General features: G+C 36.7%; 1 protein-coding gene across 1 annotated transcript; it reads right to left on the bottom strand.

Annotated features, from left to right (window-relative positions):
- Positions 1–60,869: 60,869 nt before the first annotated feature.
- Positions 60,870–61,645, bottom strand: LOC111911436 (uncharacterized). Its single transcript, XM_023907214.1, has 2 exons — positions 61,290–61,645; positions 60,870–61,194 (listed from the first exon to the last, which is right to left on the bottom strand). The coding sequence occupies exons 1-2, from the start codon at positions 61,643–61,645 to the stop codon at positions 60,870–60,872; spliced, it is 681 nt and encodes a 226-aa protein (XP_023762982.1).
- Positions 61,646–72,089: the final 10,444 nt, after the last annotated feature.

Raw genomic sequence — 72,089 nt, 5'->3', positions numbered from 1 at the left:
TTTCATTTCAAAAGATATGTTGTTATCGTGATACATTTTGCATACGAAAGTTTCCTTATAATAGATATAAATCACATGTGATTCCGTTGATAAAAAGTGTATAATGAAACTTTATATAACATACGATAATTATCGTGTGTTTTACTTGTATTCCCCCCCCCTTAAAAGCATATAAAAACATTTATAAAACATTTAAAAGTGTGGATTATAGGGGTATGAACTCACTTGATTGATTGAAGAAAGCGAGACGAAAACCGAGCAGAACTTCTCTCGAGATTCTCGGGAAATCTCGGGAGTCTCGGGAGTGTAAAACTTTCTTCCCACCTTGGATATGAAAACCGGGACTTTGGGATGGCTCCGAGGGTTGAAACGCAGAGCTTCGACGCGAGAAAGGAAGGAAATTAGCAAATTTGGCCGGCACTCTCGCATCTCTATTTATAGGGGTCTGAGAGGTCTCGTTACGCGGGGCGTACGAGAGTACGCGCTGCGTACTCATACGTCGTGCATGAACGCATCCTCGGTCGAAACATCGGAGCGACATGGACGAACAGGAGCCTAGCATCCGAGTACGCTGGGCGTACCGGGGATCGGACCGCTGACTCGTTCTTCGGATAATACCGGGTTTTTAATTAAATTTATATTTTAATTAATTAGTAAACTTCAAAAATTCATATCTTCCTCATACGAACTCCGTTTTCGACGTTCTTTATATCCACACGAAGGTGAGACTACGATCTACAACTTTCGTTTAGACTCCGTCGGCTAGTTTTGAATTTATTTTTAATATTATAATTTTTAATAGGTCGGGACAGGAAAAGTCCGTTAATGTTCCATAACTTCTTCATCCGACGTCCGTTTTTGTCAGACTTTTTACCGTTGCGCTAGTATTGTTGAGCCCTTCGATTCTCATTTAGATCTTGTCGGCTAAAAGTCTCTCGATCTCTATTTCGAGTTTTTAGTTGCCTACTGTTATATCTGTAACTTAGATAAATCACAACTTCCTCATACGAAGTCAGATTTGGATGTTCTTTTTATGTACGTTTACGGTTTAATGATATCTAAAACTTTTATTTAGATACCTAAGGCTAAAAACTTTTGTATTGAAACTTCGTATTTTACGTCTATCAGTATTGCCGGTTTTGCCGACATCTTCGGTTGGTCATAACTTCTTCGTTATAACTCAGATTTTTGGGTTATTTATATGTATGAAAACCTTGATACGATTCCTACTAATTTATTTAACCCAAATAAGATTTTTGGAAAGTTAAATTTTGACCTAATTTTGACTTGCGTTCCATCATATTGCCTCAAAATATCGGGTTGTCACATCATCCCCCCGTTAGAGGGAATTTCGTCCCGAAATTAGAGTTTAAACCGAACTGGTAAACATGCTACGGATAGAAGTTTTATTTGCTTCTCGTGTTCTTAAGTGCACTCAGTCCCTCGCTTGGCATTCCAGCGAACCTTTCACTATCGGGACACGACTTTGCTTCTTTTGTTTAACTTCACTCGCATGACAACTCTTCTTGGTCGAACGTATGTTGAATGTTTTTGTATACTGTGAGAATAGTACATCTTGTACCCTACAAGTAGTGTCTCTAGATCTTCAAAGCAATTACCGCTGCCCCCGACTCAAGATCATGTGTTGTATAGTTAACTTCCTACGTCTTAAGCTGTCTCGAGGTATAGGCAGTGACCTTTCCTCTTGTATAAGAACAAAACCAAGTCATACTGATTATGAAGTCAGAACCTTATGGTTGATTAGATGTCGTGAAGATCTAAAATAAAGTATGATTACTCATGAATTAAGGAGAAAGGATAGGTACTTTTGTTCTATCTGACTTTCTTGTCCCAATCGACAGAAAGGGCACGTGTTGGGCTTCTAAGTTTATTCGCATGGCAGCACGATCACTCGTAGTCTTGGGTAGTCTCCGTCCTGAAGTTCATAGTAGAACCTATACTAGGTTCATCAATCATAGTCTCGGGTATACGAGTCCTATATAAATAAGCTTGAAACTGTGGGTCTTTGGATTGAACTTGACGTACTGCACGAGTGGTACTTCGGGGCGGTTTGCTGAGTTTTTCTTCGGAAAGGATGAGAAACATGAGGTGCTCTATGTACGAGTACTTTGTTGTTCTGGAATGACGGTTTTTGCTAGAAAGACGATTTCGGAGGAAGAGATGTACGTATGAAACTGTTTGTAAGGATAAAATTAAATCAAGTCATATGATAATGTCGGAATCATTAGGAAACTTAAAGACATTAGATTTGAACATAAGATGTTTATAGACAAAACACAACCGTGCAACCATCAACAGAGTTACGGTACTTTAGACTTCTACAAGACTATTGCTGCGAATAAGGTATGCTTCGAAAGGCAAGTATACGCAGCACGAGCATCCCTATACCGACAGGATCCTGCAAAAGATAAGACTCTGGTTGCACTAGGTTTGGATGGTTTATAAGTCGGTTATAACGACACGCCTAAGTTACATTAACGAGGGTTTCGGAGTAGACTCTCCTCAAGCTGTGATCCTGAGAATCTTCCCATCTGTGCCAGAGTTCTTTGCTATAGGGCAATCCTTCTTGAAGTGCCTTATTTCACCGCATTGGTAGCATGACTGGCTAGTACTTGCATTGGTGACGGGATTGCGGTGCTTAGCCAGTGTTATGTGGACACGAGTGCCTTCCTCATTACTCCACCTTGGAAATTGCTTCCTAAAGCGTTCTGCCGGAGTTCCCACTGGTGGCTGTGGCATGGCAAGTCTTTGGGCTCTCTTGTGCTCCCTTACGGCTTTACGATAGCGTCTCTTCTTTTCGGTATTTAGGCTTCGCAATTCCATGACTGTTGCCATTTGTTGGTTTCCCGGTTTGGTACTACCATCGGAACTCACGGTTCCTTTTTCAGCCTTGATTGTGTTGCCTGAGTTGATGTGCGTAAGGAAAGTTGTCACAGCAGCTGCTACTGCAGCTAGTAATGTAGCGGCGTCGATATGGAGGATAGGGGTTTCGGTGCTTGGCTGATCGTTTCTGGATGATGACATGATTCTATTTCACGGAGAGAAAATAAATTTGTGAGCGATTCTGGTTGACCCTTGGTGTACTTCGATTTGTCAAGTAAAGAGTAAAATTATGTTCTCGAAAGTTTGACCTACATCCCTACGATGCAGTCCTAGTACTGAGTGGAAGTGTGTTTATGAAGGGTCTCAAGACGCTTGTCGTTCAAGTCGAGGTATCGTTGGTTGGTGAATAACATGATCCAACCACTAAAAGAGACTTGGAAATGTTTTCGGAGTTAAATTACTATGGTCAAATGACTTGACTAAAGCATGATTCAGATAGATTCCAATGAAAGTATGATACGAGTACTTGAATAAAGAATGACACAGAAGTTAGCCGACCGTCAATACCTTTGATATTAATGACGTAAAAGTTTGGGAAAATGACCTTGTAAAAGGCCTTACATCATATCCATAGGAGATAGTTCTTGACATCATAAAGACCTAACCAAAAGTACTTACAGTGCAAGGTAGTCACATAGGAAGTACTATACAAAACATAGACAGGAACACGGTTCTTTAAAACAAAGAAGGAAGTAAGGTATCTCTTACTGGCGACAGTCACCCCCATGGTGAACCCTTAGTTCGGTTAGTTGACGTTCCATATCAAGCAGGTATCTCCCGTACACTCTCTGGTGTACTTGGAGCTCTATGACTTTCGCTCAGGTTTTCAGCTAGTGCTTGCAGCAGGGTCTCATGGTTTCTCTCTAATCTCTCGTGAGCATCTTCTAGATGAATGGTGCTGAGGGTATGCATTCTTGCGTCGGCGACAACTTCGGCAATCTGATGTAGGGTTGTCCTACCTTGAATCTCATTTCGGGCCACTCTACGGACCAAGATTGGCAAGATTCTGCGTGCTGAGCCCCCATTGCTCAGGTCGTAAAAGTTTTGGTCGCCAATAAATGGCATGGGCTGATCTTGTCCTTGGCTCCATGTTTCCAAGCATTCCACCGACACAGGCATCGGGTCATGAAAAGCCAGACGAGGGTTAGGAATTGGAAAGGGAGTTGCTTGGGGTAGGTTCTCAACCTCTGGTTCCGAATTAGCATCGTCTGAAAGGTTTTCATCATGGTGATCATTCAAAGGGATAGGATGATCATTCTCTGGTTCTTCTCCAAACCAACCAGCTATGACTTCGTTCGGAAGATATTGGTTGCCGTGGGGATGGAGTCCAGCTATGTTTTCTATGCGAGAATTTAAGGGTAAGAGAATAATTATTAGACGAACTATCTAGATAATTATTTAGAAAACCTTCATTAGTTACATCGCTATTTGTGAAGTGCATACCAACTATGTGTAATTTAACAGGATAGACCTTCGAATAAGTGACCTTAACTCCGTATTCACACAGAATAGGGGTGAAGTAAAATTTTCACAGATTCTAAGTCTATGACATCCTAATTACATATAGTCTTAGTGTATCCACTTAGCAACTATCAACTTAGTGATGAAGATCCCATTTTAGTTCTCAAGTATAAAGTACTTATAGTAACACCAAATACTCCTGTAGTATTTTAATTTTAATGTTATGTTCTATTGCTCTCATTGTGGTAGGGTTGGTAAGATTTTAGCATTGTTGCAACCACCCAATTTAAACTTAGGCACATGCTAGTCAACACTCGGATAATATAGGTGATCAGGCTATATCTTCCCAGTTTTGACCATATGTCTCTAAGCCCACTTGTGTTGCCCAACAATCGTAATTCTTTTGTATTGTCCTAGTGACACTGGTTTTAGTATGAATGCAGGCACGTATACTTACTTAAATATTTTATTATTTAAAGTATAAACTCTAAATCAGAGTATTTTTAATCCCATTGTATTTATAGTTAGTATATCTTTTATGGGTTGATATACTCAATTCACTATAAACAATTCTCTGATACCAATCTGTCACACCCCAAAACCGAGAACGGCGGAAACGTTCTGGCGCGGAGGACGTCATGTATGCATCACAACAAATGTAAAGTAGTAAACAAGAAACAACATCATCCATTGCATTAATAGTATAATTTTAGTTACAAGTGTTTTCTTTCATAGTACAAGACAACATGATAACTTATCAAAATAAAAGGCGAGTCTTGACTGCTCCGTCTTCTCTAAACCTTGCATCAGCACCTCTCTATTTGTAACCTGAGAATACAAGTTATTTTGAAAGTGTAGGTCAGCATTTAAGCTGGTGAGTTCATAAGTATTTAATGTCATTGCTTTGATTAGTTGATATGAAATACTGGAGAATGATTGATGAAACATTTAGTATAAGTATGAAAACTCTAGAAAATCCCATATTTCCTACTAGTATAAAAGTAGTCTTCTACCAAGACCCGAATGTTTTGAAAGTACGCATCACTTGAAAATGTGACGAGTTTTCCTTGTTTAACTATTGTTATAAATCTATAAAAGTAATAATATAATAACTTATGTTGTATCCTTTGGTACTAAGATACACATGGCGTGGAAACTCGTCGTAAACAGATCAACCGTAGACATCCGTAGATGTGCATTTACCTCTGTTGCTAACAGCTGGGTTTAGGAATAGTTAGTCCCTTAAGTAAGGATACACACAACATGGAAACTCGCCGTAAACAGATCAACCGTAGACATCCGTAGATGTGCATTTACCTCTGTTGCTAACAGCTGGGTTTAGGAATAGTTAGTCCCTTAAGTATACCTGTAATGGTATCAACCGTAGACATCCGTAGATGTGTCATTTATCCTCTGTATCTAACAGTGGCTATAGGAATGGTTAGTCCCTCAAAGTATCCTTTGGTACTAGGATATAAAGTCCAATTCATCTCGTCGATTATGTGATTGTATCACAAGGTAAAGATAAGAAGGTGATCTATATAACACTATCTATATATATCATATGTAGTAGTAACTCGTCATATATGATCTATGTAAATGTACTCAGCTAAGCATATCTATGTAATCGTATTCATGTAAGCGGAATCTTTGTAAGAGTATCCTTTCATATAGCATGTAGTCTAGACTCATGAATGAACTGACTCTGGTGTAATTTCTTGTAAATGGGATAATGTTTTTGTATACCCTAAACTATTCCTATAATAGTTTACTAGAATGTAATTGATGAGTGTCCAAGTAGGTTTATACACCCTTGCTACCCAAGAGTATCGGAACTGAATTAACTGATGGAACATTTATGACCATATATGTACACATCATATATAACTAATATTTAAACGACCTTCGGAAGAGTACCCGATATTCCACCAGACCACATCCAAATCGAGGAAAAGGAAACAGGGTGGATAGCCTTCCTAAGTATTTTAAACATTTCTTATATAACTATACATATAGAGGCATGCAATTTATAACATAAAAGCATAAAAGAAGTTTTGTAAAACTTTTGAGAAGTTTAATAAATAAGAATTTATGACTTGATGTCAGCTTATAAATTGGTTAGAAAGACCGTTTGACAATACAGTTTAAGTGTGAGAAAAACCATTGTTTGAAGCACAAATATAACAGACTCAAAAAGGAAACCTACAGTATGTAAGACAATTTCTAAAAGTGTTTCAACATGTAAAATTGTTTGTGAAAACTATTTGAAGTATCTATGAAAATGTTCGTTTATTCTTGTAGATGAATGTATCTCCTTGCAATAGTATTTCTAGTATATAAAAGTTCGTGATGTTCTCATAAAACTATACCTATTATAGTTTTCTAAAAGTGTGTCTCGTTTGTATAGTAATCCCTAGTGAAATGCCCACTTGTTATGAAAGATATAAATTTTTGTAGTGCCTAAGATGGACACATATACATACAGTATAAGCAGTGTGTTTGATTTATACATAAATAACAACACTTTTCATTTCAAAAGATATGATGTTATCTTGATACATTTTGCATACGAAAGTTTCCTTATAATAGATAGAAATCACATGTGATTCCGTTGATAAAAAGTGTATAATGAAACTTTATATAACATACGATAATTATCGTGTGTTTTACTTGTATCCCCCCCCCCCCTTAAAAGCATATAAAAACATTTATAAAACATTTAAAAGTGTGGATTATAGGGGTATGAACTCACTTGATTGATTGAAGAAAGCGAGACGAAAACCGAGCAGAACTTCTACTCGAGGAAGCGGATCTCTCGAGATTCTCGGGAAATCTCGGGAGTCTCGGGAGTGTAAAACTTTCTTCCCACCTTGGATATGAAAACCGGGACTTTGGGATGGCTCCGAGGGTTGAAACGCAGAGCTTCGGCGCGAGAAAGGAAGGAAATTAGCAAATTTGGCCGGCACCCTCGCATCTGTATTTATAGGGGTCTGAGAGGTCTCGTTACGCGGGGCGTACGAGAATACGCTCTGCGTACTCATGCGTCATGCATGAGTGCATCCTCGGTCGAAACATCGGAGTGACGTGGACGAACCGGAGCCTAGCATCCGAGTACGCTGGGCGTACTGGGGATCGGACCGCTGACTTGTTCTTCGGATAATACCGGGTTTTTAATTAAATTTATATTTTAATTAATTAGTAAACTTCAAGAATTCATATCTTCCTTATACGAACTCCGTTTTCGACATTCTTTATATCCACGCGAAGGTGAGACTACGATCTACAACTTTCGTTTAGACTCCATCGGCTAGTTTTGACTTTATTTTTAATAGGTCGGGACAGGAAAAGTCCGTTAAAGTTCCATAACTTCTTCATCCGACGTCCGTTTTCGTCAGACTTTTTACCGCTGTGCTAGTATTGTTGAGCTCTTCGATTCTCATTTAGATCGTGTCGGCTAAAAGTCTCTCGATCTCTATTTCGAGTTTTTAGCTGTCTACTGTTATATTTGTAACTTAGATAAATCACAACTTCCTCATACGAAGTCAGATTTGGATGTTCTTTTTATGTACGTTTACGGTTTAATGATATCTAAAACTTTTATTTAGATACCTAAGGCAAAAAATTATTGTATTGAAACTTCGTATTTTACGTCTATCAGTATTGCCGGTTTTGCCGAGAATCTTCGGTTGGTCATAACTTGTTCGTTATAACTCGGATTTTTGGGTTCTTTATATGTATGAAAACCTTGATACGATTCCTACTACTTTATTTAACCCAAATAAGATTTTTGGAAAGTTAAATTTTGACCGAAATTTGACTTGCGTTCCATCATATTGCCTCGAAATATCGGGTTGTCATAGTAAATATGGTTATACTTACAAGATTTACCAAATAAGGAAAGATTCTCATCACCCAAGTTTCAATTGGACAGAAACTTAGAATCATGCAGCTTGTATTTCATGATGAATGAGAACCTTCGTCTTTGGGAAATTAAGACTAATTCCTTGTTCACATGCATATGTGAGTCAAGTGAAGGCCTAAGGAATCTAGTAAATTGTTGTGTATTGGTCTAGGTCCACCACAAAGAACGATAAGACTATTCGTCATGATTTACTAAAGTTAGTAACTTACAAGATTAAGTGTAATTTTGAATGATTGAAGAAGTTTCAATGTATAAGCAGAACGAATAAGAAGTATCAATTAGGCATAAATATAAAAGTTTCTCGAATCTGAAAGGTAAGGAGAGTACTTTAGTATCATGTTTTATGATCATCTTAATGATTATGAAAACCATATCACAATTGATCCTCTAAGGACACCTTAGTGCACTTGTATGACTAAGAAGAGGTATCGAAAATTGTTGAAATGGTTAAATCAAGAAGATGAGTCATACTTCGTTCCAAAATCGAGTCTTGGAGTCGTTCTCCAAGATTATGACTTGAGTGACATATCTTAAGTTGATTTGTAGCACATTTGAAATTGGTAGTTGTGATGTTTTAGATAAAACATAGACCAACTAGGACCAATTGTATGAAGTGTCATTCTTGATAAGAATCTGCACTTACTCTTGAAAATTTATTTGTCAATGAGTGTTTTTTGACAAAGAATTGTATATGTCAAGAGGTTACTGAGAGTCTTAAAGATCTGAAAAAGTGCAAGAACTAATCAAGAGTAAACCTATTGTTAATCACTAGCACACAAATTGAGGTGTGTAGCCTATCGTGTTGACATATTCTTGTTTCTATGCCCATTCCAGTTAAAGGTGACTATGCATGTGAGTTATATGAGTTCTTAATTGTTTGCATAGGGCTATGCACCTTGATTAGTGAAAGTTCATTGATCACTAAGGGTGATCTACTTAACAACTTGGAAGACATGGTAGACCCTTGTGCTACCAAGTGGCACAAAATTAAGATTGAACAGGTTCAGTCCATATGAATTTGAATTTTTCTTAGACCTTGTCTTATGATAATGACAAATTCACATGGATAGGAAAACATACACCATAAAATCTAAGTGGCATAAGGTTTCTCTCCACTTCATGAAAATGATTGTGAGGAAACGCTTTCACTAAGTGGATTTTAAGGAGATAGCTTTTGTGTTAATTGCGTTCTCAAATTCGATTATGATTACGACATCCCTCTTCATAGTTCAAGTTATGAGAAGTGGCAAATAATTTGAACATTTAGGACTTATTGCTATAAGTTCTAAAATACTTTAGACATGCATATAAGGTTTCTAATAAAAGGTGTATGGGCTTAGATAAAGGCTTATTGAAGCATCTCGTATCACAAAATCTGAACTTCGGTAAGAAAGTCAATAAATATTGATTTCTAGAAGTCTAACTGATTTTGGATACATATCAAAGCTAGTGGGAGCATAAATGTTATGCTAGTAACAAAATAATTGTTATGCTAGTGGGAGCATAATTATTATGGTAAGTGTTGCAAGTTAGCAATATTATTTATAGGAAATAAAGTTCTAATTTTCAAACTTGCAAGGTTGAAAAGTTATTTCGAATCTAAACGTTTATATTCAAGTATTAATAAAACTTAGTCATGGATATATATATGAATACCATGTTGAAATATTTCAATATTGGAAATTCTATGTATGAAAATATTATAGCAAGAGACTAGTCAAGTATCATGTCTTTATGTAAGACATTATGAATCATACCCGATATGCTACGGGTATAGGATCGATTACATATGCTATAATATTCATGTGTTCTAATTTTCCAAACGCCTAGGGCATTAAGAAGGAAAAAGGACCAGAATCGGATATGACTAAAGTTATTAACCAATTGTTAAGGACAATCCAAAGGTTGCTAAGGATTGGTCACTTGTGGGCAATTGGAAGTATAATAATGGATGAACCATATTGACATTATTATCAATGGACCGAATTCTATTTATAATGAATTGTCATATGGGATATATAGAAATGTTTCCATAATGGGAGATGGATATTAAGAATCTATATGTAGGTTATAAACTTTTATGCAAGAAGTATGTTCAAAGGAATGTACATTCAATTTGAGACATCGCTTCCTTGGAATTTTTTTGTTATTAATTGTCACACCCCGAACTGTCAAAACGGACGACGAAAACGTCCGGGGGCGGGTGATGTCATGCGTAGTATCACAACAATCGTATCATAGTAATCAACCTAAACACAAACAATACATTAAAATAGGAATATTTACATCTGTTTGAAAACATAGTTTGTGTACATTAAAAGTAACAAAAATAAAGAGAGGCTCCAAAATGCTCCGTCTTCTCCAAAAGATGGCGAAGGTACCTGTCTATCGTTGCCCTGAGAATACAAGCGGTTTTGAACACGTATCTGTCACACCCTGTTAAAGCGGAAATACAAAGTGGGACAGGCTAAGGTATCATCAAAGAGGTAAATAGGAGTACCAACCATAAACATTAAGCATTTTAAGTTTACATCGCATACAAAACAAATACTTTTAGTTTTCACAATACATAGTTTAATACATAACAAAAGTAACAAGTAAAATCATGCAGGCGTCTCATTGATTCACTAACCGTTCCCTGAAAAGCATGCAAAAACGAAGGTCAACTATATAATAGTTGGTGAGTTCACAGGTTTATAATAGTACATTATTTAAAAAATTTAGTTATTCTATAAAAGTTCCAATTCAGATAAAGATGAATGCCATTGCATTATGTTCACAACCAAGCCAAATGTCGTTCTTCCCCTATTCCATCATGTCCATGGTTCCCATGATGTCAGTTCATGGAAATATGCACACGCGGTTCCAGGCGAATGGGGGTTGTCGACCCCAAATAGCGCTATCCATAAGACCATCGGCTTGAATATAAGTTAATAGGTTGTATAGGATCTCCGGGGACTTAATCATACAAGTTCATAACACCAAATTCATAGTACAACTTCATAATACAAGGTTCATACAACAAAGTTCATATGATATAGTTCATAGCACAAGTTCATAAAATAATTTTCATAGAAATTGTAGCATGCTTTCCACCCCAAAACATTAAAAACGTAAAATAGGGGTTGTGAATACTCACTATGGAAAGTTTGTGGCTCGGGCTTCGCGGTTTGAAGTTAACGAATGTGATTCCTACTAGCGTCCTATGGAACAAATAGTTTTTAGTGAGATATAATCCACTAAGCTATTTTCTAGGAACTACTTATCCAACTAGTGATGTCGTAAAAGTGCCCAAAGTGTGTACGATTCATTATCGCTAACATTAGTTCATATTACATTGTGTTAAAATTTTAGAAAGGTATGAATTAAATTCCCAAAAATTACAAAAATTGGTTATTTGGTTCTAACAAAGGGAATTGATGTCCACAAATTTTGTAAACATTTTTGAAGGTTATTTGATATTTTTTGTAAATTAAAGCCCAAATAATAGATAAAATTCAAAATAAATAGTAAACAGTTTCTAAAATTATCAATTTAATTTTTACCGGCTCCCATAATGTTCCTAAGGTTGAGAAAAATATTGGTTAGGGTCTTTGAGTCTAATGACCCGAATTTGTAAATCCATGCTCTAACTTAATGAAAAATATGTATATAATACCAAACAGTGTCACAATCATCTGAAAAGTTACATGTCTTCCTTATTCTGAGAATACATTACTAATGCAAATTTTCATATTTTTATCGCTTCTGGAAACAATTATTTTGAATTTATAGCCATTAAATCGTTATTTTTATAGAAAAATAAGGAATTTGTTCTAGTTCGTAGGATTTTACAGATCATCACTTGTAAATATGAGCTTTCATAACACAATTTTAATCGAAATATATTTAGAAGAAAAATATGGTATTCACCCCCAACAAGTTAAGCAATGTAGCACATAATAGTGCATGAGTTCTAGATGTAGCTGAAAGTGTACGAATTTTAATAGAACATTCTGTGGGGTTTTAACCCACAAAATTTTAGACATAACTTGATGGGTATGTTACGTTTGTTAAATATTTTCCCTAGATTTAATTTGGGGCGTAAGACCCTTGATCATGTAAATGAAAACTAATGATCATAGAAAGAGTGATGTTTGCGCAATTATTTTGTAAGAATTGTCCAAAATCCGATTATAATATTTTACAGTAACACCAATCGGGTTCGAAAGATAACTTAGATAAATATTCGTCACACAAAGAATATCGTGATTTGGTTTAGTAATGAGTGAGTTGTGGCTGTTCAAAGCTCAACAAAATATTCTGATAGAATGCATGTCATCCTAGGTTGCTTTGAGTGCCCTCTTAGGGGCACTTTGACAAAGACAACATGCATACTTCTAGTATGGTAAAAGATAAATATCAATAAATTAGAGTTTAAAGAAGAAAAATAAACTTTTAGGTTCATTCATCCAAGTCATATATTTAGGGTTATTCCAAGGCCCCAAAGTGGGTGTTTCATTCATGTGTTAGAGAACTCCTTGGAACCACCAAATATTACACTAGGATTGCACCAAAAATCCGATTTATAGCACATGCATGGAGAGAATTAGCATCCAAGATGTACTAGAAATGGTTTAAATACTTTTTTTTTCATGTAAGAACACAAAATAAATGAAGAAGAAGATGTAAAACTTGATTTTTGAAATCATATGAACATATGTGCATCTTTCCACTCTTTGCATGGGTTTGATCCCGGATTTTTACCATCTCAAACACATATATTGTGTTATGGTGAGAATCTACAAACACCAAGAAGAAGAACAAGGATTTCTAGCCTTATAAGGGCATAGAATCCGAAAAGTAAAGAAGAACTATGAAGAAGAGGAAGTAAAATCATAAAACTATGATAAATGATTGTGTTGTTTACCTTGGTTTTGATCTTGAGTGAAGCAAGAAAACCTCTTGACTTTCTAAAATCCGAATTAGGACAGAGAATGGAATATTTTCTGATGTGTAGGAGTGGTCTTGGAAGTGGAAAAGTTTACTTGGAGAAGGAGTGTGAGATGGAGTGTGTAGGTGGTTCAAATGAGATGTAATGATGGGTTTTAAGGCATGGGGGAGAGTGAGAAGCCTAATGGACGAAATTTTAAGAGAGAGATGGTATTTTTATTGATATTTGATCAAATAATAAAAGACTCCCTTGAATTTTTATAAATCTAGATTTTATATTTTATAAAACTCAAACATTATCATAATCTCCTAAGGTTTTAATTATTGGGTTTTGTTGAAATATTTACACTTGGTAATAACTTGTAAACTTATATTTGTTGAATTAATTTAGAAAATGATAACCTATTATTTAATTTTTATAAAAATCAATTCCTCATATTTCAACAATTGTAACAAGGATTCATAATATGTGGTTGTAAGATTTTGATATCCTTGCATTTTTCTTTTGGTTCACATTTCGAATCATGAATTATATGAATTTCTCATCAAATTTATAGTTTGTTCATATTATGATTTAATTTTGTTCATATTAGCTTAGAATACTTAACCTTGTTAAGCATTAGATTTTTCCAATATGGAAATTTTAGGGTCGCTAACTTACCTAGGGTTATGGTCTACCGAACATAGTGTTGTGTTTGGACTTAAGGTTCAAATTTGGCACTTTACCACTCAGTTGGTTCATACAAATATCAATGTGATTGTTCAATACAAGCTTAGATACAATAATTGTTCCGATGGATCTATTAAGTCATGAAGCTATTTCAACTTGTAACTCTGGAGCCAAGTTAAGTGCACACAAGGAAATGACATAGTTCTAGATGAGTACTGACTTGAGTTTTGGTGGATGTCACAGTCTCCCCTAGTTGTGGGAATTTCGTCTCGAAATTCAACTGGCGGTAGAGATAACAAATAGTTGAGGATATTTGTTCTTCATGAAATCCTCCCGTTCCCACGTAAACTCGGGCCCATGCTTAGAGTTCCTCCAGGAATTCTTAGTCGATAATTAATTTGGAGGTCCCCAAGAGGTAAGTGTAGGGATTCCTCCGCCAAGCACTTTTTGAGGTTCGACACATGGAATGTGTCATGTATCGCACTCAGTTTACCTGGTAGCTTGAGTTTATATGCCACTGGACCTACCCTTTCGATAATCTCGAAGGGTCCTACATAACGGGGACTCAGTTTTCCTTGTTTACAAAAACACACGACTCCCTTCCATGGGGATACTTTTAAGAGTACTTTATCTCCCTTTTGAAATTCCAAGGGTTTCCTACGCTTGTCAGCATAGCACTTTTGGAGATCACGACCTTCTTTCAGTCCATCACGTATTATCGAGATCTTCTCAGTGGTTTATTGAATTAAATCCAGTCTCATTAACTGCCTATCGCCAATTTCCAGCCAACATAGTGGGGAGCGACATTTACGACCATACAAGGCCTCATAGGGGGCACATTGAATGCTTGTATGGTAGCTATTATTATAGGAGAACTCTACTAATGGTAGATGGTTATCCCAACTTCCTCCAAAGTCGATCACGCAAGCCCAGAGCATATCTTCTAATGTCTGGATGGTTCGTTCGATCTGACCATCTGCCTGCGGATGATAGGCGGTACTTAAGTCTAAACGTGTCCCCAAGGCTTTTTGAAGTGACTGCTAAAATCTAGATGTAAAACGGCTATCTCTATCTGAAATGATGGAAATAGGTACCCCGTGGCGTGCTACAATATCGTCTATCTAAATTCGAGCAAACCTTTCCATTCGATAATCTTATAGAATGGGGAGAAAGTGTGCGGATTTGGTCAATCTGTCCACCACCACCAAAATAGAATCGTGTCCCTTCATGGTCCTTGGCAACTTGGTAACAAAATCCATGGATATTTGCTCCCATTTCCATTGAGGTATTTCTGGCTGTTGAAGCAAACCGGAGGGCTTTTGATATTCGGCCTTCACTTTGGAACAAGTTAAACATTTCTCAATATACAAGGCAATATCTTTCTTCATTCCAGGCCACCAATAGTATTCCTTTAGATTCATGTAATTTTGTCGGCTCCAGGGTGGATCGAGTATGGGAATTATGGGCTTCCTTTAAAATTACCTTACGTAATTCGTCGATCTTTGGTACCCATACCCTATTTTTGAAGTACTTCACTCCATCTGAACGTGTTTCAAATCGTTGTTCTAGGCCGTGCAATGTTTCATGTTTCAAGTTCTCAGTTTTTAATGCTTTGCCTTGAGCAGCAAGGATTTCTCTCTTCAAACTGGTTTGAACTAGGGCTCCGAAGGCATGTGCTCGTGAGGGTTTCACCCTTTCCTTCCTACTCAACGCATTGGCTACAACATTGTCCTTTCCAGGATGGCATTTAATTTCGCAATCGTAGTCGTTGAGTAATTCTACCCACCAGCTCTGTCTCATGTTAAGCATATTTTGATCCAAGATGTGTTGTAGGCTTTTGTGATCAGTATAAATAGTGCACTTAGTTCCGTACAAGTAATGTCTCCAGATCTTAAGGGCGAATACCACCGCTCCTAATTCTAGGTCGTGAGTTGTGTAGTTTTTCTCATGAACCTTCAGCTGCCTTGACGCATATGCAATAACCTTGCCTTTCTGCATCAGTACGCAACCCATACCTTGGTGTGATGCATCACAATACACTGTGAAGTTCTCCATACCATCTGGCAATGCCAAGACTGGCGCATTGCACAACTTATGTTTCATTAATTGGAAGGCATCTTCTTATGGTTCTCCAAATACAAATATCCTATCCTTTTGGGTCAGAATAGTCAGTGGTTGGGCCATTTTGGAGAAGTTCTCAATAAAGCGCCTATAATAGCCCGACAATCCCAGAAATTGCCGAATTTCCGTCGGGGATCTTGGGGTTTCCCATTTCCTAATTGCTTCAACTTTGGTGGGATCCACGTGTATTCCTTTTTCTCCAACCACATGACCAAGGAATCGTACTTCCCTAATCCAAAATTCGCACTTCGAGAACTTTGAAAATAATTTTTGGTCTTTCAACAGTTCCAAAACTAGCCTAAGATGTCGTTCATGCTCTTCTTTGTTTGGGGAATAGACTAGTACGTCATCAATGAACACGATCACAAACTTGTCAAGGTACGGCCTACAAATCATATTCATAAGATCCATGAAGGCAGCCGGCGCGTTAGTTAGCCCAAAAGGCAAAACTAAGAATTCATAGTGTCCGTAATGAGTCCTGAAGGCGGTTTTAGGAAGATCTTCATCGCATACCCTTAATTGGTGGTATCCCGATCGTAGATCAATCTTTGAAAAGTACGAGGCACCCTCGAGTTGATTAAACAAATCGTCTATTCGAAGAAGGGGGTATCTATTTTTGATAGTCAATTTATTTAGTTCTCTATAATCGATGCACATTCGCATCGATGCATCCTTCTTTTTGAGAAATAAGACCGGTGCACCCCACGGTGAGGAACTTGGACGACTGAATCGTTTTTCCAAAAGTTCCTAAAGTTGGCCCAAAAGTTCTTGCATTTCAAAAGGTACCAAGAGGTAAGGTTCTTTAGCTATAGGTTCCGCTCCAGGAATTCGACTTGTCATGTTGGGGGGAGTCCAGGCAACTCTTCTGGGAATACTAGGGGGTATTCTCACACTATTGGAATATCCTGAATATGTTTTTCTTCTGAGTTCTTTTCCACTACATGAGCGAAGAACGCAAGGTACTTCTCCCTTAGATACTTGTGAATCTTCATGCATGAGACTATCTTCAAGTTGTTGTCTGGTTTCGCTCCGTACACTATAAGGGTTTCGTTGTTTTGGAGGGGTATTTTGATGACTTTTTCAAAGCATCCTATGTCTGCTCGACTCTTGGACAACCAGTCCATTCCAATCACTACGTCAAAGCTTCCCAGTTCAATGGGTATAAAGTCAATAGTAAAAAGTTTATCAGCTAAGTTCAAGGTACAATTAGGAGCTATCTCCCTAGCCTTAATTTCATGAACATTAGGAACTTGAACTACATAGACATGCTCCAATATTTTTGATTTTGATTAGGGGAGTAAATTCATGTGACACAAAACTTCTATCTACCCCAGAGTCACATAATACTGATGCATAGTGGTTGTTTAGGAGGAATGTACATGTTACCACCTTTGGGTTTGGACGGGCCTCTTCCACCTTAATCACAAATGCTCGCCCACGAGCCTGGCCTCCTGGATTTCCATGGTTTATATGTCTCTCCTGGTTCCTAATATTGTTGTTATTGGGGCCCTTATTTAGATTCGGGCATGCATTCCTAAAGTGGTCCACACTTCCACACTCATAGCATGCCTGTTTACCATCCTTGCGATCTTTATCTATCCTGCAATACTTTGCGAAATGTCCAGTTCAATTGCACTTGTGACAAATAGGGCAGGCACCCGCATGATGATAGCTGCATCTCTCACACTTAGGTTTGGGCCCTCGGTATTGCACATGTTCCTCTTTTTTAACCTCAAAGTTTGTTGCTCTTTTCTTGTTCTTTTCTGAGTTGCCTTTCTTCTTCCTACCCAGCTGGTTCTCCGATTTTCTTTTGTTACTTGCGTTGCTTATGGTCAATATCCCGACCCTGACTTTATCATTCATAAGGTGGTGCGCCAGGTGTATAGCGCTATGGATTGAGGTAGGATTTGCTGAAATAACCATGCCTCAGATTTCTGGTGCTAAACCCCATATGTATCGGTCAATCCTCTTGCTCTCAGGGGTGACCATGTGCGGCACTAGTTCAACGAGTTTATGGAAATGCACAGTGTAGCCTTCCACATCGACTCCTACCATGGCATGGTTCCAGAAGTCAGATCCCATTTTCTGGATCTCATCCTTACGAGTATTCCTTCTTGAGTAACTCTTTGAATTCCTCCCAAGCTAATTGGTTCACTGCCTCCCTTCCACGGTTCCGGACTTGCGCATTCCACCACGTTAAGGCTCTTTCTTGGAGAAGGCATGCAAATTAGGGAACCTTGCAGTCATTTGAGTATTTGCTGATGTGGAGTACGACGTCTATTCCTTCTATCCATTTCAACAATCCCACCGCACCCGCTGTTCCATGAAACTCCTTGGGTTTGCAAGACATGAAGTATTTATAGGTGTATCCCCTTGTTTCCTCATTACGAACTCCGCTTCCATTGATGTTCTCAGTAGGTGTAGGGCCTCCACAGTTTGTCTGACTAGCATTGATTCCCGCAGTGACTTGAGCCACAATGTTAAGGATAGCAACCATTAGTTGTTGTGAGACCAGTTGAGCAATATCGGGAATGGCATTCTCAGGCAGTGTTGGGCGTGAGCGGGTGTTTCTTCTTTCGGGCATGGTTCTATAACACACAAACAAAATTAAGGACGTTATTATTAATAATTTTTTTTCGAAATAATAATAATAATTATAATAATAATAATAATAATAATAATAATAATAATAATAATAATAATAATAATAATATAATTTCAAGAAAGATTTCAAATAATCAAAACAATTCACAACTCATGAACAATAGTAGTGTGAAATAACATGGTGAGTGAAAATCATTAAAATAGATTCCATTTGTGACTCGTAAATAAAAGGTTTAACAAAACATATTGCTTGACACTACAAGCTACAAAAGACACCTCAACCATAGTTCTCAAAAGCCATAAACCAAAGGCATTACATCAAAATACATAGACCATAAACCATAAAACATAAAACCTGACGTTTAGATTCAACCCTAAAACACAATCACCGAAATAAGTGCCACTGCCAGAATCATTGCTAGCCCTCTAGCGATAGCGCTAGTGATCATAACTCTGATTGCAGTCCTCTGGGCAGAGTATGCATAACCACACATCGCATCCACCACGTCTGACATGTCGACAATGTTGTGATGACGATAAACAATCCTACTATGGGATCATGTAGGTCTCAGGCCATGGCTTCCATGCTGCGTCGCTCCTAACAAGTCATCTCGGGTGCTCGCATATAAGGCGTCCCTATGACTGGGGGTCGAGGCTGACTAAGCTCGGGATACTCACTCCTTGGTGTGGGAGGTACTGGCATGGATTCTGGACGCTCAAACCTAAACACTTCTGTCGGCATTGGTGCACTCTTTCTCGCTGTCCTCCTGTGGTATAGTCCATAAAGGGGTGGCTAAGGCGTCAGCTGTTGTGAAGGCTCGGTTATCGACGAGGCTGAAGATTCCTCAGTCGGGACCCGGCTGCTCACTTCCTCTCCAGCCTCTGATCCTGTAGACGAATCTTCAATTGGTTCAGTGCTCGAGTCGCGCTTGACTTTCGGGCGCGCAGTGACGTAACCAGACTCATATGCCAATCCAAGTGCTTGAGAGCTAGTGTTTGACATGGCTATGTTGTATACGAGAAACCTTAATGTTTAGATGAATTTTTAGCATTCTAGCAAATTTCTAATATGTTTGATGTTTACGTTTATCCTAGGGTGTTCATACCATTCACTATAATCAATTCCGGTCATGCACTAACTCTTTCTTAATTATACATAGGTGATCAGGCTATGTATAATTAAGGCCCAGTAGTGCATTACCATAATTACTTATACTAAATGGCATATTTTATTAACTCAACGGTTATAGTTTAGGCCTCCCTAAGGGAAAAAGGGAAGCCGGTATTCTCTATAACCTTAGGCTCTGACACCAAATCTCTCACACCCCGTTAAAGCGGAAATATGCAGTGCAACAGGCTAAGGTCTCATCACAAAGGTAAATAGGAGTACCAACCATAACCATTAAGCGTTTTAAGTTTACATCGCGTACAAAACAAATACATTCAGTTTTCACAATACATAGTTTAATACATAACAAAAGTAACAACTGAAATCATGCTGGCGTCTCATTGATTCACCGACCATTCCCTGAAAAGCATGCAAAAATGAAGGTCAACTATAGAATAGTTGGTGAGTTCACAGGTTTATAATAGTACATTATTTCAAAATTTTAGTTATTCTATAAAAGTTCCAATTCAGATAACGATGAATGCAATTGCATTCTGTTCACAACAAAGCCTAACGACCGTTCTTGCCCCATTCCATCATGTCCATGGTTCCCATGATGTTAGTTCATGGAAATATCCACTCGCGGTTCCAGGCAAATGGGGGTTGTCGACCCTAAATAGCGCTATCCATAAGACCATCGGCTCGATATGAGTTAATAGGTTGTATCGGTTCTCCGGGGACTTAATCATACAAGCTCATGACACCAAATTCATAGTACAAGTTCATAATACAAGGTTCATACAACAAAGTTCATATCATATAGTTCATAGCACAAGTTCATAAAATAATTTTCATAGAAATTGTAGTATGCTTTCCACCCCAAAACATTAAAAACGTACAATAGGGGTTGTGAATACTCACTTTGGAAAGTTTGTGGCTCGGGCTTCGGGGTTTGATGTTGACGAATGCGATTCCTACTAGCATCCTATGGAACAAATAGTTTTTAGTGATATATAATCCACTAAGCTATTTTCTAGGAACTACCTATCAAACTAGTGATGTCGTAAAAGTGCCCAAAGTGTGTACGATTCATTATCGGTAACATTAGTTCATATTACATTGTGTTAAAAATTTTATAAAGGTATGGAATTAAATTCCCAAACTTACAAAAATTTGTTATTTGGTTTTAACAAAGAGAATTGGTGTGTAGAAATTTTGTAAACATTTTTTAAGGTTATTTGATATTTTTTGTAAATTAAAGCCCAAATAATGGATAAAATTCAAAATAAAGGGTAAACAGTTTCTAAAATTATCAATTTAATTTTTACAGGCTCCCATAATGTTCCTAAGGTTGAGAAAAATATTGGTTAGGGTCTTTGAGTCCAATGAACCGAATTTATATTCCATGCTCTAATTTAATGAAACAATCATCTGAAAAGTTACTTGTCTTCCTTATTCTGTGGATACATTACTACTGCAAGTTTTCAGATTGTTATCTCTTCTGGAAACAATTATTTTGAGTTTATAGTCATTAAATCATTATCTTTATAGAAAAATAAGGAATTTGTTCTAGTTCTTAGGACTTTACAGATCATCACTTGTATATATGAACTTTCATAACACAATTTTATTCGAACTATATTTAGAAGAAAATAGGGTATTCACCCCCAACACATTAAGCAATGTAGCACAATATACTGCATGAGTTCTAGATGTAGCTGAAAGTGTACGAATTTTAATAGAACATTCTGTGGAGTTTTAACCCACAAAATTTTAGACATAACTTGATGGATATGTTAAGTTTGTAAAATATTTTTCCCCAGATTTAATTTGGGGTGTAAGACCCTTGATCACATAAATGAAAATTAATGATCATAGAAAGAGTGTTCTTTGCGCAATTATGTTGTAAAATTTTTCAAAAATCCGATTTTTAATATTTTATAGTAAGACCAACTGGGTTTGAAACCTAACTCATATAAATATACCTCGAAAAAAGAATATCGTGATTTGGTTTAGTAATGAGTGAGTTGTGGCCGTTCAAGGCTGAACAAAATATTATGACAGAATGCATGTCATCCTTGGTTGCTTTGAGTGCCCTCTTAGGGCACTTTGAAAAAGACAACATGCATACTTCTAGTATGGTAAAAGATAAATATCAATAAATTAGAGCTTAAAGAAGAAAAATAAACTTTTAGGTTCGTTCATCCAAGTCATAGATTTAAGGTTATTCCAAGGCCCCAAAGTGGGTGTTTCATTCATGTGTTAGAGAACTCCTTGGAACCACCAAATCTTACACTAGGATTGCACCAAAATCCGGTTTCTAGCATATTCATGGAGTGAATAAGCATCCAAGATGTACTAGAATTGGTTTAAATACTTTTTGTCATGTAAGAACACAAAATAAATGAAGAAGAAGATGTAAAACTCGATTTTTGTAATCATATGAGCATATGTGCATCTTTTCACTCTTTGCGTGGGTTTGATCCCGAATTTTCACCATCTCAAACACATGTATTGTGTTATGGTGAGAATCAACAAACACCAAGAGGAAAAACAAGGATTTCTAGCCATATAAGGGCATAGAATCCGAAAAGTAAAGAAGAACTATGAAGAAGAGGAAGTAAAATCATAAAACTATGATAAAGGATTGTGTTGTTTACCTTGGTTTTGATCTTGAGAGAAGCAAGAAAACCTCTTGACTTTCTAAAATCCGAATTAGGACAGAGAATGGAATATTTTCTGATGTGTAGGAGTGGTCTTGGAAGTGGAAAAGTTTTCTTGGAGAAGGAGTGTGAGATGGAGTGTGTAGGTGGTTCAAATGAGGTGTAATGATGGGTTTTAAGGCATGGGGAGAGTGAGAAGCCTAATGGAAGAAATTTTAAGAGAGAGATGGTATTTTTATTGATATTTGATCAAATAATAAAAGCCTCCCTTGAATATTTATAAATCTAAATTTTATATTTTATAAAACTCAAACATTATCATAATCTCCTAAGGTTTTAATTATTGGGTTTTGTTGAAATATTTACACTTGGTAATAACTTGTAAACTTATATTTTTTGAATTAATTTAGAAAATGATAACCTATTATTTAATTTTTATAAAAATCAATTCCTCATATTCAACAATTGTAACAAGGATTCATAATATGTGGTTGTAGGATTTTGATATCCTTGGATTTTTCTTTTGGTTCACATTTCGAATCATGAATTATATGAATTTCTCATCAAATTTATAGTTGGTTCATATTATGATTTAATTTTGTTCATATTAGCTTAGAATACTTAACCTTTTTAAGCATTAGATTTTTCCAATATGGAAATTTTAGGGTCGCTAACTTACCTTGGGTTATGGTCTACCGAACATAGTGTTGTGTTTGGACTTAAGGTTCAAATTTGGCAATTTACCACTCAGTTGGTTCATACAAACATCAATGTGATTGTTCAATACAAGCAAAGATACACTAATTGTTCCAAGGGATCTATTAAGTCCTGAACCTAATTCAACTTGTAACTCTAGAGCCAAGTTAAGTGCACACAAGGAAATGACGAAGTTGTAGATGAGTACTGACCTAAGTTTTGGTGGATGTCACAGTATCAACATAAAGCTAGTGAGTTCATAAGCATGTTTTTGTATTGAAAACTAGTCACTGAATTTGTACAAATGATTTCTTTTCATTGTAAGTAAAATGTCGTTTGTAGCGAAAACCATTGTTATCGAGTACTGAAATATGTATGCATCCTTTCCAAGAAAATCCAATATTTTCTAACATATTTGTTGATTACTATATGAAAAGTATGTTTCATTTGAAAACCCTGGCTACCACCAGTATGTAGTTTATGTTCTGTTCGAAAACCCTGGCTACCACCAGTATGTAGTGCATGATCTAATTGAAAACCCTGGCTACCACCAATATGTATAGTAGTTTTATTATTTAAAATAAAACTATGTAAGAAAGAAATCCCGTAAACAAGGGTTAGTTGATACTATTGTGAGTTCGTATAACCATGCTAATATGACTGATGACCTCCTTGATGTTTCTTCAGTCGTCGTACGGTTACAAAATTTGTAACCCCAGGCGTGCCCGCCTAACTGTAGCTAACAGTTCAAGTGTAGGATTGTCGGTCCCAAACAGATCTATTAACAAATTTCATGCTCTCCCTCTAGGAGACTCTGGTTATACTAAAGGTGAGGATTTACTGGTACCCCGAAGGGCATAACGAAGATAGGTCTCACAATCCTGTATTAACTAGTTTACGTGTGGTTCGATTGTTCTCGAGTTCGAAATCGTTTGTAACAGTGTAGAGTATAAATAATTATACGCAAAATAATTATTTAGCAAGATACTCTAGTTTTCTGTACGTAGTAATGGATAAACTAAATCTGTCATAGTTTATGAGTTTGAATCTATGAAACCGGTAATGAAATCCCCAAACTATACCTATTATAGTTTGACTGGTTTGTTATGTTCATGTACTGTTCGGAAAACTCTGCAATTAGGTTTAGAAAACGTCCCTTATGCTCCGCATAATACAAAAGGGATAAAGTATCTAAATGTTTGATGGAATACTGTTGTAATTGCATCAATTTTTAAGTTATGAAAACCTTTGTGTGTGGCTTGTATTCCCCCTAAAAGCGTTTTAAAAACTATAAAAGCGTAGGGGTATGAACTCACTATTTAACGTGGGACTCGAGTGTCAATCAACAGGAGTTGTTAGGTGTCAAACAATGCTTCGGACACAAATGGATCCTATTTAATATATAAAAGCACATATATGTATTAGATGAGGATGTAACACTATTTGTTATAGAAGGAAACCACCTTAGGGAGTAGGAAACACTTGAAAGTAAGTGTTAGAATCACACGTGATTGAAGATGGGGTGTTTGTGGCGGTAATCAGGAGTGTATGATAATGGGTTTGCGGCCCAACAGGGTTTACGGCCCAAGTGTTTGTGTTCCATGGGTTTACGGCCATAAACACTTGATGAGAGGTGTGATTTTTGGTGTTCCGGGGTCCTTTCTAGCCTCTTGGAATTGTTCTAAGCCTTGTGCACAACTCAAAGAAGGGTTTTAAGGCTAATAATCGACCAAAAATGGAGTTTACGGCCATTGAAGGGTGTACGGCCGTAAACCCATTTCGTGTTCATGATTTGGGTAGATTTTTAGGTGAAAAACCAATGGTTTCTAGTAGATATCAAGTATAGATGATAGTTACTTACTGTAAGAGGCTTGGAATGAGGTTTTTAGCCACCAAGAACTAGTGTGTGTTCTTAGTGTTCTTGGTGAGAGAGAAAATCTTGAAAAGGATGAAATTAGATGGGATGAAACATGGATTCAACACTAGAAATTAGATAGAAACATAATCAAAGTGAAGAATCACTTACATTTTTGAGGGTCCTTGAGTAAACTCGAAAATTGTAGAGAGAGTAGAGAGAGAAAGTCCTTAGAGTGTATAAAGTATGAAATGAAGGTCACTCATCCCTTATATAGGAGTGAGTTTACAACCAAGGGGTGGGGTAGGGGGTGTATGGCCGTAAACTCAAGTTTGCGGTCATACACTCCTCTCGAAGGGGTGTTTGGCCCGGATGCTATGCTTTGACTTGGAAAAACTCATTCTTGGACCAAAACATCAGAGTTTAGAATATTTAATTAGACCCGAGATAATGTTGACAAGAGCATAAATAAATTTCGAATTGATTTATTTTTAACGGCTTGAACGGACGAAATTTCGGGTTGTCACATCAATCGCCAGTGGAAAGTTTTATAATATCATTGTCAAAGTCTCTGTGACTTTGGTACCTCGACATTACAAAAGGTACATTGCATGATAGTTTAGAGTCTAACACATTCTAGCAGTGACAAGAATTTGGTATTCTTACACTTGCAATAAGGATTTGGATTTGTGAAATGAGCATCATTGAAAATATGTTCAATTGATCTATTTCACATAGAAAGTACCATATACAAACATAGTGTGCATGCTTGGAGCATGGGATAACTATTGTTTTAATTCAAGTATTAAGTTGATAAATTGAAACATTATACAATGAATAATGTGTAATCAATATGGTGATTAAATAAAAGGTGTTTTAATTATATTCAAAAGTTTTGAGACCATATTGAATTCGATTATTTTTGTGTTTCACTTAGCATGCTTTGACATCCCGAATAATAAGCTTATTCAAACTATCCACAGTCAATCATACTTTGGAAGTAGGTATTTAGGTAAGACTGTCATGAATCTTACTGTAGATTGTCTAAGTGTTTTAGAAATAACACAAGTTTGTTGCGGTGTTCATGAGTACTCCTGTAATATGATTTGAGTATTGTATTAAACCCACGCTCATCTGAATCACTTCATGGATTTTATCATGAGTGATTGGTGAGGCGATAATATCTTATATTCTTAAAACGGAGACATATAGTTGCAGTTTACAAGTTGGTTGCGTATTGATAATATGTAAACACGCTAGTAACTTGGTGTTATAAAACATATTATTGTGTGTGATATGATAAGTAAATAGAGCAAGCATATGATTCGAAGTTTATCCGTTCCTTTTACCCTTAGAGGGATAAAAGCGTTATATGTGGGCCCCTCGATGATTTAGTGATGACAACCCTAAGCGCTTGGCCAAGCCTGGACTGATTTGATTTGTTTAATTAGTCGGTCGTCATAAATCGGAAACCGGGAAAGAACACATGAACATAGAGTGTGAGTATAATCCATGTCTCAGTTCATACGATATCTAGAATGGAGTATTATATGATCCCTGATCTAATGGACGCGTCATTGTCTAGGTAAGAGTTCGACAACGACATTTAAGAGCTACGATTGCTAGTCGGGATTTTAGAGTCGTATTTGTAATAATAGCTATTAGACTTATCCAAGCGGGAGACTGTTAGATTAGGTGTCTAAGCTCATCACTATAATTGGTATGTATTTGAAACGAGAGTAGCATGGTCCTTTTCGAGTTGCATATCACCAGTACAATTTGATAGGATGGATATTTGAGTAAGAGGTTATTAATGATTTACTAATATATTTTAAGTTTAATATATTAATGGAGAAATCATATTATTAAATTAGTATTGATCAATTTGAAATTAATTTAGTGATCAAAAGAGACTAATTAAATTAATGGGGAATGATTAAGTAAATTAGTGATACTTGTATAGTTTGGGCTAATGATCCATATTGATTAGTAATGGATTAAGTTCATGTAAGACTCCATGAAGAATAAGTCGAAAAGGCTTATCATATGGATTATTGGATTATGGCCCTAGGAAGTGGATTAGGGTTTAACTTTTGGAATTCTACACTATATATGTAAGCCAGTAAGCTAATAATCATACATTCTAGTATTCTATGAGACCTAGCCAATTTTTGGTGTGCCTAACCTCTCTCTCAAGTCCTCCATTTTTTATGGTGTGTTGTGAACCGTTTGAGGCATCACACTTGGGGTGCTAAGTTATTAAAGTCTAAAATTTAACAAGCTACAACAATAGGTAATCTTCTAACTTACTTTTATGATTCATATGCCAAGTTGTATGCTAGTTGTTGGTTCATGCTATGGATATTTTATTGCATGTATAACTAGAGAAAATTAGATCCAAAGCATTAGGGTTATATGTGCACCGTAGGGATGCTAGAGTACATAAAACCCAACAACCTTACCTCATAACAAGGAGATATATTCTTCCATACATTCATGATCAACCATTTTTGTCTCCAAAATAGCTTTATCCTCTTGCAGGGACACGAATTCACCCTTCACACAAATTAGTTCCACCTCCAGAACCATCCCAACACCAGATCTAATCCTTTCTAACTTAGAAACCTTTCATAAAATGCTCACATACTTATGAAAAAATGTTTGAATGTTGCGTGACAACGCACCTGACAGAGTAACGAAGGGTTTCACAACATTGGACACCATTTTGAATTCATCATGCAAGTTACGATTCTCTAGACGCAGATCTTGATTCTATTCATACCAAGACATCAGTTCATGACCCAAAACCAAATTTTTTACAAGCTTCATCTTTAAAATACCCCGTGTATGCTCCCGATTCCTTCACCTAAGAAAAGCTTAGTACCAGGGGAAGCGAAATTCTCAAAAAGTAAAATAACTTCTTTAGGGTCCAACAAAGACTCATCCCGTCTATATTCCTATTGGGAACATAAACATGTCTAGAAGGATGCATAATACTTACATCTTGAGGAGGGCTTGCCCTGTTTAATTGCTCAATAAAGGAAAGTGGATTGGTAAGACCTAAACTGTCGGCAAAGGATCTAAAAGTAGTAGAACAAAAGTAGAATGATCTATTCACAACTCTACTCCTTTGGTGGCCTTCTCCAATACATATTTTCTCTGCAAAAGCAGCCGATGCAACCAAATCCATGCCCTTTTTATGATGAATCAAATGTTAATAGCCACCTTCATCATTATTATTATTATTATCATCATCATCACTCATTAGAATACGAGGAGAAGCAAAATTGGGGGTCTTCTCACCAGCACCATTATGAGTATTAGAAGTATCATAAACCCAATATTAAGAATCAGATTCCTCTTCATCCTCCTCATTGTCGCCCACATTACTACCATTGTCCTTATCTTCACTTAAGCTATCATCAAATACATGCAATTGGAAGTGATTAGAGCCCAATTACTTGAAAGAAACCGGATTCTCAACAAAATTAGATAATAGGAAGGGTAGCCAACTCCTATCTAACAATAAAATCCAAACAGTTGGAGAACCTACACCAGAGAAAAAGAAAAAGAATTTAGAAATACATGGAGTTATATACATGGTCCTCAAACAATCAACGAAGAGACTAAGCCTATACATACCTAGTTAGGGCTCATACTAACTTTCCCTAAGACTGCCTCTGAGAATTTCTTCATCGATACATTCAGGTGAGGAATCTTGTCTATAGCGTACGCTAAGTTAGAAGTCATAACAGGTTTTTGACCGTCAATAGTACCAGGAAGATGAAATTTTTGTGATATGAAAAACAAGAACAATTCAGCAAAATAAATTCATTTTTACATCTTTTTATCGACTCTGTAAGACCCGCAATAAAACTTCATCCCCTAGAGTGAAAGTAGAAATAGGAACCACTACTATAGATCTGAGAGAGGTATTTAAACATGGAAAAAATAGAAACAACAATCAAAGCATGTCACAATAATTTAAAACAAACTATATTGGATACATGGTTAGGCTTTAGCTAGAAAGTATGGATCTTGTAGACTTCAATGATCTATCCAAAGAAAGAGGAAGTGGGAACTCACAAACCTGCCTCAAGATAATATAGATAGAATCCAATCTTACTAGGAGGAGGCTGATAATCTGTAGGCTTCAACAAGAAAGTATGGATCTTGTAGGCATCAATAATTTGGCCAAAGAAAGTGGATGTGGGAACTCGCAAACCTGCCTTAAGATAATATAGATAGAATCCAATCTTACCAAGAGGAGACAGATTAATAATAGTTGTAGGACGGGGAATGGCAGCATCGTCCTCTTTAACAACATCATAAACCGAAAAGTAGAAGAGGATGCTGATGATGGGATTTGATAAGCATTTATAAATAAAATATGGAATGAGCAAAAACTGATGACAAACAAAGGAAATAGAAGACAACGTGGATATCAAGGCGCGTGTAATGCATGCTAATCGGTTTGATACCCACAACACTATCAAAGTGCATCTAAGTCCAATTATTAAAGGTGGTTTAGCATCTGCATTTAACAATTAGGTCGAGGGGGCTTCTTGGTGTATGGGGAATGACACAAACATGCGGACATGCCTACAGACATAAAAGCAACCAGAACATAAGCAGTAAGCCCAAATACAACATGGCTCGGTAGCTAATAACAAATACAATTGGAGTAAGCATATTGAATAGTATAAACTACGACAAACAAATTCTCTATATGGATCTTCATGTAGTATCTCAAGAAACATGGAAAAGGAAACATTATCTAATTGAAGGGTGCTACCCTTGGAACCCCTGGAAAAAGGCATTACTGGTTACAAAAGCAACAAAATGGACTGACTATCATCTATAAATGGAGACCCATCACATGTTTATAAGGCAGCAATGCTCTTTGCTGATCTAAGCAGTTTTACTTAAGAGTTCAACCGACATCTAAATTAGGCATCATGGCTTTCTAACCTAGCCTTTGTCTTCTTTTTGCAATGTCTACTCCTGAGTACCCATCAAAACAGGTTAGCAACAACAAATTAGCACGCACCTGGAGGATCACATAGCAACATTAATCAACCTCTATGACCACATGTCAACGTTACCTCCACCAACTCTGTCCCTCTTCTTATATGTCAAGCCTTCAATGCTTAGGATTTTTTTAGCAAATCACCTAGCATCACCACTCTTCTTGTTTTCTGAAACCCTAGCGGTCCCTCCTTGAAAGATCTTTATGCCTAAGAATCATTATAAAATGATATTTGCTAATGACATATGATCCTATAGGGTCGTACTTAATAGCAAGTTACTACTTATTGGTTATTCATTTAAATTTGATTACTAATAAATATTATCGGCACTTTTATTTAACTTGGGAATTATTATTTATGAAAATAATATCTTTATATAGAGAAAACAGCTAGTAAATCATAAGTTATGAATTTACATTTTGTATATAACTTTTTGGACCTATTGAAGTCCATTTATATAAAATTAGTATATATATAAAATATGAGACATGTTATTTAAAAGCTTAAGTGAATGACACATCTCCTTCTTTCCACTATTCTCATTCCCATGAATAAGAATATTGATGAGACGGATTGCTTGTTTAACTTATTCTTTCACTCCATCCATTCTAGCAAGACCATACTTGCAAAGTTAGTTAAAGGTATGGTCCTTACTTCAGGTGTTTAAGTATATAATTAAAAAGAGATATGACAAAAACAAGGCTAGTTTCGCTAAAACTTATTTCTTCATTTTTTTTTCTTTTTAATGTCGAGTGCATTTTTCTTAGATCCCCTCTCTATGTCTTGTAAATAGTTATGTAGATTGGAGCCTTTTAGTTGATTGTCCTTTAAGGGTTATTTGGTATAAGCTCTTTAGGCTTAAGAAGAACTAAATACAAGTGAAGACTAGCATCTTGAAGTTGTTTACTCTTGCTTGGTGGATACTTGTAGAGAGCCTCTACTTTGAGTCTTTTCCTCACTTCATCAAGGTCCAATCTCCCATGAGAATCAAATTCTTCAATGGTTGTGGTTGATTTAATCTTTCCATGATTGTGAAATTATCCTTGGTGGGTATAAAATGGTTTTCATGTTATTCAATTTTAATGTTTTCGTTGCTAAACTATTAATTTATTAAAGAATAGTTTTTAATAGAACACATGAATGAATTTCTTTTTATAAGAAAATTTCATACATGGTTTTTATGAAAATTTTAAAAGTTTATAATTGTTATTTTTATTACTACAAGTTTACATGCATCTTTTCAGTCATAAAACTTGTCTTAGAAAAACAAGTGTATATATATATATATATATATATATATATATATATATATATATATATATATATATATATATATGACATGCATAAAAATTGTGTTAAAAAAACAAGGTGTTGATTTGTTAAAATGGTTGTAATTTATATGCTTTGCAATAATTAAATTAATAGTTTTCATTTTGTTCATTTTTTGTGTAGTATATTATTTTAATTGTTTATTTTTATAAAAATATAATAAGAATGAAGGTGGTGGTCATTTTAAAAATCAAAAATTCATGCACTTAACTTTATTAAAATTTTCTAAACTTTATAATATTTATTTTATGAACTTGCTATATGGTATTGAAGCAAGTAAGAGCATGAAGACATAATTAAAATATTTGATACATTTATGTCCCTTATTAATATATTTGATATTTTTGTGATGGCTCACAAAATGTCACTAGTTTATTCTTGGTTGATACACATAGGTTTATGTTTTGTAATGCTTATTTTATGTTATATTATGCATGTTTATATACTAAAATGCTAGACTGCTAGATAATATATTAAACATAAAATAATGGCAAGCAGTTTGGTTTTAATGAAATTTGTCTTTTAACATAAGATGGTAAAAATGTTTCCAAAATAAAATACGCTTTGTCATTTAAAACTATCTAACGACAAATTTCGACAATTAAAATTATATAAGTTTAAAATTTGTATTTTAGAGAATTATCAAACTCCAATACATAAATTATAAAAAAGAAGTTTTATTAAAAGGATCATAAATACGCTTTGGAGCTCAAACATCAAAACTTAATAATAGATATGAATTTTAAAATTTGATTGCAACGATTATATAAGGTTAGATTATATGAAAAGACATTGCTAAAATGTTATTTTATTAAAAGTATACCATGGCCTATTGGTTCATGAAATAACAATGATATCATGTGTTTTCTCAAACTAGAACTATAAAAAAGACCACTTATTAAACCCAAATCTATGTCGTCCACCTTGAAAGTAGTTACACGTCACTTGTATATGCTAGTTGTATAAATGATATCTTTCTGCCAGTGTCATCTTTTTAAGGTCGAGGCGTATTTGGAATTTTTATAACCAAGTTGTAGGACGATTAAACAAGTTCATCAAACTGAATGATTTGATCAAAAAAAATTTCTGATAAAGGATATCTAAGAAATAGAGATATGAGGCACAAATGGGATCTAACATGTCTATCAACATAAGTCGTGTCACACCCCCAAACTAGAACGGCGGAATTGTTCGAGGGTGGATGACTTCATGTAGTATCGTAACAATTGAATACATATTAAAGAAAGTAAAACAACCATCATATATATAATTTAAAAGTTACGTTGTTGAATGATACTTGTTCAAAACAAATTACAATATGATGACAAAATGAGTTTTAAACTGACGACTTAGCGTCACTTTTCCAAAAGCTGAAGTCTACCTATATTACTGAATCCCTGAGAAATACAAGTAGTTTTGAAAGAGAGTCAACAACAAAGTTGGTGAGTTCATAAGAGTTTATGTATAAAATTTGTAAGTTTGGTATAAATCACTAAGTATACTTCTGAAAAATCCAATATTTGTCCATGATTGTGTGGTAGTTTAAAAGTTCCAAACAGTAATGCATTAGTAGTTGTCATGCCTAGAATAATAGATTTATGTATGTATAAAATCACTAAGACATTTGATAACCCCATAAATCATTGTGTTTTTAATACTTCATGTGAGTTTTATAACCATGCTACTGACCTAGGCTGCATGTAACAACGTTCTTCAGGCGTTGGAATGTTATGACGTTTGTCACCCCATACTTGCTGGTCTAACTGTAGCTAACAGTTTAGGTGCAGAATTGTTAATCCCGTATAGATCTATACACAAGTATCACGCTCTCCCTACAAGAGATTATGGTATATAATACAGGACTTTAACAGCATACTTAAAAGTACGTGAAGTGGAATGTCTCACAAAACTTAGTATCAAATAGATTTATGTATGAAAAGTCCATTTGTTCTTGTATATGAAAGTATTTCCTCGATATAGTACCTATTGTATGTAAAATCTCATGATTTCCTTGTAAAGTATACCTATTATAGCTTTTCCAAAAGTGTATTTCGTTTGTATGGTAAACCCTAGTGTAATGTCGACTATGTACGTAAAGTATAACATTTGTAATAAAATCATTGAACATTTATACTCAAAATATAAATAAAGTGTTTGATGTTTATATAACAACATGTTTAATTTCAAAATGGACAAAGTGTTATCGTGATATGTTGCATGAGAACGTTTTCGTATGATAGTTACAAATCACATATGATTGATTATAACAAAAAGTATAGCAAAAGATTTATGTTATTCACAAAAGGATACTCGTGTGTTTACTTGTATTCTCCCCCCCCCCTTAAAAGTGTATAAAATCATTTACAAAGCATTTGAAAACGTAGTTATAGGGGTATGAACTCACTTGTTAGTTCGAAGAAGGTGAGAAGAAAACCGAGCAGAACTTCGACAGGAGAAAACAAATTTCTTGGCATTCTCGGGAATCTCGCAAATCTCAGAAGTGTAAAACCTTCCTTCGGCACTTAGATGTGAAGACCGGGGCTTCGGGATGGCTTCGGGGGTTCAAATGCAGAGCTTTGGCACAGGAGAGAAGAGAATTGAGCACCTAAACCCTAAACCATCGGTTTCTATTTATAGGGTGGAATCTGAGGTTCACGTCGTGAGTTTGGGTGGCTCACGTCGTGAGCTCGACTTGCCTCCTCTCGTAGACTTGACAACTCGTTGATAGGCTCTGGAACCCATCAGTCATGGGTTCACGTCGTGAGTATGTGTGGCTCACGTCGTGAGATGCCTGACAACGTCGAGTTTTGTGTCCCAAACTTGTAAAATCCATAACTTCCGCGTACGAGCTCGATTTTCGACGTTCTTTATATCCACGCGTAGGAGAGATTATGCTCTACAACTCTCGTTTAGACTCCGTCGGCTAATTTTGAATTTATTATTAATATTATATTTTTAACATGCCAGAATAGGAAAAGTCCATTAAAAATCCATAACTTCTTCATCCGGTGTCCGTTTTCGTCAGAATTTTTACCGTTGTGCTACTATTGTTGAGATATTCGATTCTCATTTAGGTTGTTTCAGCCAAAAATCCCTCGATCTCTATTTCGAGTTTTTAGCTGTCCACCGCTATCCCGAAACTTAGAAAAATCATAACTTCCTCATACGAAGTCGGATTTTGACGTTCTTTTTATGCACGCTCACAGTTTAGTATAATCTACTAGTTTCGTGTAGATACCTAAGGCTAAAAAGTATTTTATTGAAGTTTCACTTTTTACGTTTGCCAGTGTTTTATCGGTTTTGACACGAATTTTCTATTGGTCATATCTTCTTCGTTATAACTCAGATTTTAGTGTTCTTCATATTTCCGAAAACCTTGACACGATTACTATCATTTTAGGCAACCCAATAGAGACTTTTGAACATTTTATTTTTGACACTAATTTCATTATATCAAAAGAGATTACAAAGCTTGACTTTTTAGGTCATTACATTGATTCGAAATACCGGGTTGTCACATCATCCCGCTGTTCGAAATACCGGGTTGTCACATCATCCCGCTGTTACCTTGTCGTCCTGAAATTTAATGTAAAGAAAAGATTTGTGGATTACGGAAAGAGATGCGGATACTTTTGCTTCATCTGATATTCTCGCTCCCAAGTGTATTCAGGTCCCCGTTTTGCATTCCAGTGGACCTTCCCAATGGGTATGCGACTTTGTTTTGTTATTTTAATTTCCCTATCCATGACCTCATTTGGTTCCTCTATAAAGTGGAGACTCTCGTTGATTTCAATTTCGTCTAGAGGGATGAAAAGGGTCTCATCTGACAAACATTTCTTCAAGTTTGACACATGAAAGTTTGGATGTACGTTATTGAGTTCCTGCGGTAATCGGAGTTTGTAATCTACCGGGCCGATCCTTGCAAGGATCTCGAATGGTCCGATATACCTTGGGTTTAGTTTTCCACATTTTCCGAAACGTATTAACCCTTTCAAGGGCGAGACTTTCAATAGCACTCGGTCCCCGACCTGAAACTCCAAGGGCTTCCGTTTTTTGTCCGTATAACTTTTTTGTCTGTCTCTTGAAGCCTTTAGTCGTTCTCAAATTTGTACAATCTTCTTAGTTGTTTCTTTTATAATTTCCATTCCGGTGAGAGCGTTGTCGGGTACTTGTCCCTTGGCTAGTTGCATGTCACCCACTTCAGCCCAACACAGTGGTGATCTGCACTTGCGGTGTTGGGGCTTATTGTGTTGCGTCTTAGGGCTTTTTGTATATATCCGGATTGGGCCTGTCCATCCGTGATTCTCTCTTAGTGTTAGACTATATATATCCATGCATCTATGCATTATTGTTAGACGTCTTTTAATTACGCTTGAGTTTTGTAACCCTAAAACACCTCTACAGTCGAAGTTCTTAATCGAGCTCTTCTGAGGTTTTGAAGCATTAATCATTCAAGGTATTCAAGCCATATTCGTGTTTACTTTACGTACTTATTTGTTTGCATGTTTAGAATCAATCGATCCTGATAGAACAACGTTTTAACAATTGGTATCAGAGCAGGAGACTGTGTGATCAATACACATTCCTTCTATATTCAGAATTCGTTAGGGTTTCTGCTTTTATCGTATAAATAACAAGTCGTCTTCTTTGTTTCAACAACAACTTTTATTTTAGATAAAACCCTAATCTCAAGTTTACAGGTTTGATTCTAGAAGCTCACCATGTCTCATGAAGATTCGCAAACAAATCCCATCAACATCTCAAACAACATTGGATCTACAACCAGGATACCTATTCTCTACACTCAAGACTACGAAATATGGGAACATCACTTCGAAGACTATGTGGTTGGATCTGAAGAAAACGGCTATCTCATCTAGGAAGCTATCACTCTTGGGCCGTTTGTTCATTCTGGAACAAGCACCACTGTCAAGACGCAAAAGGAATATAACAAGTTGATTGCTAATGAACAGAAGATGTCACAGGATGAAAAAGACAAGCTAATGTGTAATGTGAAGGCCATGAGAATGATAAGATTCGCTTTGCAATCTGACAATTTTCGATTGGTCAGTTCATGCACGACGGCTAAAGAAATCTGGGATAGGTTGAAGGAGCTTTACTCCACTGATGAAGATCTAGAACACTCCATTCAATCCTTGCTGCTGTCAGAATTTGGAGTTTTCGAACAGAAACCTGAAGAGAAGCTAATTCAGACCTTTGATTGGTTCAATCATCTCTTAAGTAAGATGATAAAGCATGGAATAGAGAGGAAGTTGATTGAGCATAAAGTAACGTTCATGAACGGACTCAGATCAGAATGGATGGATGTGGTTTGTACTGTAAAGCGCATGAACAATTCAAGTCTTACTCGCTAGCAAAAATGGTGGGAATACTTATGTCCCTTGAAAGTGTCGTAACCAAAGAAGAGAAAGTGGTTTCTGGTGTAGGATCATTGGCTCTTTTCTCAAAATCAAAAGGTGTTGCAGAAGAAGAAGAAGAGTCAGATTTGTCTGAGTGTGACCTTACAAGTGAGGAGTATGCCATGATGGTCACCAATCTGAAGAAGTTTGCAAGAAGAAAGTTTTCGGTCAGCAAGAACCAAAACTGGTAGGGAAGTTACAGCTCTGAAAAGTTGAAGGATGAAGCAAAGATCTCTTCTCAAAAGGATGAAGACAAAAGGGAGAGCAAACTTGCAGGAGACTCTGGATACGACTGCAATTATTGTCATGGCAAGAACCACTTTGGCAAGGATTACATGCTGAGAAAGATGGCTGAGAAAAGAGATGGTGAAGATGATGAGGCGTACTACAAGCGCAAGCTGGAAGAAATCAAGAACAAGAAAACTACTAACAGTGCAAAAGGTACAATGAATGCTTTGATTGTGCAGGAAGATGCTGATGATGATGAGTTCGGTGGCGTGGAAGTTTGGTCAACCGACTGTGAAGATGAAGAGGTGAGAAAGCCCTCTCATGGAAAGGCTTATCTATCGAAGGAAGGAGGCTCGGCTGGGAAGTGCTTAATGGTCACTACTGGATCATCAACTGAAAGTGCAATTGAGGAACCGAACCCGATTGAAAAAAAATGTTTTGCAACAAAGCCCGTCAGCGAGCAGATCAACAACTGTGATCGTTTGATCAGAAAGGTAAAACCCATCCTTGAATCACTTAAAGTTCTAATAACCAATTATGAAGAAGAATTAAATGAATTAAAATTTCAATTCACTAACTTAAGTGGTAGTCTCATGCAAACTCGCTTAGTGAATTCTAACCTAATTGACCAACTCAGCAGGGTGTCTTCGAAGAGTGAGGAGAGAAGGATGTGTATTGAGCTGAAGGAAGTGGAGTTAATTAGAGCTAGGGATGAAAGTTTTTATTTGCAAAAAGACAATTTAAAGTTTTTAAAACAGAAAAATGTTTTTTGTTTAATTGCTAAGCGTTTATATACTAATATAGCTCAATTACATTTACGTTATGAGGTAGGAAGGAAAATTCATAAGATGATTTTGCCATTCCTTGAATTTAAGGAAGACAAGGTAATAGTATAATGTGAATCATAAGTATCATCAGAAGAGACGTCCATATCCTACAAAATTGGACTGGATAAAATAGAAACCTTCATTGATTCAAAGGAACACAAATGCATGTTAAAAGACATTTTAGATGAAAATGATAGGTTAAAAATTAAGTCGGACACAATGCACTCATTTGACCAATCCAATGCCAAACTAGCTTCTAAAAATAAAATAGACTTAGAAAATATGTTTGAATTTGATGAAGAAAGTGAGATGAGCGAGATATCTGTAGAAGACGTAGTTGATTGCTCTGAGTTTATGAAAAGCGAAACTGAGAATGAGAAACCACTAATCTCAGAAAATTCAGTAGAATTTGCTCGTCTAGCAAAGGACAAGGAAAAGAAGCTCAAAGAAAAGTTTGTGGTTTATCAAAAGGTTCAAACTATGCCGAACCAGGTATATGCGACAAAAGGAGTCACTTCTAGACGAACATGAGAGCTAAGAGTCTTGGTGGAAAAAGACAATGTAGAAGGGTGCGAAGATTTCTTTTGGTCTGCTCTATTGATATTGCAGACAAAACTGTAGGCCTATCTGAGAAGACTTCTTGGAGAGTTAAAGGAAGATACGTAGCTGAACTAATAAACAAACCCTCAGGTTTTGACAAGCCAAGCACAAGCATGATGAGTTTGAGCCATAAGAACTTTCCTATGTGCACATGCAAACCCTAATTGCTTGGATCTAGGTTTCTCTAATTGAACATGCATTATATCCAAGACTTACAATACTAGATCTAATGTAAACAATTGAATCTAATCATATGAATTTGGATCTAGAATAATACCTTCGATTACTTGCTTGATACTTCTTCTTGGAGCTTAGAGTCACAATTGTCACTCCTCTAATGGCTTACAAACACCAACTAGCAAGAGAATGATCTTGAGAGAGAGAGAGAGGAGGGTGAGAAATCGGCTCTAGGGTTCCTTGCCTAGCATGAGTGCCGATTTCCCTCACCCAAGGGATCTATTTACACTAGGAGCTACTAGGGTTTCACCCTTAACCCTAATTGAATAACTTAGGCCCTAAGCAATCCAAGATCCTCCTAGATACTAGGCTTGGATGATTTTATGGTCCTCTAACCCTAAAATCCATCCACCCTTATATCCATAAGAATACATAGCCCAAAACACAACTATCACACATTTGACAGTTTATGCCCCTTTATTCAATTAACCTCTTTAAGTCACCAAATTAATTCTCAATTGATATATGACTTATATTAATCAAATAACATTATTATTCCTTTAATATATTATTCTCATAATATATTAACAATAACACATCTTCTCTTTTAACAAATCATCCTGTCAAGTTACTATGGTGAAGGCAACCCAAAAGGACCATGCACAACCGGGTCAAGTACTTACCAAATATAGTAATAGCCTTAGACACTAATCCAACAGTCTCCCACTTGGATAAGTTTAGTAACTATATATATGCAAACACAATCCGATTAGCAATCGTAGCTCTCAAAGACGCTGTCAAACTGTGATATTATAAGTATTTTGTCCTTTAGATAAGGTATTGTATAGTCCTCTGGTTAGATATTATACGGACTATCTTATGGAACTTATTGTTCAACACTTGGTTTCTCGATCTTAGATTCATTTGATATAGAACTTAATTGAACACATCAATTCAGTCCTGACCAGGCCCAACACATAAGTCAAATCAAATATCAAGGGGCCCTGATATCGCTTTTACCCACTTAGGATAAAAGTAACAGATAAAATTCGACTTATATGCATTTACTATTTACTAATCAATCATACACAACAATGCGTATTATGACATCAATTTACTGATGCGGTTTCGCATTATCAATGTATAACCAATTAATAAATAATAAACCATATATCTTGGTTTTAAGACCATATAATATTATCGTCTTGCGATCACTTGTGTCTCATTCCATAAAGTGATTCCAGCAAGCGCGGGTTTATTCCAATGTTCAGAACTTAAGCACTCATGAACGTTGTAGCAAACTTTTGCTATGTCTAATACCTTTTAGACAATCTACACACCAATTCATGACAATATTCATTTATACCTACTTCGAACATATGAACGATTGTGTACCATTCGAATAATTCGATTATTCTTAATAACTCAATTATTCAGGAAGTCAAAACATGCAAAGTGAAACAATAGTTAGACAATTAACGTAAGACAGTAGCTTTACTTGTAATCATCAAATGTCAATTACATTTATCTATTACATGTTTCCAAAACTATCTAATCTAAACTAATATCGTCTTTCAGCCCAATTCTCCTAGCGTGCTGCAAATGCTTAACCCTGCTCAGTCCCTTCGTAAGCGGATATGTTGGGTTATCCTCCGACGATACCCTCTTTACTACGAGGTGTCGTTCTTCTACTCGATGTCTAATAAAGTGATATTTTCTGTCGATATCCCGAGATCTACCATGATCCCTCGGTTCCTTGGTCATGGCAACCGCTCCCTCATTATCACAGAAAATTTCCATAGGCTCCTTTATGGCAGGCACAACTCCAAGATCACCAATGAAGTTCTTCAACCACATCGCCTCCTTTGACGCTTCGCTCGCTGCAATGTACTCTGATTCGCACGTTGAATCATCTACGGTTTCTTGTTTGGAACTTTTCCAAGTCACTACTCCTCCATTAAGGGTAAAGACCCATCCCGACTGCGAACTGTAGTTGTCCCTGTCGGTCTGGAAACTTGCGTCACTATATCCTCGCACCTTTAAGTCATCACTCCCTCCGAGGACTAAGAACCATTCCTTGGTCCTCCGAAGGTACTTAAGTATATTCTTGACCGCAATCCAATGAGCTTTGAGTAGGTTCCCTTGATATCTACTGACCATGCTCAAAGCAAAGGCCACATCAAGGCGAGTACAAGTCATAGCGTACATTATTGCGCCAACTGTGGAAGCGTAGGGTACTCGGTTCATCTCAGTTATCTCGGCTTCTGTACGCGGACTTTGAGTCTTACTCAATTTGGAATTACTCTGTATCAGTAGTTCTCCCTTCTTCGAGTTTTCCATATTAAAATGTTTTAGTACTTTATCCATGTAAGTATTCTGACTAAGTCCTATTAGTCTCTTACTTCGTTCTCTCACTATCCTTATTCCCAAAATATAGGAAGCCTCAATGAGGTCCTTCAGAGCGAAGCACTTCCCGAGCCAGTACTTAACCTCCTGCAAAGTCGGGACGTCGTTTCCTATGAGCAGTATGTCATCGACATACAAAACGAGGAAGCTAACTATACTACCACTGGCCTTGACATATACACATGATTCATCTTCACTTTGTAAAAATCCAAACTCTTTGACTTTCTCATCGAAGCAAAGATTCCATCTGCGAGATGCTTGCTTAAGTCCATAAATGGACTTCTCAAGCTTGCACACTCTATTGGGATGCTTTGGATCGACGAAACAACCCTCTGGCTGAGCCATTTAAACGTCCTAAGCCAACTTCCCATTAAGGAAATGGGTCTTGACATCCATTTGCCATATCTCATAATCATGAAATGCAGCAATGGCTAGCATCACCCTAATAGATTTTATCTTAGCAACTAGTGAGAAGGTCTTATACGTGCGCACATTGCCATCCACGTCGGTCTTCTTTTTGAAGATCTATTTGCACCCAACCGTCTTACATCCGGGCACATTGTTAACCAAATTCCAAACTTGGTTGTCATACATGGACTGAATCTCGCTATCCATCGGCTCTTTCCATTTTACAAACTTTGGGCCTGCATGGCTTCCTTATAGCTATTAGGTTCATCAAGATTTATTAGTGTACCATCACTAATATACGTATCCCCTTCGGTAGTAATATGAAAAGCATAAAACTGGGGTTGACCTCTAACTCTTTCGGAATGTCTAAGAGGTAAGGACTCATCAATCGGTTCAACCAAAGTTTCCTCCGCGGGTTGAGCGCCAGCGTTAGAGGTTCCTTCATCGCTTGACTCTTGAATCTCTTCAAGATCGATTTGCCTCCCACTGTCCCCTTGGCTTATGAGTTCTCGCTCTCGGAAAACCCCTCTCCTCGCAATGAATACAATATTGTCATTCGGTCTATAGAAGAGATATCCAAAGGATTTCTGCGGGTAGCCGATGAAAATACACCACTCACTATGAGGTTCGAGCTTGTCATGAGTTTCTCATCTTACGAAAACTTCACAGCCCCAAACCTTGATGTGTGCCAACGATGGAGCTTTCCCTATCCACATCTTGTGAGGTGTTTTGGCAACCTTCTTTGTAGGGACTCGGATAAGGATATGGGCGACAGTCTTTAAGGCCTACCCCAGAATGAGATAGGTAGTGAAGCACGACTCATCATAGAACGGACCATGTCTATCAGGGTTCGATTACGCCTTTCTGCCACACCATTCAACTGTGGTGTCCTAGGTGGCATTAATTGCGAAACTATTCCGCATTCCTTGAGTCATGGAATTCAAGACTTAGGTAATCTCCTCCTTGATCGGATCGAAGCATCTTGATTGTCCTGCCCAATTGATTCTCCACTTCATGTTTGAACTCTTTGAACTTTTCAAATGTTTCTGACTTGTGCTTGATTAAGTAAATATACCCATATCTACTATAATCATCGGTGAAAGTCACGTGGAATCGGTTCCTATCCTTTGTGGTGGATCTAAAGGTCCCACACACGTCGGTGTGTACGAGATCCAATAAACCCTCACCCCTCTCACAAGTGCCAGTGAAAGGTGACTTGGTCATCTTTCCAAGTAGACAAGATTCGCATGTGTCATCTTCCCTAAGGTCGAATGACTCCAACACTCCATCCTTTTGGAGTTTGGCTATGTGCTTCTTGTTGACGTGTCCAAGACGAGAATGCCACAAGGATGCTTTATCCATACTATTGGAAGAATCCATACACAACACATCATTTCCTAGGTTATCTACAACCATAATAGTTTCATAAATTCCATTACAAGGCATTGCTTCAGAATATAAAACACCATTTAGATAAGCATAAATCGAACCATTCTCATTATTAAACGAATATCTAAATCCTTGTCTAAATAAACCATGAAAAGAAATGATGTTTCTTGCCATATCTAGTGAGTAGCAACAATTATTTAAATCTAAATTCAATCCATTACTAAGCACTAAAGAATACACTCCAATCTTGGTAACAGGCAACGATCTTCTGTTCCCCACGATTAGATTTATTCTTCCAAGCTCCACATCCCTATTTCTTCCTAGTCCCTGCAAATCAGAACAAATGTGGTAACCACACCCTATATCAAGAACCCAAGAAATAGCATGAGATGAATCATTAGATTTTATTGTGTATATACCTGCAAAAGATGGCTTGATATTTCCATCCTTGATGGCTTGCAGATATTCCGGGCAGCTTCTCTTCCAATGCCCTATTTTGTGGCAATGATGGCACTCTGCCTCCTTTGGGTTACTGTTGGGCTTAGTAGGATCAACCTTGGTCCCACTAGAAGAGGAACCATCTTGGGACTTTCCCTTGTGGTGGTTCTTCGAAGAAGACTTCCTCTTCTTGCCCTTCCCTGCCCAATAGCCAAAACAGGAGCAGCGGATGGATTTGGAGTTGGTGCAGCAGACTTGTCCTTTAAGTTGCTCTCAGCAGTCCTTAGAAGCCCTTGGAGTTTGCTTAGGGTGACCTCTTCCTTGTTCATGTGGTGGGTCATCCTAAATTGGTTGTAGCATGAGGGCAAGGAGTGAAGAACAATGTCAATAGCCAAATCTTCCCCAAAGTTAACATTCAACTTGCAAAGGTGATCGACATACCTTTGCATCTTTTGCAAGTGCACGGTTAGAGACTCTCCACTTCCCATTTTAGCAGCGATCATATTCGTTATGATCTCATAGCACTCTTGCCTCGTGCTTTGGTGATATCTCTCCATCAAGTCTAGATGCATCTCATAAGGATACATGTCCTCATAGGACTTTTGGAATTTGGATCTCATCATGGCTATCATGATGCAATGGACTTTCGTTGCATCACGTTCATGTGTCTCAAAGACATCCATTTCATCAGGAGTAGTAGTTTCTGGATTGATCTTCTCAAGCATCTCATCGAGAACATACTCCTTGTCCTCGTAACGCGCGATCGTGCGAATGTATCTTATTCATTCGCTAAAGTTTGATCCATCGAAAGTCACTTTTTGAAAAAGGCTCATTAGCGTGAATGAGCTAGCAGCAGCGTTGTTTGCGTTAGACATTTACAAATAGAAAGGAACAAAGTTGATTAGAATTAAGTTCCTAATTAACACCCAAAATGAAAATTTAGGGCTAGGACCCAACAACATTATTTACACATTAGAAAAGGGATGCCGTGATCCAACATGCAAATAATTTGGAGGTAAGTGAATGACGATTCACTAATTCTTCACCATGAAAAACATATTCTTTAAGTTTTAAATGTACTGAGAATTCCTAGATTCTTTGAGATTCATTAAACCTTTCGATGGCATGTTTAAATCTCGATATGCCCCTCTAATTTGTGACTGGGATGCCAAGGATCACAAAGTGGGTGTGAATAACCATCAAATCTACATGGTGCCTTCATTGTTACAATCACCTATTCGATGTGCTGGTAAACCACACACGCTCCACCGAACAATGACAAACAATGAATCACCCTTTTCCATCTTTGCTTAGAACCAATTAGTGTGCCCGTTAACCACACACGCTCCACTAACTTCTTAGCAACGGTGCAAAGTGTAATTTCATGGGATTGCATCAATTCACTTTTCCTAAAGTAACTAAGATTGGGAATTTTTTATGAAACAGATTTAGTTACTTTATATAGATTCATTATACTTATTAATGAGACGAGGTTTTTCCTATCCTACCCATTCGGCTAACGACCCTCCACCAGTCAAGCAAGCGGTGGGTGTGAGTGTACACACATTAAGCACCATTTTATAGGCAACAACCTTATACCCACCTTATTGACCGGCTTCGTGAATGAGGCCTACTAATGGTAAGACTAGCATTTTAATCATATATATATATATATATATATATATTAAGCTTGTAATAATATATTAGTATTGGGTTGAATTTTAAACTTGTAAAATTCTAGGGTTTGAAATTTAAATTATTCGAAGTAAACTTTTAATCACAAAACTTAAATTTCAAAACTTGAGGACAAGTTTTAAACTTTTCAAAACATAAGGATCAAATAGCAAATAATATAAATCAACTAATTAGATTATCTCAATTCGATCTTATTCAATATTACTTGCAAGACAATCCACCAATTCAATTCAAATAATCAATTATTATCATATAAGGAAATTATTATTCAACTAATTGATAATTATCTTTTGTTTGGTCAAGAATATACTCATATATTTGATTAAAATCAGATTTTAATGACCTAAAACAGTTAAGGCAAGTATCCTCAAGTAAAACAGCAAGAAATCCCGAAACTACCTCCTTCTGACGCTCAAACTCGCTGAGTTCCCACTATGGACTCGCCGAGTTGGAGCTACTCGCTGAGTCCATAGTGGAACTCGCCGAGTTCATCAGGCAGAATCACAAAAATCGAATTTTTCAAGCAACAAGCAATCAACCATGCATCAATTCAATAGAAATCAATCAAAGCTCTGATACCACTGATGGGTTTGAGGCATAAGTACTTTCCTATGTGCACATGCAAACCCCAATTGCTTGGATCTAGGTTTCTCTAATTGAACATGCATTGTATCCATGACTTACAATACTAGATTTAATGTAAACAATTGAATCTAATCATATGAATTTGGATCTAGAATAATACCTTCGATTACTTGCTTGATACTTCTTCTTCTTGGAGCTTAGAGTCACAATTGTCACTCCTCTAATGGCTTACAAACACCAACTAGCAAGAGAATGATCTTGAGAGAGAGAGAGAGAGAGGAGGGTGAGAAATCGGCTCTAGGGTTCCTTTTCTTGCATGATTGCCGATTTCCCTCACCTAAGGGATCTATTTATACTATGAGCTACTAGGGTTTCACCCTTAACCCTAATTGAATAACTTAGGCCCTAAGCAATCCAAGATCTTGGACGATTTTATGGTCCCCTAACCCTAAAATCCGTCCACCCTTATATCCATAAGGATACATAGCCCAAAACAAAACTATCACACATTTTACAGTTTATGCCCCTTTATTCAATTAACCTCTTTAAGTCACCAAATTAATTCTCAATTAATATATGACTTATATTAATCAAATAACATTATTATTCCTTTAATATATTATTCTCATAATATGTTAACAATAATATCTCTTCTCTTTTAACAAATCATTATGTCAAGTTGCTATGGTGAAGACAACCCAAAAGGACCATGCACAACCGGGTCAAGTACTTACCAAATATAGTTATAGACTTAGACACTAATCCAACAAAGTGGAACCAAAGAAATCCCTGTGGAACCAAAAGGAGAACCGAAAGTTCGAGTCAAAACAACCGAAACTCCAAAGGAGAAATCGAAGGCCAGCTTCAACATCCACAAATCACAGAAGGAGCTAGCTCACCAGATACGATTAAGAAATAAAAGATATGCAAAGAATCTGAATGAGCGAAAGAGTTACTCGCATTCCCAAAATCCCTACAATGTTCCTCCAAAGAAGATCTCAACAGACAAGGGAAAGGAAAAGGTAAAGGAAAATTTCAGCCCAAGTGCGTATTACTCAAAGTCTCAAAACTGAAAGTCTACTTTCGATCCATAGACCAGATTCGGTCCGAATGTTATTCAAAACCAAAAGTCCACTTTCGGTCCGCAAACCAGTTTCGGTCCTAAGTCAAGTTTCGGTTACACCAAGTCACAAGGAAAAGCTTATTCTAGGGAACACATCAAAGGAAAAGGAAAGCTAACATCTAATTCTAAGATCAATAATAAGTCATCAGCTGATCCTAGATGTCAAATGCCATCAAACAAACTAACCAACGAATTAAAATTTAAACAAGAGAAAACCAAAATCAAAGTTTATACAATTAAAAGAAAAGATCAAACCACCTTAGTAAAAAGAACATACTTGGTTGATATTTCTACTACAATTCCTTTTTCTGTGAAAAAGTCACAAGGACCCAAACGACTTTGGGTTCCTAAATCTGCTTAAATTTGCAGCTAATCTGTGACGAGCAGTTCGACGAAGAATGGTATATAGATAGTGGCTGCTCGCATCACATGACAGGAAGGAAGGAAGAGCTGAGGGAGTTTCGATCTCTGAAAGATGGTGGCTGTGTGAAATATAGAAATAAATCGTATGGTACAATCAAGGGATATGGCATGATAACAAATGGTGACTTCACGATACATAAAGTGGCTTATGTAGAAGGTTTGCAGCACAACCTCATTAGTGTGTCACAATTAGTTGTGGGCACAGGTCTAAAAGTATCATTTGATGATGAGGGCTCTAAGATAATTGAGAAACAATCTAAGAAGGTTCTGTTGAAATCTGAACGTAAGGGAGAGATGTATCCTTTAAATCTCAATCCCATACGAGGAAAACCAACAATATGTCTGCTGACAAAGGCAAGTAAAGATGATAGCTGGTTGTGGCATAGACGACTTTCGCACCTGAACTTTAAAGACATTAATAAGTTGGTTCTTGGTGATCATGTTCGTGGACTTCCTCTTCTCAAGTTCGACAAGGACCATTTGTGTGCAGCATGTGAAATGGGCAAACAAAGCAAAAAGAACCATCCAACTCAAATCAACACAAAGATAACTTAAGCTCTTGAACTCTTGCACATCTACTTATGTGGACCTTCGGCTATTTAAAGCTTTGGTGGAAGTAAGTGTATTCTTGTAATTGTAGATGAATTTTCACGATTCACCTGGGTTTTCTTTCTTAAACAAAATCAGATGCAACTCTTAAACTGAAAACATTCATCAAGCAAGTCGAAGTATAGCTGAAGAAAACGGTGCGGAATATTAGAAGTGACAATGGTCTGGAATTCAAGAATAATGATTTTGAAAGCTTTCTGGCTGACAAGGGAATAACTCATAATTTTTTGGCCCCTTATACACCACAACAGAACAGGATTGTTGAAAGACGAAACCAATCTTTGTGTGAAGCAGCCAGAACCATGCTCAGTTTTGCTTCTCTTCCATTATACTTCTGGGCTGATGCAGTTGCAACTGCATGCTATACTCAGAATCGGTCCTTGCTAAACAAGAAATTCTCAATTACTCCATATGAGATCTTGAACAACCGAAAGCCAAATGTCAAGTTTTTCCACATATTCGGTTCAAGGTGTTTTATTTTCAACTCCAAAGAGAACCGAAATAAGTTCGACGTCAAAGCCGATGAAGGAATTCTTCTGGGTTACTCACTCACGTCGAAAGCATACAGAGTGTTGAATAAACGGTCAAAATGAATTGAAGAAACCTATTATGTCACCTTCGAAGATAGTTATATGAAGAAAGTTCAAAGAAGTGAAAGCAGCAACCTCAGAAGCTAAGGCCACTGTTAACAAAATGGAAATTCTCAAGAAAATTATCGATGAAGCTGTTAAAGAAATGGAAGAGGAACCTCCAACTACTAAGAGCAATCCACCATGTCAAGGGGAAAGTTCAACAACATCAGAAACTAACAAAGCATCTTTCAAGGGGGAGGATCCAATTTCGACTCCATCTCATAAAAAGGATGAGTCTGATCAAAATCCACCTATCGGTAGTACAACCGAGGGGGAGAATTCCACTCCCACACAGAATGTAACCATTAGTGAAGATACAGATTATACTTCGCCAGTTGAGGGGGAGAAAGAGACCGAAAGTACAACTGACAAAGGCAAGGGTGATCTATCTGAAGCCGAAGTAGAAGTGAATTGTGAATTGGATCCAGCGTATGACCCAAATTATCCTCCATTGGTGAAATGGACCAAAGACCATCCCAAAGCCCAGATTCTTGGTGAAACTTCAGAAAAAGTCCTTACTCGGTCTCAATTAAAAGCGAAACAAACTGCATTGTTCTCTAAAGTAGAATTTTGCATGTCTAATTCGTTTGTTTCCATGATTGAACCGAAAACTGTAAATGTTGCACTTGATCATTCAGACTTGGTCCAGGCAATGCAAGATGAGCTTCATGAGTTTGAACGTAACCGAGTTTGGAGGTTAATACCTACACCAAAGGATGCGTCTGTTGTTGGCTTGAAGTGGGTCTTCAGAAATAAGTTGGATAAAGAAGGGAATGTCATTGGCAACAAGCCTTGTTTGGTGGTGAAAGGATATTGTCAAGAAGAAGGGATAGATTATGAGGAAACCTTCGCTCCCGTAGCTAGGTTGGAATCAGTAAGGATCTTCTTGGCATATGTTGCTCATAAAAACATCGAATTTTTCCAAATGGATGTTAAATGTGCCTTCTTGAATAGAGAATTAGAAGAAACAATTTATGTTGAGCAACCGCCTGGGTTTGTGAACAAGAAATTCCCTGATCATTGTTATGTGCTAGATAAAGCAGTCTATGGATTAAAGCAAGCACCGAGAGCCTGGTATGAAACCTTAACTCGTTTTCTAAAAATGTCAAAATTTATGCAAGGTTCGTTTGAACCTACCTTCTTTCAAAAGAAAGAAGGTGAACATCTAATGATTGTTCAAATTTATGTTGATGATATCATCTTCGGCTTTACGAATCCTAGCTTAACAGCTGAATTCAGAAAGTTAATGGAGACTAAATTTGAAATGAGCGCAATGGGTCCAATTGACTTTTTTCTTGGTTTAAACATTAGACAGGGAACATAAGGTATATTCATCAACTAGGAGGCTTATACAAAGACATTACTAACGAAATTCGGTATGACAGACAACTCAAAAGTGAAGTTTCCAATGGCGTTTGGCACTAAATTAACACCATATCTGGAAAAACCTATTGTTGACATAACACAATATCATTAAATGATAGGATCACTTATGTATTTAATGGCTAGTAGACTGGACATTATGTTTTCTATGTTTTATTGTGCTAGGTTTCAAGCTAATCCAAGAGAACCTCACATGGTTGCTGTGAAGAACATATTCCGATACCTAAAGCATACATCATCTCTCGGTCTCTGGTATCCTGCAAGAACCGGTTTCTTCATTTAATCTTATTCTGATGCTGATCTAGGAGGATGTCGACTGGGCAAAAAGAGCACTACAGGTGGATGCCAATTCCTTTATGGAAAACTTGTTAGTCGTAAGTCCAAGAAGCAAACTTGCGTGTCTTTGTTTACAGCCGAAGCAGAGTATATTGTTGCAGCCTCATGCACCTCTCAAGTCATCTGGATTCAAAATCAATTGAGAGATTACAGGCTAAGCATGAAGAAGATACCACTCTATTGCGACTCAGAAAGTGCAATAAGGATTTGTCACAATCCGGTGCAACACTCAAAGACTAAGCACATTGCACTTAGATATCACTTCATTACGGATCATGTAGAAGATGGGAACGTAGAAGTATACTTTGTTCGATCTAGTGATCAATTGGCTGACATATTCACTAAGGCATTACCTGAAGCACTCTTTAATAGAATCTTACAAGGCTTGGGTATGGTGGAAGAAGAGTTGTCACAATGATACAAGTATAACAGAAGTTGGAGTTGGGATAGGTATGGTGTTTATTTTATGAACTAGTTAAGGGTCCCTAGAAGCATGTTGTTGCATGTTGACTCAAGCCTCTACGACCTAGAGCAAGGCCTTCATGATTCGATCAATACCTATCATTTCTACCCAATCAGGCTATTCTTATTTACTCGGTCTAGAGCTACCTTACTCTTCTCACATGAGTTAAGAGTTTCTCTGCTTTGTCCTGTTTTATAGCAGAAGGTACTGTCGTTTCTTTCACCATCCTCAAACCATTCTCCATCTAATCTCGGTTCACAATTGTAACCCTTGAGACTCTCGATTCTTACCACTGAGGTTTATGGTTGCACAAAACCTGTGTTTTTGATCTTAGATGCGTATACCACGTGCTAACTGAAACCCAAAATTCAACACCCATAATGAACTAACGGTGAATTTCTATATTCAGGATCTTACTTGTTACCTAATGAAATCTCTTTTCTTTGGGAGGTCTTTTATGAATATGTCTAAAATCAAGACTATTCTTCCCAAAAAGATCCAATTTAATTTATTTTTTTTGAGATTTCTATACATTCTTTTGTCATCACAAAATATAACCAGCCTACTTGTTCAACAAACCACATCGGTCTCACAAGTACTTCTTCCAACATTCGGTCTTATTTTGAGAATCGATGTTCGGTTGAAGATCAGCCACCCTGAGCCTATGTCATGAAAAGAAGCCTTTCAATGTTTACTTACAAACATTTGATCATATTCTCGGGAATCCACACAAACACTTCAAGTCATTCTTGACTTCAAAGGAAGCGATTCTTGCCCGGAATCCCCTGTTTTGTGTCTGATAATCATACATCACTCACATCTCATATACATTTGCTTTATTACTTTATCATTTGTCACTCTAATGCATGAAAATTTTTAATTTTCCCACATTCTGTTGATAGTATGTTTGAGGTTATTTGTCATCTAGTGAATCAAGGGCAATTCGGATTCGGATGGTGAATTCTATTTCAAATGCAGATTATTGAAATCTTTTTGGACAGTCACTCTACGCACGCGTGCTGCCGCATACCTAGGAACACCTAACCTGTCAAATCCTGGTTTTCCAGGCTATAATTTAGCTATAACGTCACAATCGTCATGATTTTCTCTCTCCCGGCAACGATATATAAAGGGTTTGCACGATTCATTATCTTGTACCAGTCTAAAGATTTCTACACTGTAATGGCGATTTCAACTGTTCATCTTCTTCACTTGTTCAACAATGGCGACTTCTTCTTCCGCACAAGATCAAATTACTTCATCAGCTTTTCTTACCATCAAAGCAAATCAGAATATTATTTTAGAACTTAATCCGTTTCTATATGATTCTTATATGTTACAAGTTGTTGAATGCTTGAAGTACTCTCCTTTGGTTATTGCCTTAACCCAGTTCGATGCTGTTCCGATGTCCTTATTATCTCAAGTCTATTCTTCTGCATCATATGAAAAGAAGAAGGAACACATATATTTTCAGATACACTCCAAGAAAGCCTCTATTTCTAAAGGGAGGTTTTGTTCCTTACTTCATCTCGTAGTGGATTCTTCGGTGATTTCTCCAGATTTTATCACAATAGCACAGATCGTCGCAATGATGTATGAAATGGGCTATACAGACGTGCTGAGAACCATTGCCAAAGTAAAGAAGTCGTGTATGCCTTCTCAGTGGAACAGTCTTCTCACTCTACTCATCAAAGGCTTGGCGGAAAGAAGTGTTGGATCGGATGGCACAAGCAAAGGTTTCCTGACCATTCTCTATGGTCTATATAATGGTATCAACCTGGACTATGGTTCTATCATATGGTCTCAGGTTGTGCAAAGCCTAAACACTTCCACTCGTCAATTAGAAATTTCATGTGGAAGGTTTTGGACTCTCATCACCCGAAGGGCAATCGACACTCTAGAAGTTCCGATGATGAAGGATGCTCTCATCGCTTCCATTTCCATTTTCCATACCAAGAAGATCATCATCTGGGATCTTATAAAGTTTACTCATTATGGTTCTATACCGGAAACCATGTACAAGGGTGTGACAGCCGAGAGCAAGGTGATGGCTGATTAAAGACTACTTCCACCCAAGGAACCGAGAGTTCTTACTCCTGAACAACAGGCTGCCTTAGAAGTTGTTGAGAAACCGAGAAACAGAGGTAAACGGTTCAATACAAAGAAGGAAATGAACGAGGATGATGTCCTCTTCAAAGCCAAAGAAGATAAAGAAAATGGCGAAGATATCAAAACAGAAAATTCCTCCAAGTCCTGATCATTCTGAACATGATGAAGAGGATGATGTTCCTCCGGAATCTCCACGCAGTAATACCCCTCCTCGTTCACCTCCACAAACCGAATCCCCACCTCATAAAGTTCCAACCCCACCTCTATCACCGAAACAGACACCACCAAAGCCGACACCGAAAGTCTAAGTTTCGGTTGTTCCCACTACCACAACAGAAACCTCTCAACCACCTCCACCAGTTTCTTCTGTCTCCAGTCCTCTAACAACTTTATCAACTCCAATAATTACCCAAACCATTACCACTACACTTCCAAAACAAACAGCAAGGGTCAACATATCTGATACGGGGGCAGCTACTGAAACTGAAACCCCTTTCATCACTACACCTATCTCTCCAACCTACTCAACCGAGTCAGGTGCTACTCTCGGAGGTGACAATGATGAGTATGACTCTACATCCTTTAGTCCCTATAAGCTTCAGTCTGATGAAGACACAGATGCTCCTGTCAACCACCAACATTACAGAGCATTCACGAGAAGTTGGATAAGCTGCTTGCGGATAATAAAGCTTATGGAGGGTTCGTTCTGAAAGCTTTTGTGGAGACAATTATAGAGCAATATACCTAAGCTATGGATAAATCAATCGATGCCATCAAGAACTCAACTTCAACTTGCAAGAAAGCATCTGTTGATGTTGCTGAAGTTATTCGCACCACACATATATTCTTAGATTCCTTGAAAGGGCATGCTTATACGAATGCTGCCAAAATTCGTGAATCGGTTGAATCACTTTCCCAGTCCTTAAAGGAAGAACAACAGAAATTTGATGATGTTCGTTCCTCCCTCAAAGTAGACAATGCTTCTATGATCAGTTTAGTATCTTCTCGATTGGACTCACTACATGCCGACATTACCAAAGAGAGTGCCTTGAAGGAAGAGATAGCTCGTCAAGCCTCTACAATTGCAGTTCAGCAAGTCCAACTTGCTCAATCTGAGAAGGAAATTTTATTGTTAAAAACAGAGAGAGCTATCTTCCGCAGCTGCACAAGCGATGTCAAGGACATGTTGACCAATCTCCTTGGTGCTCATGATCCAATTCTCACTCTCACCATCCACAATCATTTAACAAGCAAATTGCTCCCTGCTCTTGCCATGCTTCATGAAATGAAAGGTGTTTTAGAGCCTTTCGTTACTCCAAAACAAGGGGGAGAGGGACCGCAGAAAGTTGTTTTCACAAAAGAACTGAAGGTTAATGTAGCTTTAGGTTCTGGTCCAACTGAAAAACTAAAACAACTTGTTAACGATAGTGATAGTGAAGAAGAAGAAACTATTGCTGATGCCCTGAAAAGAAAGAAGAGAGATAAAGAATTGTATGAACATCTAAAAATTACACATGAGGCTGAGGAGACAGAGAGACACAATAAAGAACAAGAAGATATCTTGCAATGTAAGAAGGATCTGTTTCCTAAATGGACAAAGGATGTGTTGATCAGTCAAGCAATTGAGTCACCAAGTATCTATTGGTTTAAACCGATTGCCTCTTTTTACTGCGATAACTCGAAGGACTCACAGTTTGATATGCCGATTACAAGAAAGGCATTTACATTTCATTTTCTTGACTCAACTGTTGAGATTCCTTTTCCAAACCCGAACATTGACCGAGAGCTCATAGACTTTTACTTAAAGTATGGCCAACCTCAATACTTGACATGGAGTGCCCAGAAAATAACAATTGTCAAGGTATTGAAACCGACTCCCAGCGGCAAATTTGTGAACGTGAATTTCAAGATCACATGAGGGTCTGCAAACTCTGTCTTGATGATATCCTTAACAGATCTTCCTAATCTCAATCCACATGATTGGATATAGCTATACAACATTCTGCTCACCAATTCTAAGGAGTGTGAGCCGATTTTGGAGCACTTGAAAAGAATGTTGGCCTCCTACATCTACGAAGTTGCAACAATGGATCAGGAGATAGCAAGAGTGATGAATAAGAAGCCGATGGTCAAGACTACTCAAAAGGCGGGGGATGTGAACAAGATGAAGATCAGGAAAATTGATTCTAAGCATCTGACTATGTTGTTTACAAAGGGTGAAGCTAACAAGTTCTTGTACGCTTTGGTAGATAAACAATTGTTTTCTGCTGACTGCTTGGATCACATTATCAACCTGATAGATTGGTGCAAGCAGAACTCGGATGCTGATAAGAAAATTTTTACTGATATGTTTCGGTGGTACATTACCTTTTGGTACCATTTGTTAGCTATCATACCGAGAGTGTTCAAGATGATGAAGAAGCCCTCGGTTGCTAAACAGGGTTGTAGTCTCGGTCCCAAAGACGCAAAGGGGGAGATTGTTAGGGCTTATTGTGTTGCGTCTATGGGCTTTTTGTAACCCTAATTCACCTATACAGTCAAAGTTCTTAATCGAACTCTTCTGAGGTTTTGAAGGATTAATCATTCAACATATTCAAGCCATATTCGTGTTTACTTTACGTACTTATTTGTTTGCATGTTTAGAATCAATCGATCCTGATAGAACAACGTTTTAACATGCGGCCATAGAGGGCTTCGAATGGAGCAACTTTAATGCTGGAGTGATAGCTATTCTTATACGAGAATTCGACTAGTGGTAAATGGGTATCCGATGCTTTACAAAAATCTATTACACAAGCTCTTAGCATATCTTCCAAGGTTTGTATAGTCCTCTCACTTTGACCGTCGGTTTTTGGATGGTAAGCGGTACTCATGTCTAGTCTCGTTCCTAGAGATTTTTGCAGCGACTGCCAGAATCGCGAGGTGAGTCTACTATCTCTGTCACAGATAAATGATGTTGGTACTCCATGTAGTCGTACAATCTCTTGGAGGTATGTTCGAGTTAGCTTCTCCATCTTGACGGTTTCCTTTATTGGTAGAAAGTGTGCAGATTTTGTCAATCTATCGACGATCACCCAGATCGTGTCAAGCCTACCGGTTGTCTTGGGTAATTTGGTTATGAAATCCATGATTATCTGCTCCCACTTCCACTCGGGTATTACAGGCTAATGTAGTAATCACGAGGGCTTTTGGTACTCTACCATGACTTTGGCGCAAGTTAGACACTTGCCCACATAGGTAGCGATCTCTTCTTTCATGTTCGGCCACCAATACAGTTTCTTGAGGTCCATATACATCTTGTCTGAACCTGGATGCACGCAGTATCGAGTCTTATGAGCCTCATTCATGACTACATCTCTGAATCCACCAAACTTCGGCGTCCAGATCCGATATATGAAGTAACAAACTCCGTCGCCTTGATTTCAAGATTCTTATCCATTCCCCTAACGGCTTCACCCGTCACATTCTCTGATTTCAAGGCTTCCCTCTGAGCTTCCTTGATTTGCGTAGACAAGTGTGAATGAATCGTCATGGTTAAGGATTTCACTCGGCGGCCCGAGTGTTCCTTTCGACTAAAAGCATCAGCCACCACATTCGTTTTTCCTGGATGATAACAAATTTCACATTCGTAGTCATTCAACATTTCAACCCATCGTCTTTGCCTCATGTTGGGTTCCTTTTGATTGAGGATGTGTTGAAGGCTCTTGTGAGCGGTAAATATTGTTCATTTTGTGTCATAGAGATAGTGTCTCCAAATCTTTAAGGCAAAAACGACTCCTCCCAGTTCGAGGTCGTTTGTAGTGTAGTTGACCTCGTGTGTCTTGAGTTGTCTCGAGGCATAGGCGATGACTTTTCATCGTTGCATTAGCACACATCCAAGGCCTTGATTTGAAGCATCACAATAGACCACGGAGTCTTCTATTCCTTCCGGCAATGAAAATATAGGTGCGTTGCATAGTGCTGGCTTCAGTGTTTGGCATGCAACGTCTTGTTTTCCTCCCAATTGAAAGTTACACCCTTTTGGGTCAAGATAGTAAGTGGTTTAGCAATCTTTGAGAACTTTTGTATAAATCTTCGGTAATAGCCATCAAGGCCTAAGAATTGTCGGATTTCCATTGGGTTTCTTGGAGCTGACCAGTTCTCGATTGCCTTGATTTTGGAAGGGTCCACGTGTATCCCGTATTTGCTAACCATGTGACCTAGAAAATCTATTTTCTGAATCTAAAATTCGCACTTTGAGAACTTTGCGTATAACTTCTCTTTTCTTAGTGTTTCCAAAATTTGTCGGAGGTGTTGAGTATGTTCCTCTTTATTTTTCGAATAGATGAGTATATCATCTATGAACACGATCACAAATTTATACAGGAATGAACGACACACTTGGTTCATTAAATCCATGAACACTGCTAGTGCATTTGTTAATCCAAAGGGCATTACTACAAGCTCGTAGTGACCGTAACGAGTTCGAAAGGCTGTTTTGGGAACATCTCCTTCCAACAATTGCAGCTGATGACACCCGGATCTCAAATCGATCTTTGAAAAATAACTTGCTCCTTGGAGTTGGTCGAACAAGTCGTCAATGCGTGGTAGGGGGTATCGGTTCTTGATAGTGAGCTTGTTGAGTTCCTGGTAATCGATGCACATGCGGAAAAATCTATCCTTCTTTTTTACGAACAGGACTGGTGCTCCCCAAGGTGAGAAGTTGGGTCTGATGAATCCTTTTTTGAGTAGTTCGTTTAATTGGCTAGATAATTGTTGCATCTCAGCTGGCGCTAGACGATACGGCGACTTAGCTACTGGGGTAGCTCCGAGAATTAAATCAATTCTAAACTCGTCATGTCATTCTGGAAGGACCCCTGGAAGATCTTCAGGGAAGACATCGGAAAAATCGCAGACTTCGGGAATGTCTTAGATGTCTTTCGTCTTTTTTTCCTTATTTACAACGTGGGCTAAGAAAGCATGGTACTCCTTACGTAGGTATTTCTGGGCTTTGACGCAAGAGATGAATTGTAAATTGGCACCGGGTTTGTCACCATAAATGACAAGGGTTCCGCCATTTGGCAAATTTAGGCGAACGGCCCTTTCGTGACAAAGTATATCAGCATGGTGTAGGCTTAACCAATCCATACCCATGATGACATCAAAGCTCTTTATGGTGATCGGCATTAGATCGATTTGAAATTAATGTTCATTTAGAGTTAGCGTGCAGCCTATATACATATCGTTTGTGCTTTCTGTTCTACCGTTTTCCATTTCTACTTTGAATATCTTATTGGGTGATTGAGGGTTCTGTTTAAGTACGTGGTTGAATTTATGACTTACAAAACTCCTCTCCACTCCACAATCAAAGAGTATGCATGCATAAGCATTATTGAGGAGAAACGTACCCGTAACCACCGTGGGATCAGCTATTGCTTCGTTCTGCCCTATTTCCAGCACCCTTCTTATGCCCCCAGCATTCCTTGCCTTAAGGCAGTCCTTTTTGTAGTCTCCAGCCTCACCGCACCCATAACACATCTGGCCCTCGCCGACTCCAGGGACTTGGGTGATTGGTCGTGTCGGTGCTCTACAGAAACGGGCAGTGTGCCCTTTCCTGTTGCAGTGCATCTCTCGACAATTTCCGTTGTGATGGAGATTGCATTTGCTGCATTTCGGTAGGCTCCCAGCATATTGCCTTGCTGGTGTAGAGGTAACAAGAGCAAAAAAGGGGTAGTAGCGGCATGGACTGCCACTATTTGTTGTTTCTTGGGAGGTTCTTGTGAAAACTAACTCTTCCTCTTGTTCCAAAATTTCTTCTTGCTGTTGTTGTTGGTACTGTTGTTGTTGTTGTTGTTGCTTCCGAGGGTTTGCCTTGGGGCAGCAGTTGCGAAGCCTTGGCAGGCTCCATGGTCAACGAGAGCTTGTGCCAACTGTTTGGCACTATCGAAAGTTACTAGTTTGGACACTAGTATGCTTCCTCGAATATGTGGTGACAGTCCCCAGATATACCTCTCGATCTTCTTGCTCTCTAGAGCAACCATTCCTGGGCAAAGGATTGCCAAATCACTAAACCTATTGGTATAGGTTGTGATGTCTGAGCCTACCATGAGAAGGCCCCAAAGTTCCTACTCCAGCTTTTGTACTTTGCCCCTTGGACAGTACTCTTGCATTAACATTTTCTTTAGATTCTCCTAGCCCATAGAATTTGCCACTACTAGAGTTAGTGAGTTGACATGGCCATTCCCTCACGTTAAAAATCCATAACTTCTTCATCCGGTGTCCATTTTCGTCAGACTTTTTACCGTTGTGCCACTATTGTTAGGATCTTCGATTCTCATTTAGGTTGTTTCAGCCAAAAATCCCTCGATCTCTATTTCGAGTTTTTAGCTATCTACCGCTATCCCGAAACTTAGAAAAATCATAACTTCCTCATATGAAGTCGGATTTTGATGTTCTTTTTATGCATGCTCACGGTTTAGTATAATCTACGACTTTCGTGTAGATACCTAAGGCTAAAAAGTATTTTATTGAAATTGCACTTTTTATGTTTGCAAGTGTTTTATCGGGTATGACACAAATTTTCGATTGGTCATATCTTTTTCGTTATAACTCAGATTTTAGTGTTCTTTATATTTCCGAAAACCTTGACACGATTACTATCATTTTAGGCAACCCAATAGAGACTTTTTAACATTTTATTTTTGACACTAATTTCATTATATCAAAAGAGATTACAATTCTTGACTTTTTAGGTCATTACATTGATTCGAAATACCGTGTTGTCACAAGTTGTTAGCGATCCCATAATGCTTTGAATTATATATTAGAAGATAATACATAATCGTTATGGGATAAAGGATACCTAACCATATATTTTTCATGTTACTTGGATCCTAGACTTTTATCATTTTTATTTTAGAAACTTAAAGGGTTTTAATTATTGAATATTTAAATATTGTAAATAATTAAAAAAATCTATTAAACTTTGTAGATTAAAATAAAACCCGATCTCATTACCATGCATCACTTCTCTCTTGTTTACCTAAAAGAGATAATAAATTTCGATGGATAAAATTTCAACGAATGGGTTTGTACCTTGAGGGATAATCTCAAGCGAGATCACAAATTGTATAATTTTAAAGGCCATATTCCTTAACCACCAGCCCTAAGAAGCAGACCTAGACATGATACCAGGTATTAACGATGTTTCAAACATCATACTGGTAACAATTATTCCTAACCTTCGGAAGGAATTTTAAAACTTAGGAGAATATTATATGTTTTGTCAGGTGAAGCAGATATTCCTAAAATAAAGTGATATTTGGTTTGACCCAGTTCAAACATTGGATGAGAGCAAGGATAAAAAGAGTCACATTTTTTTCTCGAAGAGGCCCATAGTTCATCATATAAGCCCAAGTGTCACACCCCGCTAAAGCGCAAATACAGGACATGGCAGTACAAAGGGTTTCATAGCAAAAGTTAAAAGACAACACCAACCATAGTATTAAATGCATTATAATTTAAAATTAGTTTGAACACCTTTTAAAAATAAATTACAATGTATTTGATATTCAACACATGCAAATGCTCCCACAAGTGTTGTGTCTCTACGTGCCTCTTACTAGACGATTCCTGAAAAAACATGTAAAACGAGCGTCAACTATAAAAATAGTTGGTGAGTACTCACAAGTTTATAATATAATATAGATTGAAATCATCAAAATCAGAATATTGATAATAGTTTCCATAAACAAATTTTCGTTGCTAAAATATGTAAAAAAGTTTTCATGAATATAAGTTCTTATCTAAATGAGTATATAAGTTTCTTTGCTAAAATGAGTATAAAAGTGTCGTTGCTAAAATGGGTATAAAAGTGTCGTTGCTAACATGAGTATACAAGTTTCGTTGTTAAAATGAGTATATAAGTTTCGTTGGTAAAATGAGTATATAAGTTTTGTTGTTAAAATCAGTATATAAGTTTCGTTGCTAAGACCGGAAGGAGTGGGTGGGAAGCTTCCATCACTTTTGGTGGGCCATACCCCTCTTTTCCTGACTCTCCTTTCCCTCACCTAAAAGCCAAGCAATGGATGGAAAGCCCTTCCCTCACTCTTTTTTTTTTATTAAATAAAATAATTTTATTGGATTTATAATTTTTAAATTAATATCAAACATAAAATTTAATTAAAAATAAAAAACATTTCATTAAGTAAAATAAAAATTACATTATCCCTAATATTTAAATAAGTAGAAAAAAAGAAAAATGCAAAAAAAAAAAAAATCAAACAACCTACAACATAGTAAAAATTATTAATTAATATCTTAATTTTATTTAAACCTAGATATGTCACTTGAAATCATCGTCTTCGTCATCGCCTTGATCGTCAGCATCATTCTCCCCAGTGTCACTCTCGTCGTCGGAATCTTCACTCTCGACGAACATATCAGAATCCTCGTCTGATTCGTCAAACAAATCATCGTGAGATAACTCGTACGGGGGCTGAATATGAGCCCTATAAAAGTGCTCAACCAAATCATCACGAAGGGCCTGATGAATGTCACGATTGTGTACTTCTCTTCTATTCACCCTATACTCTTGTGTACCAACGGCTACTCCTTCGACATTTGGCAAAACTTCATTTTCGTTGTATCGGCATATCGCTCTTCCTTCGCTTCAAGAATCATATTATGCAATATGATACATGCATATATTACGTGTTGTAAACTTTTCACCTCATATGACCTTGCCCCGACCGTTAGTACTTGCCAACGTCTCTTAAGTACACCAAATGCTCGCTCCACATCCTTCCTAGCTGACTCTTGCGCCTCTTTAAACTTTTTGCTTTTCGGGTCTTTAGGACATGTAAACGATTTCACAAAAACATACAAGGGATGATATATATCGTCAGTAAGATAGTATCCACGCTTATATGCTACCCCATTTGCTTGAAAAGGTACATCGTGTGACTTTCCAAGGTAGATATCGTTGAATACAGGCGACTGGTCTAACACGTTGATGTCGTTGTTTGCACCAGCTGGACCAAAGAATGCATGCCATATCCAAAGATCATGTGATTCGATAGCCTCTAGAATGATCGTCGGCTCTTTGTGGTCGCCTCTCATGTATTGACCACACCATGCGTTGGGGCATAACGACCAACTCCAATGCATGCAATTGATACTACCTAGCATTCCAAGGAATCCATGTTTTCCTTCATGCACCGTATAAAATTGGTGGATATCGTTGATAGGTTGTTTGTGCAAATATCGTTGCCCATAAAACAAACAGATCGCTTTACAGAACTTGTACAGAGACTCTCGCACGATACGCTCTCACATCCTAAAATACTTGTCCTATTTGTTTGTGCCCATGTCGTATGCTAGCTGACTAATTGAAGCTGTGCATTTTTAAATGGGAGAGAAACTTTTTTCCCCTTGCATCCATTTTCCATTATGGAAAGAGGCCTTCCAAATCGCCAACAATACGTAAGAATTGTTCCTTCCTCATCTGGAACCAACATCGAAACATTACAGCGTAGACGGCGTCATCTACAAAATAATCTTCTATAAGGCAATCGTGTCCGGCTTCTTGATTTCTATGTAACGGCGGATTTCTTTAGTTAGGTTGTTCACGTGATGTCTCATTTATTCGGTTTTGATAGTATGCAACCGTTTACGCCATGACGGAACCGATAAACTTAGCCTCCTCTAGCGCCGCTGAATCCGATGATGAAGATGATGACATTTTGAGTAATATTTTTTAGAGACAAATATAAATTATGGATTAAAAAAATGATAAAATGTTTGAGTATTTATAGATTAAGAAAAGGGAAGGGAAAAAGAAATATATATACATATATATATATATATATATATATACACACACACACACACACACATATGTAACGGCTATATAGCCGTTTGGAGTAAAAAAGAAAAAAACGCGTCACCCAATGGTTAGAAGAGAGAGAGAGAGAGAGAGTGGGACTCTCTCCCCCAGCCTCTTCCCGTCGTTCCTTTCCCGCACCCACGGTGCAGTGTGCTTAAGTGCGGGAACCGATCCTGCGGGTTCCCCGCAGTCCACTCCGTCCGGCCTAACATGAGTACACAAGTTTCATATATGCATAAAGATTCCATTCATGAGTTTACAACCCAAGCCTAATGATCAAATCATGCCATGTTGACTACTATTTGTATCGCAAACATAGAGAATAAAATGGTAAAATGCACTCAAGCGAATTGTACGAGTGAGGATTTTTCTACCTCCAGATAGCACTATCCATAATTACCATAGGCTCAAAAGAGTTAATGAATTGTGTCGAATGATTCCAGGGACTTAACCACGATACAATCCTCATGAATTAAAGTAACATACACATACATGCAAAATATAGCCACCAAGTTTATACGAGTCAAAATAAATACAACGAACATAAATAGTTTAGGAAATGCTTTTCCACCCTAAAACATTAAAAAAACGAAAATAGGGGGAGTCATGAAGACTCATAATGCTTTGAGATAATGCAAATGGTGCCTTGAACTACGCTCCACCCATACCACTATCGATTTCCTACAACGTTGTTACATACTAATGAGTCTATAACTTAAATCTAATATTAGTATATGTACTACTACAATAGAATTATACCAATAATGTGTCAAAATTTTGATATTGATAAGTTATAAACATTTTTCCATGAAAATTAAAATTTCATGAATCGATTGTTATATAGCAATTTAAGTGTAAAAGTCCCATTTTTGAAATGTTAATATTTAACATTTTTAAAGGTGTTCCAATGATTAAATAATCAAAAATTAAATCAATTTAGTTCTAAAATTTCCCAAGATTTATATTTCAGTTTCAACTGAAGTCAAAGATGTTAACACAAATTTTCTTGAATTTTTGATTTGTCTAACTAGTTTTCACCATTTTAATTCCATGAATAGTCATAAAATCATGGCAAAATAGTAAAGTATCATGAAAAATTCTTATGATTTTTGTGCAACTTTTTTACACTGTACATAATCTAGGAAAATTATTTAAATCATTTTTGAGCAGTAAATCCCTATTTTTAGAATTTAAGTGTGTTTATTTTAAGAAAATTGAAATAAATAGTAAACAGTTAATAAAATTTTCCAAAGATTGTGCACTACTTATATAAAAGATATATAATCTAGAAAAAAAAATAATAAAATGTATTTTTAAATAGTTTCACATGACTTTTCTGATTTTTGTGTATTTATTATAGCAAAAATCAAAATAAATATGAAAAAGTTTAAACAGTTCTCCAAAAAAAATTTCCACTGGTAATTAAGATATGTAAGCAGGGAAAAATATAAAAGTTGGTTTTCAAATAGATTAACTCTTTTTCATTGTTTTATTCATTTAAATAATCATTAATTCATGAAAAATTATTAAACATAAGGTAAAATTCACTAATCTTTTTATTTATGATTTATATGTAATATAAGATATTTTGATAAAGTTTAATATTTTTTGGATAAGTATAGCTATTTTTCATCAATTTAATCTCTTAAACATTCATTAAATCCGAACAAAATACAAAATCGTCAAGGAAAAATCTGGAAAATGTTTCATGGAGTTTCTATGATGTATAGACGATGAAATTATGAAATATCATTTTGGACATTCATAACTATTTGTTTCGATTTATTTTTACTCAACAAAAATAAATTAGAAATCAAGAGAAAACAGTTACAGAAATGCATGACACTTCATGAATCGTCTTAACTCCATGCATAGGTGATATCTGTAATTTACAAGGATTTATTGACCAACAAAAGTATATTATATGGATGATTTCTTTATTTTCTTGCAAAAATATCAATAAATCAGGAAAATGATTTATTTTCTGAAAATTTCCAGATCATCTTGTTTTGTTGTCTAGATTCTGGAAAAAATCAAATTTGAGCAGAAAAGAAGGTTTAGATATTTATTTGTGAATAAATATTTTATGACATATTTGAAAGCTTTTTAACAACATACATTGATCATCAAGCATCTAAGTTCGAAGATCATCACATGCATGTTGGTTTTCGGGTGAAATACTAGCACCATCATTATAAAAATCATGGTTATAAACTTATGATTCATAATCCATCCATAGAATGGTGTAGAAAAAGAAGAAGATATGCAAGAAAACTTGAGATTTTGAAGGAAGATTAAAGGGAGTGTGGAGGATTTTCGTTTTTACCTCAAGAACAACTTCAAATGTTGAATTTTTTTAGTAGAAATGGCTAAACATTTCCAATATTTTCGTTGTTTGAGAGAGCGTGAGAGAGAGTTTGGGTGGTGGTGATGCGGGAAAATGAAAGAAAGTGAGAGAAAGAGTGTAAGAGTGGCTTAAATGATTTCTACTTTGGAAAAAGAGATATTGGGGGAGAGAGAACGAATTTTAGGGGATGAAATGCCCTCTCTCTCTCTCTCCCTCTTTTATTTTTATAAAATCAACATTTTATAAATATATCTAAGTTGTTTTTATAAATTGTGCATCATAAGCTAGTTTTTACTCATAAAACCTTGATTTTTGGCTTAAAAATTAAGGGTAAATGTTAATGATTTAATTTTTATTTTTCTTGACTATATTTTCTTGAATTTAATTATTTTAAATTGATATTGTAAGGTGATGGGTTTTGAGCATTCTAACACTTCCTAAGTGTACATGCAACCCTAATAAACCTTGGATCTATGTTTGTCTAAGATACATGCAAATAATTATTTTTCCAAGGTTCATATCCTAACTAGCATGGCAATATCAATTTAAAATAATTAATCCTAGATTAATTATAGATCAATACTAATTAAATAATATGATCTTATATTAATATATTAGATCTTATAATATATTAATAAATCATAACTTGTACTATTCTCAAAAGATTATCCATAATGGACCATGCCGGGTGAAGTGCAACCCAAATGGACCATGCCGGGTCGGGTCAAGTACATACCAAATATAGTTATGGACTTAGACAATATATACAACATAAGGTTCATAACAATTTTATGGGTTTTAGGTGTTAAAGTTCATAAATTTGAGAATTTAGGGCTTTTAGGGTTTTTCGGATTTTGCTAAACTTTAGATATCAAGATAGATTGAATTGTGGAGGAATCAAATTATTTTTGAGTATTATAACTCTTTTATAGTTATAAATAATGTTTGTAATTCCTTTTTTTGGTTTATTGGCATTTCTATGTAGTGGTTCCGAGATTCAAGTGAAATGGAGGAACAAAGTATACTAGTCTTAGTTTTCAACTTTGACTTAAGTTTCTATGAGACTTTGACCTGATTTATACTACTAGGTCAAGTGCATTATGAGTCTACATGATTCGTGCAAGGATTTTTAATTCAAGAAATGGCCCGAATATGGATAGTCGTTATAGTTAAGTAGTGGTAGAATTCACATATCAATGTGAAATCTAAGTACACTATCATTCAATTATATTTTTTTCCAAGTTTCTAGTATGTTATAACTTAGCTTCTAGTTACAAAGTCTAGAATGTGTCATGGCTATACGTGCAACTAAGTTTATCAATTCTCCAATCGACTCGAATTTTGACGGTTGTCACAGTCTCCCCCGGTTGAAAGAATTTCGTCCCGAAATTAAATTTGTGTTGTATTCTATTAGAACTTAGTCGAATACATTTATATAGATGGAGACTTGGTGACCTTAAGAAGCTTGGATTAACTCCTTAAGGGAGAGTCAAGTCCTTTAGTTATTATCAGGTTAGTGTTTCCCTAATTCGAGTTCTATCGTCTAGATTGTGGGGAATTAGAATCATGGAAATTATGATCTAACAATGGCAACATATTTGAAAATGATTATCTAGTAGATATTATCTAACTTAAAAGAGCGTTTAGAAATGATATGTAATCTCACTATTATTAAAATGTGTAATAATTCCAAGGGAATGAAAATACATGAGTCATGATCAAACAAAGTAGTAAAATAATATAAAGATTAATTAATGTTAAAAAATTTAGTCATCATTAAGGGAATTTTTATAGAAATATTAGTATTACACTTTTTGAAAAATTGTCCAATTGTTTAGGTCATGACAAATTCAAGATTACTAGGAGTCAAAATATTTATCAAAAACTAGTTTAAGATTTTCGGAACTCACTGAAAATTGAAAAGTAGAATGCTATTTAAAGAAAGGTGTAAAAAGGTTGATATTTGAAAATAGTGCATTCTTAATACAATGATTCTACCAAAAACAATCATTTGTAGGATAGATAATCGTAATATTTAAAACTTTTTATGTTTTTAAGAAGAAGAAACATAAAAAAATATATCTTTCACATATACTGTACGATCTTAGAAAAATGATAAACACAAGGGTATTCATCTTATCGAATAATTGCAAGGGAAATACAATGAAAATTTCACTATAAATCAAGTTTCCGAATTTAGAACAAAATAGAAAATTTAAATAAGGATTACTTGTTTACAGTAGATTTCAAAATAAAAACAAAATGTATATGATAAAAGGTGTAATTTAATATATATCGAAGTTGACTAAAACAAAGTTATACCTCACGACTATACACGTATTAGTTACTTAGGTTGATAAGGGTAACTTATAGTCTGTATTTGTACGAACATAGTACCAAGGGAGGCAAAATAGACAAAAACAATTTTAGACAATGAATTGTGTTATTATTACGAGTTTACTATTGGATTAGGTGTCTAAGTCCATAACTATAATTGACATGTACTTGACCCGATAGTAGCATGGTCCATTCCGGGTTGGATTCACCAAAGCAATTTGATAGGAATGATATTTGAGAAAGAGGTTATTTGTAATTTATTAATATATATTATAAGAAAAAAATATTAATTAAGGAATCATATTATTTAATTGTTATTGATCAAGAATTAATTTGGAATTAATTTAGTGATCAAAAGAGACTGATTAAATTAACGAGGACTGATTAGGTAAATCAGTAATATTTATAGTTTGGGCTAATGATCCATGTTGATTAGGGATGGACTAATTCTACGTGAAAGTCTGTGAAAAGTTAGTCCATAAGCCTAATAAGTTATTGGATTAAAGGCCCCAGTGGGTTAGGGTTTATAAGTTGAAACCCAAGGAATTCGACACTATAAATGTAACCCCTAACACCCTAAAATTGGCCCCCATGAGTTCCAAGAAGAACCCTAGCCTTTTTTGGAGCCTCCTAGCCTTTCTCTCATTATCCTCCATTTGCTTATGGTGTTTTGTGAACCATTTGAGTCATCAAACTTGAGTTGTTAAGCTCTTCAAGGGCTAAGTTCTACAAGCTACAACAAAGAGGTATTCATGTAACTAGTTTTTATGTTTTAAATATCAAATTTGTATGCTAGTTAGGCTTATGCTTTGGAAAAATGTTTATTGCATGTATAACTAGTGAAAACATAGATCCAAAGCATTAGGGTTGTATGTACACCATAGGAGTGTTATAGTACATAAAACCCAACAGTGGTATCAAAGCCTACGGTGTTTTCTATTATATTGATGCAATCACTTGATTTTCAAAGTTGAAAAAATGGCATATTTGGTCTCTGAATGCTAGACTCGATGAGTCCCATGAGTGGACGTGACGAGTTGGGTCGTATGATGATGAACTCGACGAGTCTATTTCTTGACTCGACGAGTTGGATCATCTGTTTGCTATTTTTTGAGTTTTTTTTTTGCCAGAATTGGATTAGGATCATTAGCACAAACTGTTTTGGCTCATAAAATTCAATTTTATTGATAAGGTAATGATTATCCTCATCCAATTAAATGAAGATTGTTAAATTTTAGGATAATTACTTGATTTTGTGAGAAACTAATTATTTGTAGAATTTGAATCATTTTGCTATATGGGTAGTATTAGGTCAAATTGTTAAAGGATAAATTATGTAATTATTTTATTAGTTAAATTTTTTTTTTTATCTAAAGAGGTTTTGAAACCCCTTAAGTTATGGAACTTGAAAAGTCTCATTTATGAAACATTAAGTTCTAAAATCCAAAAGGGTTTTTTGGAAATCAAAATGTTTTGAAGAGTTTCAAAACTTGCCCTCAAGTTTTGGAATTTAAAATTTTATTAAAAATTTTAATTGTGAAATATTAAATACTAAAACATTTTGGTTTCATAACCTAAATTTAGAATTAAAAGGTTTCAATTATGGCTTTTTTGATAATTAATTAAAAGAGTATTAATAAATCCATAATAGAGTGGTTGATAGCTTTAATTGAATTAAAAATCTAATTTAATTAAAAGATTAAACCTCTTAGTATTTTAAAGGTTTAAAATACACCCTTATACTATTTAAAATTAAAGGTCTAATATATTATATGTACAACTTATAAGATAGTCTTACCATTAATAGGCCTCATTGACGAAGCTGGTCTATAAGGGGTATTTAAAGAAGTGGCCTGTAAAATGACTACCATTGGGTATCTACTCTTACCCACCGGACTCTTGCCCTATAAAATGACCATCATTGTTAGGCGAATGGGCTTTATATTACATTTAAATCCTCATTGAAAGTATAATAAAATATAAAGTAACTAAACCTTTAATAAATTCTAAATCTTAGTTACTTAAGGAAAAAATTTGAATTTGATGCTAACCCATGAAATTACACATTACACCTTATTGGTCATTAGTGGAGCGTGTGTGGTTAACTAACACACTAATATGGGACTAATGAAGGATAAAAATAGGTAACTCATAAATTATCATTGATCAATGGAGCGTGTGTGGTTAACCAGCACATTTATCAGGTGATTAATGACTTCGAGAGTACCAAGCTAATTTACATGGTTATTCACACGTTGTTTGTGATCCTCAGTATCCCAGTCACAAACTTGAAGGGCATAATCGAGATTAAACATGTCATTGAAAAGTTCAATGAATCTCAAAAGATCTAGGACTTTTATTTAAAACATAATTCGTTTAAATTTTGTTTTCGTGGTGGAATTGATAAATCGTCATTTACCTACTGACAAATAGTTTGCAATTGGATTACGGCATCCTTTTTCCGAATTGTAAATTATTGTGTCGGGTCCTAGCCTTAATATTTCATTTTGGTGTTATATTAAGGACTTAAATCAATTAACTTGAATTTCTCCCTTGTAGATGTCTAGTTCTGACAACTATGGTCTTCCTAAATCTTTTGGAAATAGCTTTCCTCGTGAAGATGATACTTCACTTCCTCTACCTCCTCCAATAGTTCTCCCTGACCCACATGTTCGAAGACTTGAAAAGTTCAAGGTCACTCAAACCCTATTAGCAAGCAAACACCAAGATGGAAGGTCTGTGCGTGCACATGTCATGCAGATGAAGTCACACATTGACAATCTAGGAATGTTAGGAGTCATTGTGTTGAGGAAGTTGGTTGTTGACTTGGTTCTTTAATCATTTCCTAAGTCATATAGTGAGGTCATTAAAGATTACTATATGACAGACGACGACGTGATGCTTATCGATCTTGCATATTTGTTTATTGTTGCTGAATCAGAAATGATTTGGCGGACTGGTAAAGCAAATTTGATTTGAAGATCTACTTACTAAACTTCCATGGACATTTACAATGGCAACATTGTAAGTCTAGAAAAGACTTTTCTTCCCAATGGAATAGGAGCAGCCATGGTCAAACTGTTTGACCAAAAGGTAAAGAGAAAGGCTAAGTCTGAGATAGTCCAGTGTACCACTCCAAAAGAGTCTGTTTGTTTCTACTACCAAAAGAAGGGGCATTGGATGCGAAGCTGCAGTATCTACCTGAAAGATCATACCGATGGTAATGTCAATGATGAGATTAAAAACTTAATCTAAAAGATCGATTAGATCTTAAACTGGTAAATAAATATTAAACAGTAAGAACGAATGCAAAATGAAGAACAACTCAACGATGAATCAAACGTGTCGAATGATTATAAATAAACCCTCAGAAGAGCTTGATCAAGAACATCAACTGTAGAGGGTTGGAGGTTTACAAGAACGATAAAGAAATCTGTGAATGCTATCGTTATTCTCTAAAACGTTAACCTAATATGCATGAAAGCATATCTTTATATAATAAACCTAGCAAAATCATGGTTGGATAGGCCCAAAACCGGAGTACAAAATTAATGGACTAACAGTCGAGCCCAATGACGCAATCTTCAAACGAGTCTTCAACCCTACAATCTCCCCCTTTGCGTCAATTGGAGCGAGATCTTCACTTTTTACTTGGGCCAGCAGCAGCACCAGGTACCTTCTTCTTCACGGTCTCAAACAGACGAGATATCAGAGCAAGTATCGTTTTCCTGAATCTAATGTACCATTGGATCATGTCGTTGAAGTAGTTGAGATCGTCTGCTGTATTCTCCTTACACCTTCGGATGATCGATAGCACGTGCTCTAGACAAGCAGTGGTGTAAAGATGTTTGTCAGCTCAAGCAAAGAGACATATCTGTCCTTCTGCTCTAGTGAACATGACCGAATTACGCTTCGGGTCGATCTTGCCCATTTGCATTTGATTGAGATCACTGGCCGATCCCACAGGAGATATCTTCGGTTTCTTCTTGAAGACTGTGGCTACCTCCTGATCCATTAGGGCTACCTCCATGATGTAACAGACTAACATCCTTTTGAGATGGTCTATAATTGGACCATATTCGGCTTCATTAGTCAAAAGGATGTTATGCAAAACAATCCAATCATGAGGATTTAGGTTCGGTAGATCTGCCAAGGATATATGATGTTCAGTTCTTGCAGACCCACGAATCACCTTGAACCGAACATTGATGAATCTTCCTTCGGTATAAGGCTTCAAAACCCGAACATTCACTATCTTCTAAGCGCTCCATGTTTGATATTGAGGTCGAGCAGCCTTCAAATAGAATTCGATCAGCTCCCTATCAACCTCAGGGTTTGGATGAGGGACTTCAAAAATATTGGAGAAGGCGTGGAAGATAAACGCCTTTTGAGTCAACGGCATGTCGAACTGCGAATTGACAAAATTATAGCAGTCGAAGGAGATCACCGGCTCGAGCCATAGGATGCTAGGAGTATCTATGGCCTCCTTTATCATTCTCTCCCGAGTCCAGGCAGGGAAGAGAGTCTTCCTGCTCTCAAGGAGATCGTGGGCTTCTTTCTGCTTGTGTTCGGCTTCTTCAGCCTCTCGCGCCACACGAATGTAGTCATCATCAACATTGCGACTGTTTTTACGTTTCAACATGTCCGCAATGGTTTCTTTATCTTCATCTTCATCTTCTTCCTCAGCTATGTTTTTCCCTTTATCCTTCACACCCGAACCCGAAGCTTGACCAGTCGGAGGTGGTTCAGTTGTGTGAGTAGCTGTTGAGGAAGGAGGTGGTTTCGATCCGGACTTCCCTTCTCCCCCTTGTTTCGGATTGGACACGAAACTAGGTAAGCCTTTGATTTTACTAAGAAGGTCCATGGCAGGAGTAAGTTTCTCAGCAAGGGTTCGCCTCACCGAATGATTGAGAATCGGATCGTGTGCTTCCAAGATGTTAGATAGGGCAGCGTGTACATCCGAAACACAAGTTTTGATCACCTCCCGTTCGGAT

Source organism: Lactuca sativa, chromosome 6 (assembly GCF_002870075.4).
Source record: "Lactuca sativa cultivar Salinas chromosome 6, Lsat_Salinas_v11, whole genome shotgun sequence".
Lineage (NCBI taxonomy): Eukaryota > Viridiplantae > Streptophyta > Magnoliopsida > Asterales > Asteraceae > Lactuca > Lactuca sativa.
Note: the sequence above shows the minus strand (reverse complement) of the source record. Positions and strands in the feature narration are given on the sequence as shown.

Excerpts from the sequence above, each read along its gene's own strand:
- LOC111911436 (XM_023907214.1), bottom strand. The coding sequence starts at position 61,645 with ATGAGAGGCGACCACAAAGAGCCGACGATCATTCTAGAGGCTATCGAA. Across the intron at positions 61,195-61,289 it reads GGTGTACTTAAGAGACGTTG|CGAAGGAAGAGCGATATGCC; the intron begins GCAAGTACTAAC and ends TGATTCTTGAAG.